The 71,901-nt window shown below is 47.5% G+C and overlaps 3 protein-coding genes across 4 annotated transcripts; all 3 read left to right on the top strand.

Moving 5' to 3' along the window:
• Positions 1–2,180: 2,180 nt before the first annotated feature.
• On the top strand, positions 2,181–8,797 carry LOC144135321 (membrane metallo-endopeptidase-like 1). Its single transcript, XM_077668021.1, has 2 exons — positions 2,181–2,287; positions 5,676–8,797. Exons 1-2 carry the CDS (start codon positions 2,273–2,275, stop codon positions 7,728–7,730), a joined length of 2,070 nt encoding a protein of 689 aa, XP_077524147.1. The 5' UTR covers positions 2,181–2,272; the 3' UTR covers positions 7,731–8,797.
• A 6,852-nt stretch (positions 8,798–15,649) lies between these two features.
• LOC144135322 (protein-cysteine N-palmitoyltransferase HHAT-like) lies at positions 15,650–29,971 on the top strand. 2 transcript variants are annotated; one of them, XM_077668022.1, is made up of 7 exons: positions 15,650–15,847; positions 19,562–19,789; positions 21,332–21,657; positions 22,712–22,747; positions 23,976–24,177; positions 26,711–26,849; positions 29,858–29,971. In XM_077668022.1, exons 1-7 carry the CDS (start codon positions 15,692–15,694, stop codon positions 29,902–29,904), a joined length of 1,134 nt encoding a protein of 377 aa, XP_077524148.1. In that variant the 5' UTR covers positions 15,650–15,691; the 3' UTR covers positions 29,905–29,971. The 2 variants fall into 2 exon arrangements, with proteins under 2 accessions (XP_077524148.1, XP_077524149.1); XM_077668023.1 differs by lacking the exon at positions 22,712–22,747.
• Positions 29,972–48,331: 18,360 nt separating this feature from the next.
• LOC144134372 (uncharacterized) lies at positions 48,332–62,027 on the top strand. The gene is made up of 9 exons (XM_077667296.1): positions 48,332–48,350; positions 48,460–48,765; positions 50,252–50,465; positions 53,114–53,264; positions 54,651–54,772; positions 58,453–58,573; positions 59,517–59,699; positions 60,772–60,888; positions 61,810–62,027. Exons 1-9 carry the CDS (start codon positions 48,332–48,334, stop codon positions 61,957–61,959), a joined length of 1,383 nt encoding a protein of 460 aa, XP_077523422.1. The 3' UTR covers positions 61,960–62,027.
• Positions 62,028–71,901: the final 9,874 nt, after the last annotated feature.

Consider the following 71,901-nt stretch of genomic DNA (forward strand, 5'->3'; position numbering starts at 1 on the left):
GGAATTGAGGATGGTGTCAACTGTAGATGCCATGCATTTAGCTTGTATAGTAATCAATAAGGAGGGTCCAATACATGAACATACCTTCAGGTGTCGCTGACGAAGGGGAGAACCAGGCGCAGTCGAAGAAGCCAGTCAGTGGCCAAGCCCCAGAACCGACGGACGACCGAGGCGGTCTCCAATGTAGACGTTCCGCTTCGTGAACCTCCTACGACGTCCGTCGCGGGCACCGAGGCCAACGCGAAGCGCTCGGAAAACCCTGAGGCAGTCGGTGACAAGACCCAGGGAGAATCCGAGGCTGCAACCAGGGAGCGACCACAAGTGCCAGTGTTTAACGAAGAAGCGCCGCTGAAGGAGGCACTGGCCCAAGGAGCGGCCGCCCAGCCACCGTTGCCGAAGGTAAAGGCGCCCCTTGCTCCTAATTTCTTGACCAGCACCTTTTGGCAGTTTTACAGGTTTAGCTATATGTATAGTAGGAGACAACTTAAAAAAAACACCAGTTGCTAACGTTGGGCCACTGTCTGCGGCATGCTGAATTACTCCGCTAGCCAATCTCACCAATAAATGAAAACGTCGTTTTAATGTTTTACTTCACTGAACGAGCCGGATATCAAGATTATACAGCTTATATATTTTTTTGTTGTGGTCAGTTTCTTGTTTTAGGTAGCAAAAAAAAAAAGGGTTGACTACGGGCTACTTTTTTGTCGTGGCAGAATTCTGTGCGGCGGTCCTGAATCGGGCGGAGGTTCGCTGCAGACTTAAGTTGTATTCCACTATAGAAGATAACACTAAATCTCGTCCTACTCTTCAACCACGTGACAGATCTCGACAAACAGCAGCTGCAGTGCGACATTTGAGCGATAGCACAGCTTCACGTTTGAGCGATGTGCGACAGAAGCGGTCCAACGGGTCTACAACCCCTCTCTCCCACTTATTCTCCATCACAGCACGCAATTCTATCATATTGTTCTGCGACAGAAATCATTATAATATAATTAACGCTCGCGGCTCGTGACAGTGGCAGACGAATCACAAGTGGGTTCTCGATCTAGGCCATGTTGATACTAACGTAGAGCCTGCAAATAAAAACCGATTGTATACTATACAGTGAACCAAACTAACGGGGATACATCCTGAGCTCTGTCCTTTGTCATTTCCTTAATTACTATAATGTGTTTTCAACTATGCCATCGGCCCCATCCTGAATGATCTCGAAGTTATTTTTATATGAGAGGACAATCACACAGCGATTAAAATACATTTTACTTTCATTTCGTGCAACAACATTTAAGTATGAGGCCAGATTTTTGTAGTCAGGCAGGTGATTCCGTGGACCCAGCGCAGTGGTAGCCGAGTGGTTTGAGCATCCGCCTCGCATGCGGGAGGTGCGGGGTTTGATACCAAGTGGCGCCAGGTACCCAACAGTGATACAATGGGTACAAGCCTTCCCCCGATCTGGTGCTCGGCTTTTTTATAGGGTGAAATGCTTTGGGAATGGGTCTCCGACCCCATCTTGTGAAATGAAAAACTACATTGTGACATGGCGTTCTCTGGCCAGAGTTGCCTTTGCGCCATAAAAATTCATCATCATCATCATCGTCCGGAGACCCAATATCGTGTCCCCACTTCATGGCATCGCTTTTGTGAACACACTTCGGAACTGTTGTTAAGTTAATAACCATTCAAGACCAGATTTAACTTTAAAAGACTTAACGTGAACAGCCTTTAACAAACTATGACAAATCTTGGAGGATAGGTCGTTTACGTTCTGTTACCAAGCCTGGACAAAAAAGATAGTGATAGGGTCGATGTAATGCTGGGCTAATGGGGGCATACAGTGTCAAGGCGTTTCTTGTGCACTTGCATTCAAGGCTTTTCTTGTGGACTTGCAAATTTTTTCGGCAAGACTCCCTAGCTCTAGCGACATCCTGCACTTGGTGTCCCGGACCGTGGAGTCTGTGGAACACGTTGCCGTGGTGCAGGCAAAATGAGAATGTAAAGCTTAGCTCGAATACATTTCGATGGTGTGTTGCTGTTTTTCTACGCTTGAGCAGGAACCGTCCATAAGTGCCGAAAATTGCAGGCGGAATTGAATAGGACTGTAGGCTCATTAATTTCCGTTCACTCAGTAATCGGTACTGCACAATTAAGTACTGCTGATACTGGCATGCAGGTCGCTGCCGGCGACGACGACCAGGGCCACAAGTCCGCTGTCTCGCCGCGCACTGCAAGGCGCAAGTCCGCCGCTGCTGCCCTCCATAAACTCGAGGAAATGGCGAGCGGTCTGGTGAGCGCCATTTTAGTTTCCTCGTTTTTCTCGCGGAATAGGTTGCTTACGATGTCATTTGTAGTGTCATGAATGCGGGTAACATTCTTGAATATAAATGAAAATTGGTTTTTGACGAACGAAATGATGCAGTAACTGTCTCGCATATATCGGTGGACACCTGAACCACGCAGTAATGGAAGGGAGGAAAGTATGACTGAAAAAATAAAGGAAGAAAGAGATGCCGCACTGTAGGTCTCCGATTAATAATTTCGACCACCACAGATCTTTAACGTGCACTGACATCGCACAGCACACTGGTGTGCGTTCACCTCCATCGAAACGCGGCCGCCGCGATGGGGTGCGAAACCTGGTAGTCCGGCTGTGTTGACGAGCGCCATAACCACTGAACCAACGCGGCGGGTCTTTCTTTCCTTATAATAATAATAATTGGTTTTGGGGGAATGGCAATAGCGCAGTATCTGTCTGACATATCGTTGGACACCTGAACCGCGCCGTAAGGGAAGGGATAAAGGAGGGAATGAATGAAGAAAGGAAGAGAGAAGAAAGGATGCTGTAGTGGAGGGCTCCGGAATAATTTCGACCACCTGGGGATCTTTAACGTGCACTGACATCGCACAGCACACGGGCGCCTTAGCGTTTTTCCTCCATAAAAACGCAGAGGCCGCGGTCGAGTTCGAACACGGGAACTCCGGATCACTAGCCGAGCGGCCTAACCATTGAGCCACTGCGGCGGGTCTTTCATTTCTTAGAAACCAGCATTCTGCGACGCTTTGTAGATTTTATTCCCCAATCAGAGTTGCTCCCTTTCTCTCATTGACAACGCACAATACGTTGAGCTCTCGGCTACTGTGCAGTTGGTGCCGCTGTGAATACATCATCAGCCTTACTACACCCAGTGCAGGGCAAAGGCCTCTCCCATGTCTCTACAATTAGCCCTGTCCTTTGCCAGCAGCTCCCACCGTATGCGCGCGAAATTCGGAACCTCATCCGCACACCTAACTTTCTGCCGACCCCTGTTACGCTTGCCTTCTCTTAAAACCCACTCCGTTACTCTTCACGACCAGCGGTTGTCTTGCCTTCGCATTGCATGCCCTGCCCAAGCGGTATTCCGAAGTTTACGTCAGCCGCCACGAACGGCACGCACTGGGCTAAAGAGGCATGCATTGTTCTGGCCACGTCCACCTGCAAAGAACGAGGCGTCTTATTCAGGCTCTCAGGCGACGTGCAAAAATCTTCTGGGAGGTGGGATCTCTGCCTGCGCATAGAACATCCTGAGGAGCGTGGGGAGCCCCCATGCATCTACTTCGTCTGGGGTGCCGGGAACGACCTCCTGGCAAATGCCTGAGAACACGCTCTACCCACCGCGGCGGCTCAGTGGTTACGGCGCTCGGGTACTAATCCGGAGAACCCGGGTTCGAACCCGACCGCGGAGGCTGCGTTTTGATGGAGGTGAAACGCAAAGGCACCCGTATGCTATACGATGTCAGTGCACGCTGAAGATCCGCAGGTGGTCTATATTATTCCGCAGCCCTCCACTACTGCACCTCTTTCATGTTTTCTTCTTTCAGTCCCTCCTTCATCTCTTCGCTTACTGCGTGGTTCAGGTGTCGCCGAAATTTTAGGCAGATACTGCTCAATTTCCTTTCCCCAAAACACAATTTCATTCAATCATTCTCGCCTGGCGCCCCTTGTAAGGTGAACGGCCTCCACAAAACTGCTCTGAGATTTTACACAACCGCAAACTGAACTTGAGAAATCGCCAACCTTCTCAACCAGGCTTAAAACAGAATAAGCAGTGCTCTGTCGACAACTAGATATTTCCTCACCACTTTATACTGAGCAAAATGAACCCAACGCACCATGAATTAAACTGCAATCACTTCAAGGCGCTCAAACCCTGCGCCAGAAGGACTTGCGTGTGCGACGGCCCCGATGTACCACCCGCACTACCATCCGAAGAGCATTGGGCGGCCACGGTTATAACTAGCCCAACCCTGAGGCTGAACGCAAGCTAGTGGATAAGGCATGGTGAACAACTGAGTCTCACATCCTCGTGAACCAAGGAAGTCGTCAGCCCAGGGCGAGACTATCGCCTGCTCATTTCGGCAATGATGTTTGCAACTACTAAACCTCGGCTATGCTGTCTCTCTATTTCTCCTTTCACTCCCTCCATACTTGCCTCATGGCGCGTTGAGGTGTCCTCCAAGATGTGGCACAGTTGCTGTTTCCATAGCTAAAACAACTTTAACAGTAGTCTAACCAGTTAATTACCGCGTATGCCGCATTCTTCCCTTTCAGACCCTTTCAAAATTGCTGTGTTGATGCAAATTTTTTGCTGCTTCTAGTATTTGATCTCTTCAGGCTAACATAAAGAATAAGTTTATAATTTCTCGGAAGGCAATTTTAACCTGGTAAAATTATATACTAAAAAAATCTGAGTTTGAAATGTGGTAACGTTTAACCGCATTTCGTGAAACCTACCTCATAGCGAAAAGCTCCTACAGCACTTCTTATATCTCCAAAAGCCAGTGTAAAACTTTAGACGATAGGAAGAGCAGGCGGGGGCTATTCATTCCAAACGTTCCCACCAATAGGAGCAAGTACAGTCATGGTCAAAAACTTTTAGGTCAAAGTCATTTCGCTTTGGCCGCTTAACAGAGTCATTGCGGCACTATTAAACACCGAATGACCCTGAAATGCTAGCAGAAGGTTTCTCCTTGCGGCTGTGAAGCTTCTTGCTTGATTTGTGTTTTGAAGTATCCGCTCCACGGAGAAATATTGGAACGTTCATTTCGCTGCAGCTCAATGCTGTGGCCTTAAGACTCTTGACCAAGACTGTACGTCTGTAAAATGTTTATTAAACGAAACGTTCTGAGCTCGTACGCTAAAACCTTTACATAATTTAGTCGTTGTCATGAAGTGCCCACAGTGCGGAAGTGTGTATGCCGTGCTCATTAATACCACCTAGTTTTGCATTTCTTGAACCTCTACAAGAGACGCGACAACTCGTCGCCAAGCATGGTTTGCCCACCGATGGCGAGGAATTTCGGGCATCAACCAGAGCCGTAGCTAGCGGCATCTGGGAAGATATTGGCAAATATCCTAAGTGGCCTCTATAAATCGGTGTACAGCGTGACTCTACCACCAAAGACGTTGACCACCATGCATCTAACAGGTCCACTATACTTCTGCCTTCATTAACAATCGATTGTCCCAACAGAAGGCCTAGAGCCTCGCTTTCTAAATGAAGAGTTCATCCATTCATTCATTCAATCTGTGAATATATCGGACAGACCCCAACCTGTAATACCGTGCAAACGAGTCGCAAGCGTGTACAGACGTAAATGTTCCGCAAAGAAACGTTTACACTCATTTCTTCTCGCAGGCACCGCAGTCTGCGATCAAAGGACGGGCCTTTACCAAGACCACCATAAGAACCATAATCTCTTGCGCTGGAGCCGCGTGCCTCGCTGTCGTCTGTTTTCTAATCATCCAGGCCGTGGCAAAGCAATTATTTAGCACCCGCAAGTTCTGTGTCACCGAAGACTGCGTTCGACACACGACGCTGCTCACCAAATACCTCGACCCGAATCGCGATCCTTGCGAGAACTTTAGCGCCTACGTCTGTTCCGCATGGTACACTTCATCAGACCACAGCGAGCAGGTCACGTCGGTCTTGGATAGCCTGCGGTTTTCCTGGTACCAACACTTCAGGGACATCCTGCTACAAGGAGCGCTCAAGATTCCTGCCGGGGAAAAACCGCTGGCCATGTACGATATGTGCAGCACTGGCTACAAGTCGGGAGCTTCGCAACGGGCTCCATTTCTTGAGTTCCTCAAGAGCCACAAGCTGACCTGGCCTGAGCCTCCTGCGCAGCTCCACGAGCCGCTTGGCTTAATTATCTACCTCGCTTACAAGTGGCAGTCACCGTCCTGGGTATCAGTCAGAGTCCTGGAGCCTGCACCGTCCGGACAGCAGCGCATACTCGTGAGTCCAGGGTTGTACATGCCAATAGTGCGGAAGCAGCACCAAAACATCAAACTAACTTACGTAAAATACTGGGAGCTGTTTCTCGTTCACCTCTATCCAGACGCCACTACACGGCCGCGCATTAACGTTACGGACGTGGAGAATGTGCGGGACGTGGAGGGAGACATCCTAGAAGCTATTGACTCGGTCATGAGATCGGCAAAAATGCAGCCTGCGCTGTTCCTGTTCAGCGAAATTAGCCATCACGTACCGAGCGCCTCAGCCAGCGTTTGGGTGGACGGTTTTCAGCGCGGACTTTCTCTTGAGCCGAAGCTCACTCCTCAAGACTACCTTGCCGTCAGCGACTTGTCACTCATTATAACTGTCGCCGAGCTTTTGGCAAAGTACAACGTGAGACAGCTGAACATTCATATGATTTGGCTTTTGGTGCAGTATCACTCCCTCTTCGCAGGCTACGAGTTCCTCAAGATCCACTATGGCAGTGAAAGGAAAGCGATGACGTACTTACCAGCCTACTGCGCACACCGTGTAGAAGTTTCGTATAAGGTTCTCGTCGTCGCTCTCGGCTTTCACTCCCTCTTCACCGAGCAGGACAGAAGCACCATCGACATCGGTTTCGATAGTCTTGTCACGGCGGCCGTCAAAAAGATCGACAGTGCCGAGTGGATGGACAAGGAAAGCAAGGTTCGTGTGTCCACAAAGCTTGCCGCGGTGAAGAAGGCGCTTTGGCCGCCGGCAGCTGTCCTGGACAGGGACGAACTTGAGAGGATCTACGCCAACTTCCCGGGAAAGGCAGAGTCATTTTTCGAGTACTGGATCTTGGCGAGCACGGCCGCAGCTAAATATAAGAAGACCCGCGAGTACCTGGAAGCTTTCAGACTGCGATGGAACAACCTGCCAGACTACATCGGCTACAACTACGTCGTAAACAGCGTAGAACTGGCAATAGCCGCCGCCACGCCGCCATCGTATTACAGGAATGGGACAAAAGCTATGCTCTACGGCGGCTTCCTGTTCCTGATGGCGACGCAGCTGGTGCGCGCGATAGACGCCGAAGGTCTGAAGTGGACTTCAAACGGAACTGTGGTCAATTCCATCTTGACGGACTCGACATATGCCAAGTTTCAGGCGAAGGCTAGCTGCAACAACGGCATGGAAAACAGCAGCGTCTTTCCAGAGATACCCGCTCTGGATATAACGTACTCTGCCCTCAAGAACTCGTACCTTCTTGATGAAAGAGAGCCTTTGCCGCTACGCGAAGACCTGCCGGCCGAGAAGGTCTTCTTTATGACGGTGTGCTACTTAACGTGTGCGAACCCCTCTGGCCACTACCCGTTTGCGGCGGACTGCAACAAGTTGGTACAAAATTCGAAATCTTTCGCTCACGTCTTCAATTGCCCCAAGGGATCCAAGATGAATCCGGTTGAGAAATGCTCCTTTTTTACATGATGTGTTCTGCACATTGCCCAGCAAAAAGGATGTGATGCGGTCAGTACACAAAATTACCAATTTTCGTAAATTTTTCTTCATTTCCTATTGTGGTAACGTCTACGAAATGTGTGCTTCTGAACGGAAGGACTTTTTGTTGTAGACAATTTAGCATGAACTTCTGTGAAGAAACATTGGGAACCACTTTAGCATGTCTAGCATTTGGTTTTGAAATGGCGTTCGTAGTTGGAATCGACAGCACAGATAGGGTAGTTGCTATTTCTGCTCTGCAGTTTCACAGTGCTATTTTCAATTGATTAAGCAGTTTTTCGGACGCAAGCTCATAATGCTTACTCCGGGGGCAGACCGAATTGACCCAAGTCTGTTTTATAAGCATCATTTTGATGTCTTAGATTTCATTGCTGGATTCAACGAAGTCCTGAAATAACTGCGTCGTCATGCTCGGCGTTTCTTTCTACTGCGTTTTGAACACGTGTTACGCAAGTGTGCAACGAACATTGTGCCATGAAATGTATCGCTCTTCTATTGGCCGGCTACTTTCACTGGCGCGTTTCAACTTGTTGGAACTAGACGCTAATGCCACGAAGTGCAATGGTCCTCAGTACGAATTTAATTTTTAGCTATCTTTCCACGGGTTATAGAATCGCTCGTTTCTCATTTCGCGTTAACAATACGGTGCAGCTGCAGTGTGACAAATGTTGTTTGCGAATGTGAAGCCAGCGAATGTCTAAAACCGGCGAGTAATTCAATGGCCAAAAGGTTAAACATTGATGTAGATCGTCTATCCCCGTAACGGCACGAGAACTCCGGCTTTGCGTTTTCGAAGAACTAACTGATGCTCTTTCACAATCATATGTTCCGACAGTATGCTATATTACATCTCTGCGCAGTCTCAGTAGTCCAGCTGCTCATATTGAATGTGACCAAGTTAAGGGTTTGGGTTTTAGATTTGTCACTGAAGCAGCTGAAACAGCTAAAGCCTGCATGTGTGTGCCATCTTCGCAGTAAACGATGGATGGCAGCGTGCCGGAGCACCAATCTCCGGAGTGGAATGTTTCTACAGTTTGTCGTGGAATATTTTCTGGCGCGGCTATACAGTTGCATGTTGAACCAAGTAACCGGCACCTTTCTTTGCGCCCTTTGTCATGCAACTTGTGGTGAAAATTACTTTCCCCGTTTTGTTATTCCGTGTGCGGCACTTGTGCGAGTCGGAAGAGATCTCGAGGGGGTGCCAATATCAAACAAACTCTTCACTTCTGACAGCCATGTCTTCAGATAGCAATCAATGTGCCGACAGCTGGATTCCCGTGGTTTTTGAGCTGAGTGAAAGAGAACCGCGTGCTTTATGTAGTTGATGGAAATTTGTTTCCTCGAAGGCAGAGCACTAGCGGCTAATGATCGGCCATCATTGAATGAAAGGCGTGGTAGCTGCCTCATTTCTCAGTGGACACGTGAACCGTGCCGTAAGAAAAGGGATAACGGAGAGAGTGAGAGAATAAAGGAAGAAAGAGGTGACATAGTGGTGGTCTCCGGAATAACATCGGCCACCTGGGGATCTTTAACGTGTACTGACATCGCACAGGACAGGAGCGCCTTTTAACGTTTCGCCTGCACCGGAACGCGGCCGCCGTAATCGGGTTCGGACCCGGGTACTCCGGTTCCGTAGCCGAGCGTCCTAAACACTGAGCCACCGCGGCGAGTCCTCAAAAACCCCTAATTTTCCGTTACGAAGCGTTTATCGGTGCCTCTAATCTAGGAGTCTTGATGTCATATGGATAGCAATAAGAGGGTTTCTCAACAGCTTCCACCCTCACCGTTTTATCACGTACCTAAGTGGCGGTAATATTGTTACGTGGTGGCCAGCCGAAAAAAGAGACGCTATGATCGATGGCAATGAGATGATTTAGTGGCCGGTAACCTAGCGCGAGCGCTCCTGCCCGCGCCACTGCACAGTTCGTCTTCTTCGTCACAATATAGAGAACGTACCTCATCCGTCGTTATGGGCAAGGCTGGTGCTGGTGAACACACTCAAGGTTCGGTTGCATTACACACCAACACCCTTGAAAGCTGAAGAATGGACAGTCGCCGCCGTGGCTCAGGTGGTAGAGGAACGTACGCGAAATTTCGGAGGTCGTGGTATCGGATCGCACTGGCGACATGCGGTTATTTTTTCCGCTCTCGTATCAGTTACCTTAAAGCTATAAAATGGTAGCGGTAATAATTTTTGATTAATAATCACCAGAATTTAAAATAGCATATCTATGCTGCTTGGTATCGTAGAATGTTGGCTTCCGTGATGTATGTGATAACGAGGCCCTCTTTTGCCTTCCCTTGTCGTCTATAGTAAAGCTCACTCAAAGACTGCTAGCTAATTGCTTTTAGCGAAGGAAAGCTAGTCTCTTGATAAAGTTTGCTTTCCTTGCGCCTGCTTCCGCAAGAGAATTGCCGTGTCTGCCGCATCTTACTTTGAAATAGACATAAAGTTATACTGGCACATACGCAACTACGCTCTGTGTTAATTTAGTGCTACCTACGTTTTACACTAAGCAGCTGTTGCTTGGCACACGGTTAGCTAAATTTATCTGCCTAGAAGAACTGGACAGCTTTCAGGAGCGGAGGCTTTGGTTAAACGATTCCTCGCACCCCATCGCAGGTGCGCTTTTATTGTGAGTGGCCGAGCGGCCGTTCGCGCTATAAGAATAAACTCTGCTTTCTTTCTATTTTCGCCAGTTGATTGCTACAGCTGCAGCGTTAAGAGGACCTGAAACGGCCTGTAGAGAGATTACCAAGTACGGGGATGACCCTGTTTCAGAGGAGCTGCCTGGATCATGCCGCTCGGAATGTAGCGAGCAGAGTTATTTGTGAGCAGTAGGCTATTTATTTTCGATACTTGGGCAGGGCCCGCTATTTCTTTATACGTCTTGTCATCCTTTCTTTTTGCCACAAGGAAGCATTCTCCAAAGTTTTCATTCCGGAGATAGCCTGTGTCACAATGAACGGAAATGTCTGCTGCCGATATCTGCGTTTCGTTCACTGGACCACATGGATCGGAATGATTTTCTACGCTTTCTACATCGTCGTGCAGAAGAGAGGTGAACTCTTCCTTATGTGGTGTTTCTTTAAGCAGGGCAGTGTTGAGAGAAGGTCTAACTGGTCGTTAAGAGTTTTGCGTGGAATGTTCAGTGTGTTTTCATTCTGCGATGTAACGTTTCATAAATGCTGACATTGAAAGATGCTGTGTGGGAGTGAGATTTCGCAATATCTTGTTTTGAAGGAGCGCATAACTTGAAGACGGGGCTCACCACCAGCTATGATGTACATAGCCAGGACGCACTGGTCTTTCCACGCCGTAATCCAACAATGTGAGCGTGCGGCTCTTGACCATACCGGCAGCGCTACGCTTTATCGAACTCGTCGTCAGTGTCCTTCATTTTGGAAAGCAGCCGCAAGTTTGGTGACGTCAGCAACAAATTATAAAGTCAATGTGAGGTTGAACAGACATGCTAGTTCTAAGGTGGCGTGCAGTCGTCACAATTTCACCGATGGCAGAAGGTCATCTTTCGAGACAGTGATACATTATCGAAGAGTAATATGCTCATTTGAAAGAGGACATTCTAAACTTTCATTTCTTTATAATAGATTCAGGCAGTTTATCTAAATATTAGATTATTTTGTGCATTATAATGTGTCCGTACTTGGATCAGGGAAGCATTAAAGAAAGCATTTCGGTTTAGTTCACACCATAGGGGCCACTTTTTGATCGTTCAGCTCGTGTTACCTTGTGCACCCCGTAGATCCGCTTTGTACGTGGTACGAGTAGTAGACTGTTCTGAGCTGGTTACTGGATAATGAAGCGGAGCATACGTTTCCTTCCCACGACAGCCGAAATTATATCCGCACTGTTCAAAGAAGCCAGGTGGTTTTGCCATGTGCACAACTGCAGGCAAAGGGTAAGCACATCGAATTCGTATTTCAGCGCTCGTCGCACCGTTATTCACCAACTGCACGAAACTTGCTGCGCACTCTTCTGTGGGATGAGACATGTACACAGTGCTTGGTATCGTTGGCCCAGGCTTCTGAATTTTGGATTCGGTCGTGTCGCATTCTCAATTTAATATAGATATCGTCGCTTTCATTCGCTCATTGTGTGAGAAAAGCATGTTCTTACAACCTTTGTCCGTAAAGTGTCGAGATTGATTTATTTTCTCTAGAAATAATTCGCCAAAATAAATGTTGGTGGGTATGGGTAGCGCCATCTTTTCAGTTTAACCTGAGCTTTATATTTTAATTTTTCTGGCAGCCGCTAGATGGCACTGCACGTAGAAAAATACGTTGTAACCAGTCGTCTGCGCATTCTATCGTCAGTGAATGGGGAGAGATGGACGTCCACCTAGAATAGCGTGTACACATAAAATTCTGTATGAAGCTTGCAAAACAGCCACACACTTATGAGCTCCTTCGTGACGCTTACGGCAAAGAGACCTTATCGCGGGCGCGAGTTTTCGAGTGGCACAAGAGGTTCGATTCATGGAGAACGCCGATGGAAGACGACACAAAGCAGGGGTGCCCTTCAATATCACGGAATGAAAACAACGTGGGCCGGATCAGGGAAATCGTACAGCAAGACCACACCATTACAGTCCGCGTGCTATCTGATGCTCTCGACATCAGTAAGACAAGGTTCCACCAAATTTTGCGTGAGAACTTGGTTAAACGAAAGCTGAATGCCAGACTTGTGCCGCACTCCCTCACACAGGACCAGAAGGACACGCGGGCATCAGTGAACGCTGATTTCCTCTCCGAGGCAGAGAAGGATGCTGCATTCGTCGACAGCATCATTGCTGAAGACGAAACATGGTGTTATCAATACGATCCTAGAACAAAGAGGCGGAGCGCCGCATGGCGGTCCACAAGCCCTCTGGTGTCGAGAAAAGTGCAGCGACAGAAAACCAAACCAAAGACGATTATAGTTTTTTTCGATGCCAGAAATGTCATACACCGCGAGTTTGTCCCACCAGGGCAGACGGTGAATCAGGAGTTTTATATCTGCGTGCTCCAACACATGCGTGATGCACTGCGACGCCGTCGCGCTTACTTATGGGCATCTGGAAAAACGAGCCCTCTCCACGATAACGCAAGGCCGCACACTGCTCTCAGCGTGACAAAATTTCTCGCCAAGCACAGGATTACTGTACTTCCCCATTCGCCATACTCGCCTGACCTCTACCCATCCGATTTTTTTCTGTTTCCTCGCGTGAAGAGAGCCCTAAAAGGTCGCTGGATGGGGAGCGTGGAGGCTATTCAAGACGCCACGACAAGGGAGCTGACAGTCCTGCCAAAAGGAGTGTTTTCCAACTGTTTCCAAAGCCTCAAGAAGCGTTAGAAGCTGTGCATAGACTGCAAGGGAGAATATTTCGAAGAGGTCCTGCACAAATTATCTTAATGTTAAAGGCATTTTTTTTAACGGACTCAGTCTCGGAACTTCACGGACAAAGGTTGTAGGTTGGTGCACTTATAAAGAAAAACAAAACCTTGTAGAAAGCGGGTGAGTGAGGTACCATTTTTTTTAGTTTAATAGGTGTGTTTTGTGAGCTTCAGGACGCCACAAATACTCAAAACGAAGGCTGCTAGCGGCTAAACAGCATTCTCCTAAAACTCTTTTGTGTGAGCATAGGCTCGTCGTGATTCAGGATTTCCTAATTCTCGAAGAATGAAATTTAGCAGTTATCTCTGATTAATAAACATTAAAAAAAGGTTAAAGTCTTCATATTACTCGCAGAAAAACCATCTTTTAAGGTAAGTTTAATGCGTGAAATCTGCTGTCTTCCGTAATAAATGCTCTCACATAATGAACGGATCTTCTTGTTTGGCTGTGAGAAAGTATATTTCCGCTCACAAAATGAACGCTCCTATTTTCTTTTCTTTTCTTGCGCAGTGTGCTGCTTGTAATTGTGAATACTAGCAGCCGCCCTTTTTTTGAACCTAGAAACAACTACACAATAATGCTAAAGTGGCATCTGTAAAATCAAAAGACTAGTATACCTCCCTCTGCACGAGAAACTTCCAGTAAAAATATTCTGCGAGAAATCTGGGAAGTATTAGAAGCCACGCCTGGTCCCAAAGGACTTCTCTTTTCGACCTGCCACATAGATGATAGCAACCTGTGGTTCGGCTTCGCGCTGGATGCTGCTAGTTAAGCTATCTTTCGTACAATTACGGGCCGTTACAAGTGTTACCCTTGCGGGAGAGGGAGTTAAATTTCCTCCCCAAGACGATGAGGTGGTGCTGCAGGAGATTGCCCCATGGAGACGGTGTTTCATCGGCGAAATGAGCCATTAATGGAGGCGAGGGAGACGAAACATTTATTCATTAAAGGTATTGAAATTTAGCTCTTTCTGTCGAGTTCTCAGTTCAGTACCCCATTAGCGGTTGCCGTCTGATGAGTCCTCTGGGCCAGTACCCGTTGCTGGTCCGGGTCTGAGCTGGACAGTTAACTCTCCCACTGTTCTTGTGTCAGGTGTGGAAATGGTATTAGCACTGGGTTAAGTTGGCAGGCCCATACCTTGGGGTGGGATGTGGACTACTCTCCGCAGTTAGGGCAGTGTGGGGCGTATTGCGTGAGGAAATTTGCATGTAGTCGTGTTGGATCAGGGTAGACTTCCTTCTGTAGTTTTTTTTGTACTTTCTTGTACTTTGGTCAGGGATTCATGTCCTGGTGGCTATGTTCTGCGGGTGAGTCTAATTTAGTGCAATGTCACGGAATGTGACCAGTGGAGTGAAACCTCTGCTATTAAGTAAGAATTTGACGAGGGTGTCCTGGTGATGGTTTCCGTGAGATAAACCCATGATGGATGGTTCTGTGGTCAGGTTCGCGTAACAAAGAGAGAACATTCGCACATTTCATGAACAATTCGCAATCACAGCCGAAGAAAATTTCAGACAGTATACACAGTATTGTACAAACCGAGTAAAAAGTTTGCGAAAGCTGCTTGGCTGCTTCTAGAATGTTGCACTGTTGCATGCGACGCGCTTCGGTATTTTTTTGCTGTAATATACCCTCCCCCCAGGCATGTAGCCAGAAATGTTTTCGAGATTAACTCTGCATGCTCATCGAAACACTTCTAAATGTATTGGAAGAGGGGTTGAGCTTGAACTCGGGTAGGAAGGAGGAAAAACTCTGGCCCCTCTGTCCCCCCCCCCCTCCTTGGACACCTACCTGCTTCCACCTGATTCTTACATGGTTTGGAATCAGCAAAAAGTAGTGATCCTGATGAGGCTGAATCCGGTACTCCTGAACGTTATTGTTAAAGAAAACCCTTGTGAAGCGTACACACCAATAGGGCAGGGAAAGGGAAAGCCTCAGGGTGCTTGATAACAGTTTGGAGTATTCGTCTGGCCAAGATGAATACAAGTGCTCGTGTCGAAGCGTTGTCAAGCGCCCCGAGGCTTTCACCTCGTTTGTTCACCTTTTGTGTTTGAAGAAACCATCTACCTGCCCTCTCTTTACAGTGGTCTCCTAGTAAGAATGTGATAGCTAGGACACTTGCCATCCTGTTTTTCAGATCAGCCCTTATTACTCTTCGACAAACTCTCTACGACAGTTTTTCAGCATTGACTACGAAACTCCTGCGTTTTATGAGTCGATATTGCAAGCCCCTGTGTTCAAGACAACTTGTGCATATGCTAATGAAAGCAACTGATTACTTTCAGGATTACGGCGACCCCGAATGGGAAGCCATTGTGAGTCTCGTCTGGGCCATGAGGTTCTGGCTGCTGGCGCACGCCGCCCTTGCACAGCTGATAGCAGCCCTTGCGTCACAGGTAGGAAGCCCTGCGTCCCGCTTTTCGCTCAAGACTCGCTTTCCGTTCCATGCTTCCTCGTTGTTCTTACTGCTTTTGTTGGTGTTTCCACGCAGTTACTGCAGCCGTTTTATGTTTTCTACTCGCTTCTCTTTGCGACGATGTGCTTCCCGAGGGATGTCTGGGTCAAAGGGATCATCATGCTGGCAGCGTCTTCCCTCGCCGTGTCGCTACGGCGCAGGTCAGTGGTCTACGCTGTTGGGTTCGCGCTTGTGGCCGATGCGACCATAGATATACCGCTCAAGCCCCGCTTATCGGTGAGTACGTACGCGACCATCAGCTTCGTTTTCTTTGTTGTTGTGTTATACTGCTACTGTTTAGATCCTGTATTCTTCCTTAAGGACAGCCTTTATCAAACATATTGGGGACACGTCTCTTTGCTTTACGGCAACCCTTACCTGAACCCTAAACAAAAGCGTGAAGAAAATGAAGAAGATGGCTTCCCTAACTGCGTGGATATTTAAAGCTTCAGCGTTGCCATAAGCTCTCCACTCCACGGCTGAAAAAGAAAACATCTTTTCAGCAAGGGTGTACTATCGGGGACAAAAGTGGTATACCCCCCGCAGCGGGAGCCGGAGCAACGGAAAACTGCATTGTAACGCCATCTACAGGAGGCATCTGGGATCGAGACAGCCAATGGGGGCACTTTGTTTTCTGCGGGCATGTCGCTTGACTCGTTTCGACGTTTCGTGCTTTAGATGGCGTTACGATGCAGTTTTCCGCTGCTCCGGCTCCCGCTGCGTGGAGTATACCACTTTTGTCCCCGATAGTACATTTGCTTTTGTCGCTGGCAGCCAGAAGCAAATGTACACCCTTGCCGATCCTGGGTGCCGCCTGATGGCGCGTTCACACTTGGACATTCGGCGGCGAGAGCGAGCGGAATCTGCTGCCGCGGAAGAGATTCCGCCGAAATACCCAGCGGAAAGGCCGATTGGTCCAGGACCGAATTCTGCCGCCGGAAAAAAATCCGATCTAGTCAGCCAATAGAAAGGCGAGTGCCCGCGGTGAAAAACCTGGCGGCGCCCTTCGATGCAAGACGCCTCGCTTCGGACTGAATTCGTCGCTGTTACTGCCTTTTTCAGCACGTTCACTGGCCATAAAAGAGCCAGCGGTCTTTCGCTTTGTCTCATCTCGCCCATAAGAAGACGTTCGAGTGATAAATTTACTTTATTTTTTTATTTCGGGTGACGATTCTTCCCCTTTTAGGCTTAAGAGGTGCGTCGGTTTGTTGACAACAATGGTTCCGCTCCTAACCACCATATGGCGCCACTAGGTGTTTAAAAATTGAGAATGTTAAAAATGGCGTAACGTCTGACAAATAGCTGCATTTAGCGTACGCAAGCGTGCATATGGTTTTGGTATGCAGACAGCATCGATTAACCTCTTGCCACATCTGTGTACGCCGTGGGCAGACACACAGACGATCAGTGGCGACGCGGTGGCTGGGAAGTGTGAACGAGACAAGGGAGCATTTCGGCGGCCGCGGATTCCGCTCGCTCTTGCCGCCGAATGTGTAAGTGTGAACGCGCCATAAAGCAGGCGTGTTATCCCCACAGTGCGCAAGTAAAGTTACTGATGATAATGATGCTTTTGTCGCCAGCTCCGATAAATAATTTATGCATTTTGGCACTGTCGGTTTCCTGAACATGGGAGAACCGGCGCAGTGCAGACGCGCACAACATTCTTAAGGACACACCTGTGGCGTCGTTTTTCCATGACAAATGCGTAGAGAAACAACCTAGGTAGCAGAGCGCCACCTAGGCCACATGATTCTGTGATGTAATCATTATCTGCCCTTAGTGGTAGTTGTCAGTTAATGTGGGAAGTGACTTTGAAATTGGTTTTCAAATGTTGGCTGTACAGTAGGAATAAAAGCTATGGCTATAAAATTTGCAAGGAATCTTAAAGATAGACGCGGCTTGCGTTGGAGTTTAAAATTAGATAAAAATTTTATTGAATGTTTTTGTTTTATTGTTCCGTACTAATGTACCTTTTTCTTTAAATGTGCTATGTGCAGGGTGATGAAGTTTTGTACGAGAGCAATATGTAAAGCTTTGCATAGCTGGTATCCTAAATTATGCACTTTAAACAAAAATTAGATTTATTATATTTTATTATTTGTCGGGAAAATAAAATTGCCAGTCATGAGTGTTTTAGTGATAAAAACACAATTACACTTAGAATATTGATTGTGATTAAAGTTATATATATATATATATATATATATATATATATATATATATATATATATATATATATATATATATATATATATATATATATATATATATATGTCGCATTTATTAACATCTGAGAAAATTTTTGTTTAGTTACTCCCACTGGTTCCAGAGAAAAAGGTTCATGAACTTCTAAAAATGCTGTGCTGCGAAAAGTGCGAAAATCGGCACCTGTCCACTAAAAGCGACAACGAAAGAGAATAAAAAACATTTCTGAAGTCGCTAATAGCCAAATATTATACATTTTGTGAAAGCTAATAACATGCTGCATCCCAATGTTGCCAAACTTAAAAATGGAAAACAAATTGAGGTGAGGAATGTAAAATAATTCTTCTAAAGACTAGAACCTTATTGGTGGAACCTGAGGATGAAAAAGTATTAAAATGCATCTCAAGATTCGCGATTTTTCTGAAAGCTAAAGAAAGGCTCTGCCAGCATGGTGCGCAATGCAAACATTTAATTTTGACGAAACAAATTTTATTCCCGCCTTTAAAAAATAATTAGTCGCAAGGTGTTTCTCTGGAAGAGCAAACTGGATTTCCCAAGCCCCAGCGGTGGTAGCGCCTGCCATCGCAGGGCAATGGCGCATCCCCTAACCGCCCCACCGCTGCGCCAGGAGAGGTACAAGCACTCCCAGGGATTTGTGAATTGGAAGTCGAGAATAAACAATTCCACGTGTATTGGCATTAACTCATTAAAGCTATCGTACCACACCTTTAATTCGGAGTCTAAGCGTCCAGTCCAGTTTTTCTAATTTTTTCTCGCTGAATTTTAGAATGAACGTTCCTGCGGGCGAGTTGGTTCTTTTTCAAGGTATGTTAGAGACTGCGCAAAAGGACAAAGACAATATATTTAAAGCATAATATATTTTTGCCCTTGGCCTTTTAGCAACAGCAAAAGTTCTTGCACTAACAAGGCAATTTTAGCTTTAATAATAATAATAGCGTGAGAATCATAACTTTATTCTATGATGAGCTTTTCTGGCTTATAAAAGTTCCGCCCAGCCGAAAGAAACAGCAGAAAATTTTCTTTCGTAAAAACAAATTTTTTTGTAATATTTCCCGGCCATGAACTTGCAGTAACAACTAAATGTTTTGCAGTTACGACATAATCTCAGTAGTATTGTGATATGCCTTGTCGTAAGGACAAAGCTGCAGCAAAATACAGTTGAACATTGTTATAACGAAGTTAGAGGGGCCCGGCGATTACTTCGTCATAGCGGTAGCTTCGCAATAGACTTTGTTTACCGAACTTCCAAGAATGTCATTCCTTTGTTATACCCATTATTTTGTTATAAACCGTTTGGATACAACGTTATGACGATATAACCGCTTGGTTATAACGGTAGTTTCGACTGTACTAGACAATACACTACAGTACTAGAGCACATTATTGCAATAGTTCCGAGACATCTGTTGTTAAAACCTAAAGACATCCATTTTGTCTTATTTTGGGCACGATTCTGGCGTTTTTTTTTTTTCTAACGGGCGTTTTCCGTGAAAGCATCTTTGTCATCAGAACGTGATGATGTGCCAATTCAGGCCAACTTCACTCTGGCCACACCGCCTATCTAAGAAAATTTGTTGGGCTAGGTTTAACCCAGCCGACGGAGACTTATCTTACAGGAAGCTAACTGCGAGAGGCCTTTGCCCTGAAGTGTACGTCTCCGGGATAAAGATGATGCTTGGTCCTAACTCTGCGTAACGTCCCTGTCTGTACAACCCTTGCACGCAGTCCTTTCCGACCGTGATTGGCAGCACGTGGTCTCACGAGGCGTCCGTGTACTTCGTCGGCTGGCACGTCCTCCGCTGCGTGAGTGTGACAGCGGACATCCTTGATGGTTCGCCACGTGGCCAGCCGCGAGGAGTCTTCCACACGTGCCTGCGCGCCCTCGCCTACCTGCTCTACTTTCCAGGACTCATAATTGGCCCTGTGACCAACTACGACGACTTCATGAAGGAGGTAGGTACTGCTGCTAACCAACTACTTCGAGTAGTCTGATGATGCGAATTCTGCTGTTAGCGCGATTGCAGCCCCTTCAACTCTAAGTAATACCACTTGTACAACTACTCAATACTGTCACTGCTTAGTACTCTTACTCTGCTACTAGACCGTTACAATCATTAGCGCTCGCTGTCTGCTACAGCTTCTGCGGCTGACGCCCTACTACTTGCAAGACTGATTCTAATAATACTAATGATAGCAACGTCCGTATTAACCGTTTTACGTGAATTTTTCTAGTGTCATTTCTCTTGTGTTCTCAGCGTTTAGCCTTATGAGACGGTTTTTTTCTATCTCATTGATATGTTCCCTGTGCCATTTTTAGCACTTCATTTTGGTCTATCGTTCACTGCAGCTCACACCCTGACTGTAACGCCCGTAGGTCCTGACGGCAACGTAACAAAAAAAAAATCCTATAACATCGGCAGGATCGTTGTGCTGTGTACACAACAAATGTGGTTGGAGTCTGGCTCACGTCATACGTAACTGCAAACGAACAAGAGTGGTTCTTGGAGTGTCATTTATCTCTTTTTTAGTACTTTCTGTTAGAGCTGCTGCATCAGTGACTTATTTACATTTTCTTTCTTCCTGTGATTGTCTCCATTTTTGTTCCCGCAATGGTATCGTAGAACCCTTTGAATTTATCTCCTTCCTCCGCGTTGAAGATGTGAGCCCACTCTTTACCCTGCAGAGTGTGCCAGTTCTCGTCATGCCCGTGACCTTATGCGGCACGTTCCTGGGCACAGTACCCATTCTCCGACGTAAATGTCGCTTATGGCTCAATCTCTCCTGGGTATCATTCTTATTGCGCAACCGGCAAACCCGAGGCGTTCCGGTTTCTACATACTACAGTGCAAGAGGAAATCCTCCTTTACAGCCATGGTTATAAAACCAAGGCGAAGGAAGAACTGAATGTACAAGCACTCCTGAAGCGAATGTTTCTGGGCTTGACACGCGGAAACATCTAGAGGGGGGACCACACAGCTGAAACATCGGTCAGCCACCTCACGTAGACAACAGATGCATACAATGTGGCTGGGTCACATGTCTAACATTCTTGGAGACAATTTTTGAGTATTGGAAAATTGGATGGTACTCTTATGAAAATATTGAAGGTAATATTTCATTGTAAAGCTGTGTAGCGAAGTTTTTCCATTAAATTGTTTCCATCGCTAGAATCGAGCAGTTAGGAGTGCCATAACAATCCAATAAGGTACGCTTTGACGATAGCAAAATCGTTAATAGCAAAATATGCAAGCCTGCCGAAGGGAGATCTGCGTATATACTGATTGCTACAGTTGAATCTTACAATATATAAAAAATTACGTTCATAAACTGTTTCCCGTTGAAAAATGCTTTTGTCCAGAACTGTTTGGGTAGCGCTGCAGGTGCTGGATGCGCTCGCGGGTGTCGCAGCGCGAAATGTGGAACCACGTGCTCAGCTGTTCCCGCTATGTGTGGCCCTGCCTGTATACACTCCACTTAACTGCCCCAAAAATGCAGCCTCATCGTCCTTCTGCTTGGAACCACAAGCGTCTCCTGGAGTTGCTGGTGAGGGGCTGCCGCTTGGTCGCGCGGTTCTTCATCATGGAGGCATTTCTGCGGTGGGCGTACGTACGCAGCGCCCTCCTGGCGCCCCGCTGGTACCTGGCGCAGTCCGGCTGGACGCTGGCAGGCCTCGTGTGGCTGACCTCGCTGCAGTTTTACCTCAAGTACAACTTCGCCTACGGCCTGTCTTCGCTGTTCTTCTGGATGGACGGCGTCTACGAGAGGCACGACCTGAGGCCCCTCTGCACGATGCGCATCCACACAGCGAGCAACACGTGGAGGTTGGTCGAAAACTTTTTAATGCGAAAGCATTACAAGGCTGTGTCCCGTGTTTCGTGTTCCGCAAAACTTGTCCGCACGGTTACGCTGTTCTGTGAAGATAAATGTGCAAAAGTCTGATTGTGTTTAGAAAGGGTGGAAGGGGAAATAGGCGAAAGACGAGTGAATTTTCGCACCAAAAGGAACCAAAATGATTTCGAACTGAAATATGAGAAATGGTAAGGCCAATAAGCAACTCTGCAACATGAGACCAATTTGGAAATTATGGCGGTCCACTGCGAACCACTGATGCGGTCGGGCTGGACAAGGTCAGAACGGCTGACCTCTTATAAATATTTTTTGCCTATGCGGTACGGGGCCAGCCATCTATCCAACTTTTTCGTGCTTGTGCCGAGTCGACTCACGGTTCTGGCTGCCAAACCTTTCTTTCTTGTAGTGATGAACCTTCATCCGCCATGTCAGTAACGAGTGCATGGTGATTTCCAAATTCAAGCATTTTAGTGTTGTTATTTATACCGCTATGTGTCCTTCAATGTTTTTCGAGGCAACTATCCCTAGATATATTCCCTAATACAGATTGTGAATTGGGCTGAAATCTAACTTTTTCACGGAGTCCAAGGAAATTGCCAGCGGTAGCACATTCCTTGAGAGGCAACAATGCTCATCTGCACGTTTACCGAGTCATCACCGACATCATTCCAAGGTCACTGCTTTCAAAGGTCACTGCTTGTGCAAAGTCTCCAAGTGAATGAGCGCATAGTCTGGACCAAGTATAAATTAAAGTTCTAGGTCATTGTAGCTCTGAAAAAAAAACTGATCGCTGCCGTGCAAAGCAAAAGCTGTTTTATAATTAGAGAGTAATTACTGATCAACATCCACATCGGCCCGGTCATATGGCGACCCTGTGTAGCCGTTATAGTAGCCACTTGGTTGGACACTTGTGGATGTACTCAGTAATCACTCCACAACTGAAACCTACTCCACCTAAGGAGGTTCTCATAAAAAAATGGACTTTTTAAAATGCTTGAAGCTTTTGTTTTCTTTTCATTCTTGCAGATATTTTGACAAAGGACTCTACAAATGGATAGTTAAGTAAGCACTCTTATTTTTATTACCAGGACGTTCAGAATGAAAATCGCACCACAGCGTCAGCTTAGTTTCGGTCGCATCAGCTTTTAAGCTTCTAGTTCTAGCAGTACAAATTCAGTTTCCTTTAATCATTGAGCTTCTGAAAGAGTATACGTTTGCATTTTTATCCATCAGCCCCCGTCAGCAAAATTCATTAAATTCCACAACGCAAAATAAAACCGTGGAAACTGTATATTGCCTACAAAAGATATTTTTCCAAACTTCATTCATCGCGGACACTTCAGGCACAGTGCTTAAAACAGTCACTTCTGGAGTCACTGCCGAACTAAACAGGTGGGCAGGTGAAGTGCTTAACATGCGTCATTAAGAGTAGTATAATGCAAGATATTCTTGTTGATAGTCCGGTTGACATTCAAACACAGGCAGACATTAAAATAATTTCTTTTCACAGAAAGAAAATTGATAGAGGCGCACTGGTTCTAATGCGATATTCAGCCCGAGGATCTTCCTAGACATCTCAATTTGAAAACTAAACATTTTGACAGATTTGCCTGTCTGGTTGGGTTTGAAGAATTATAATACACTGCACATCTCCAACCAAAATTTTGGTTGGAGATGTGCAGTGTATTATAAATAAAACATCTCGATTTACCCGAATAAGATGGCCGACCTTGTACTTCGAGCTACAGTAACTGAGGGATAATGATGTAGTGGTAATGGTGACGCGCATAAGAGGCGCCAGACTGCATAGCCTTGTCTTACACTGTCATCTAGCTCGCTTCAGGCGCGCGGTCACTGAACTTCATAACCTTTTTAGGGACAGTTTGGGTCGCTCTTAGATCGCTGCCGCATGGTTGCGAAGGAAAAGGTGGCAGTGGACTATATCTGCACTCAGTTCAATCAATAAATCATCCAGATGTTAATGCATGTTCACGAGACAGTGAGGGGCGGACTTTGTTGTGTCGTGAAGGGCATGTACTGTACATACGCCTGTGGAAGAGACCATTAAGAGCGGTTTACATGCCCGGGTGTTTTCGCCTCGCGTCCAGGTTGTTCGCCTGCCGATCTATGCCGAAATGTTCACATTCCAGTATCATGGGCAGGTTTCGGATATCGCTATACAATACAAAACGCCGCATTTCTACTAGGGGTGTAAGGCACTCAAGGGCACAAAAAGTTAGTGTCTATTTGCAGAGCTGTTGTTGATTTAACTTCACGTCGGCCTGCGCAGGTACCTCTACAAACCAGTGGTCGGCGGTCATTGGACACCGTGGCGTCGATTTTTGGGCACCAGCGCAACTTTCTCGTTCGTGCTCCTCTGGCACTCACTGCAGCCCCACATGGTGGTGTGGACTCTCACCAATTATTTCCTCGTAATGGCGGAAATGGAGTGCGTCACGTTAATAGACTCGGCACCCGTTCGTTCCTGGCGGGTATGTGGCTTGCACCTTTCAGAATTCTTCCCGACTACTCCCGGTACAGGTGTATCGCTTTATCAAACTGTCTTTGCTGCAATGCTGATCTCGCTTTCTTCCCTTTCCTTCTTTCTTCATTTCTTCTTTCCTTCTTTCTTTTTCCTTCTTCCTTTCTTTCTTTTTTCCTCCTTTCTTTCCTTCTTTCTTTCCTTCTTTATTTCTTACTTTCTTTCTTTCCTTTTTGTTCCCGTTCTCGCGTGTAGGGTAACAAACTACGTGTCACCTACTTAACCTCCCTGCCTTTCTGTTCTTCTATCTCTTTTTCTAAAAGATAACTTGTCATCAGGCCGTCGCACAGCTGCCTGCTTAGAGCTTGAGTGACTAATACTAGCGAGCAATCTGGATTGTCTGTCAACTGGAGTCAGTAATATTCCATCTCATGCATCACAAAATGGCAGGAAGTAATTCTATTTATTTATTGATTTTTATGACCCAGAGAAACACTTGACACTAAGGCGCACCGCACTGTAGGGTTCTGATTTAATTTTGTACAAATTCATGGGTGTTTAAGCCGGTCACGAAACTCGAAACTAGACGCTTTTGCATTTCACTCCAGTTGCCACTCTGGCACCGTAGGAGAGGGAGAGCAAACAACGATGTGCTCAGCAGCCTACAGGCGTAGCCGCTCAATGGCTACGGCTAGTAGATATCCATTTCCTAACATATGGTCATATTTACCAATTAGTGATTATCATTTTATTCTTTTCAACGTATAAAGGACGACTTTCCGCTGAAAAAAAAAAGGCCAAAGCAGCAGCGCCTATGGTTACTGACGCAAACAGAGCGTTGTCTTAAAAAAGCCAGCATTAAAACATTAACATTTCTCTTTCATTTAGGTCTTACAGTAATAATGCTTGGTAAGTTGAGCATTTAGGCGAAAAACCGTTTTTGTTGGCAATTTGCCCCGCCTTGAGCGTTAGAGGCAGACGGGCACTGCGGAGCAAGAAAGCAACTAAATTGGTTGCAATTCCGAGAGGCCACAAGGTCGTCCAAAGCCATCTGTTGGGGAATCTGTGTACGGACTCGGTCAAAAGTCTTTAGGCCAGAGGATAGCCGGTGACCTACAGCGCCCCTTAAGCTCCAAGAGGGGTGAGGGAATAGTCTTCCTTCTTCCATGGAAACTCGAAACCTACGGTGTGCCGTAACTATTTAACTACACTGTTCATAAGCAAACTCTATGACCCGATTACTTTTGACTAAGACTGAACGAGGGCTGTTCATTGGGATTTCACTTCTGCGCAGGAGGTTTTTCCATTATGTGATAGAATTTCAAGGTGCCACTTTGAAACGAACGTTCGAAATGTCATTTTTTGTAGAAGTACATGACTTCATGATGTAGTCACCCTCAAAATACAATCCTCTTTCGCCACCAGCACGCTAGTCTTTACATGCCTTCGATGAATAGCGGGGGTGGCTGTTGGTAAAAGCAACGAGCCACTCCATTGGTGACAAGTTCCTCGTAGTCAAAATGTTTACTCAAGCAGTGTTCCTTTATCACGAAAAACAGCCGTAGAGAACGATAGGGCGAGGTTCAAGCTGCAAGGCCGGTGAGGCATAGCGGCAGCTTCGATTATTTCTCGCGGACAAATTTTGCAGTCTAGTGCAATTCTATCACAACTGGTGCAGAATAATATTTAGAAAAGTGATGTCCCCAGAGAAAAACAATATTCCGTGCTCTTATTTGAATGGAAGAAATTTTTAATTTTGTCCATTTTTACAAATAGCGTCAAGACCAAAAAGAAAGACTGCATTAAATACCTTTCGTACTGGGCATCACTCCTTGGATATCGTAATGATGGCAGTATCAAGCTTTCCAAATAATAGTATTGACATCAAGTATAAACATGTATGACTGCGTTTACGTGCTTTCTTAGTCCGCATTTCCAGTTTGGTTCCACCTGAGGCTTGATTCCCGTGGCAGATTTACATGTTACCGCAGCCTTTTCCGGCTCAGTAGATGTAACTGAGTTTTCCGGCTGCTGGTAGCATTAAGGCACTTCTGCCAAAAAGGCATTTAAAGCCTCTGAAAGCAGTAAATTTAATAACGATTCCTGATAGGCAGGCGCTGGTGTGACATTATGGGCTTTCACGATAGTGTTACGTAGAGCTGTCTCCGGTAACTGTAAGAGAGAGTGAGAGAGAGAGGAGTGGATGAGAGTACATGACGAGAAATTGGATTTTCATAAAAATGATTTTTCCACGAAATTGTTGCAGTCGTTGCAGCAATAAAATAATAGGATGAACTTTATGAGGAGCTTACAACCTAATATGCGCCTCATGTGGGTGCCTCCAAAATTACAGTGAACTTATTTAAGTTCCTAAAAGCCGCGTCCTTTTAAAGGGTTCCTCGCCGAAGGATGTTTGTTGACTGCCAATGTTCTCATTGGTACAAAGACACTTTCGGTGTCAAGAATCATTTCCAGGTGAACTAGGCTGTTTCCTTACGCTTTTGATCGGCAATTGTCAGATATTTATTGTTCTCAACTCACAGGCCCAGTACAGTTCGCCAGTCGCTGAGCGGGTCCTCAAGGGGGTCTTCTGTGCATTCAGTTTGATTGGAACGTTTGGCAGCTGCTTCTTCTTTTTGACTGACTATGAGATCGCAGGCGGCACACTTGAAAACCTCTTGGGTGAGTACGAATTACCACCCCGGACGACTAATTCTTGTCATAGGTTACGCACGGTTTCTACAAAGAGAATAGCGTGTATATAAAAAAGTTAAGGTGGGCATTTAAGGTCCTTACGTGCTTCGCATGCGAAATCATACTTTGACTTAAAGACTTTTACACAAAATTCCATAACCATAAAGTCCTTTGATCTAAAGACATTTCACCTTAAGGCCTTTACCGCAAAGGCCTTTACTATAAGGGCCTTTGACCAAAAGGTCTTTAGGAGGGCATTTTCATTGAATTCCTTTACCGCAAAGGCCTTTACTATAAGGGCCTTTGACCTAAAGGTCTTTAGTAGGAGGGCATTTGCACTGAAGGCCTTCCCCCTAAAGGCCTTTACCATAATCAGGTATTTGCACTAAAGGCCTTCGACAAAGATCTTTACGCTGAAGTCCTTTATCTGAAGGCCTTCACCCTAAAGGTTGTTCACCTGAAAGCCTTTATTATAAAGGCATTCAACCTAAAGCCCTTTATCATGGCCACTCCAATTAAAGACTCCAACCATAGCCGGCATAACCAAAGCCTCGTTTATTTCTCGCCACTCCCCGCATCACTAGACTAATTTCAGAGGCTTTACCTCCACACCGGCATTTTCAAAATTAGGAGGCCAATAGTTCTCGCGCTAAAAAACGCAGGTATAGTAGTGGTACGCTTTAACTACCCTACTGCAAAGAATGCTTGCATGCTGCACCATGTGTTGCCAAGCACAGACAAGGAGCGCTGTGCAGGCATAAAGCCGCAGTAGGATGCCGTATATTGGAACAAGAATATGCTGTTCTACTTCGTCCCCTGCTTCTTCCTCTACTTCAGCTCCTTATTCCAAGCTCCACATGGACAAGTACGATAGGCTATTCTTCTAGAGTGGTCATCAGCGCCTTTAGGCGCTGTGTCCGAATTTTCGTGGACACTGAAATCTCCTTATAAAAGGCGTAATGCCCACTATAAAGGATGAGAAGGAACGGGGAAACGGTGGTGCCAAGCTATCGTTACCTTTTGTCCAGCCTCTTGGTAAATCTACTCCTGTATAGCAAGATGGCGTATGGCAAGACGAACAGAGGTATATTTCATGTGCGTAAGGCAATTCCACAAAGAGATAACATTCTTATATGGTCTCTGCGTGGCAGATTTACGGTTCAAAAAGCTTATTTTTCCCCCAAACAGTCACTCCATGAAAACACAGCACTTTCTTTTACCGTCTATCCTCTTTGTGTGTTTTTTTTTTCTTGAGTAGAGTGCCCCTCTAGCAGCTGATAGCCGCAACTACAGATTTCCCAAGCGGAAAAGGGATGCGAGGCGGCATGACCTGTATTACCACGTTACCATGACAAATGTCAGCACAATGGCCGTGTGGTTTACCGGAAATAGGAGCAGCACTGGCTTAGTCTGGCCAGAGCAAGCGTGCGTGTCTGCACGCGGTCTGTGGACAGGACTGTCACGCAGTGTGCACTATAATCCCTGAAACAGAGGCGCTCGATAATCAGACCACGTGTTCTTGCTTGAGACCGGTGCGCGTAGGAAGCGCGCGCCCCTCTGAGTGGGCTTAGGAGATGTTACGACTGCACCTGATTATTAGATGTTTTTAGCATACCGGAGACGTAATAGCGGAGACGTATACCGGTTTACCGGACCCCTCCTGCGCACGCTCAGTAGCTCCGGCTGGCCCCACCCATGTCACCAAGCGTGGGCAGCAGTCTTACTGTAAAGCGGCATACGGCTCCGCTAATACTTCCCCGGTATTCTAAAAACGTCCTTGCTAATACGTCTCCGGCATGCTAAAAACGTCCATTAGCCGTTTAATAGACGTTTACTAGGCGTTTTTAGCATACCACAGACGTACTAGCAGAGACGTATACCGGTTTACCGGACCCCTCCTGAGCACGCGCAGTGGCTACACCTGACCCAAACAGTGCCAGTGCGCATTCGCAGGGGGCGTCCGGTAAACTGGTATACGTCTCCGGTAGTACGTCTCCGGTATGTTAAAAACGTCTATGCTAATACGTCTCCGGCATGTTGAAACGTCCATTAGACGTTTAATAGACGTCTACAGGACGTTTTTACGTACCGGAGACGTACTACCGGACCTCTCCTGCGCACGCGCAGTGGCTCCACTTGACCCAAACAGTGCCAGTGCGCATTCGCAGAAAAAATTTTTAGCATGCCGTTTTAGCATGTCGGAGACGTATTAGCATAGACGTTTTTAGCATAGCGGAGACGTATTAGTGGAGCCGTATGCCGGTTTACCGTAAGACTGCTGCGCACGCTTAGTGACATGCGTGGGGCCAGCCGGGGCCACTGTGCGTGCGTAGGGGCGGTCAAATAAACTGGTATACGTCTCCGGAAGTACCTCCCTGATATGCTAAAGACTTCTAACTATACGTTACGCTGTTTGGCGCACACCGAAAAAGAAAACTAGCTGTACGGTTACCACTGTGTAACGCGAGTTTCGGTGACTGCTGTCTGCGGTACCGAATATAATACTATGTATTCTGTATTATCTGCCACTCTTGACGTCACTGTTCATACCGTTCAGCGTGACTGCGCGCACCAGCTTTTCTCTCCTTCATTCTCCCTTTCCTCCTCGCGCTCCTGCCTGTTACGCCAACACCGCATACCCGGAAAGCCTGCCTAGCTGTCGGTGTATCATAGCGCATCTTCCACACTCCGATTCGGCTTTGCCGGCTTGCACTTGTGTGTAGCTGGCGCCGTTGGGCTACAACTCTACTGCCAGTACTGAGTGACTACATCGCGCTCTGCCATTCAGCGTCTATTTGTTAAAAAGAGCAATGAGTGTTTACCATGCCTCTTGTTGATGAATAAGTCCATGTCTTATTCACTACGTTTTTGAAGCTGTTTCGAAACCTTTGCCGGTTCGTAGGTTAAACCACTGAGCAGGGTGAAACGCCAGAGCGAACACGTCGAAGCTCGACGAAGCAAAGCGTATTTAAGTTCCGCCATTTTCTTTCTCGCAGACGTGCGGAGTCGACAATCCTCTCGAGCTAACGCAAGTGTCTTCTAACGCCAACCTCGGACGCCATGGGCCCGGTTTGAACTTCCTTTGGGACACGAAGAAAACTATGCTGGAGAAGGCAAGGAGAATTCGCATCATGTGCCGTTGTGTTGCCGCTTTTACTGCTCGAACCCTTTCAAGCCAATGGCATCGACCGATCCTCATTAATCTGCTAACGGCAAACTGCAGGGAGCGGTGTGACAATGCAGTGAAAGGATTCCCACTGACCATGGAAGTAATGGACTATCCCCATTCACCGGCCACCCCCTGCATTGTCGCGCTAGCAGGCTCATGATAAACTTGCAGGCTCATGATAAACTTGGCCAACGCCGTTGGCTCTGGAGGGGAGGGGGTCATTTGAAGGGGAAAAGCAGCTTTGTCCTTGAGTTGTATCCGACTATAGCAGTGTAAAATGATTCTTTTTAAACGTTTCTGACAGCAATGAGCCGTACGTATGGAATTATGGTAAATAGAGGAGGGGTGGGTTAGGTCTTTTAGTCTCTTGTCCAAATTTGAAAAGCAGTTGAGATTTGTATTGTTGAGAACATCTCCCGCTCATGCCCAAATGGCCTTTGCATCACCGTTCGGCCAGCGCAGGGTTCCCATCTGCAGAAACATGCGAAACTCAGGCGCAATTTGAAGGTGACCTGTTCAGGCTTAACCTTATCGGATTAAACTGATCAAACGCTGTTTATTTTTTGCAAGATGGCTTAACGAAATACATGAACTTGGCTAATTACCGGCTGTATTTAGAGGCAGGCGAACTGTGTGACGGAACTCGCTTATACATCTTCTTTTACTTCAAAAACGCCGCGAATGCAGGTGAACTACGTGAAGGGAATCGCTCGAAGCCGCTTCGCGTGGCTGTACCTGGACGTGCACCTCGCCGACTAAGTGACGCGATACGCTGCCGTCGACGGTCCTTCTGTCTGCTAACACACCCAGGAGGACACGCCAGCTGGAGATTCGGCGAAGCGCGTTGCGCGACACTTTAGTCGAGCGGGGGCAATAAATGGCGCGTGTTCGCCAACAGCGAAGCCCCATTTATACATCTATAGCTAGTGCTGTGCTTGCCACTCCAATAGTGTCTTTATATGAAGTATCATCATCATCATCAGCCTGACAGCACCCACTGCAGGGCAAAGGCCTCTCCCGTGTCTCTCCAATTAACCACGCCCTTTGCCACTGCGCCCACCGTATTCTCGCAGACTTCTTAATCTCATCCGCCCCCTGCTGCACTTCCCTTCTCTTGGAATCCACTCCGTTAACCTAAAGGACCAGCGGTCATCTTGCCTTCGCATTACATGCCCTGCATGAGCCCATTTCTTCCACTTGATTTCGACTAGGATGTCATTAATCCGCGTTTGTTCACTCACCCACTCTGCCTGCTTCCGGTCTTCTAACGTTACGCCCATCATTTTTCTTTCCATGGCTCGCTGCATTGTCCTTAACTCAGCTGAAACCTTTTCGTTTATTTTTTTTTGAACAGCACAAGATGCCTAATTAGTAGCGCCGCTTTCATATCGGGGCGGTGATAATTGTAATGTCTATCAATTCCTGACGCGTTAACATCAGTTGAATTCTACTGCGCCCATTCTAATCGGCTGTAAATTGTCTCCAGCTTTTGAAAGCTAGTGACATGCACGGTGACGTACGCTGTCGTCCATCTTGGCTCAGCTCGAGACGCCTGTCAATAAGCAAGCATGCGGTGCTTAACAAAGCAGAGGTCGCATCCGTATATTGTATTTCCCTACTCCTTACATGTTCTGCGCACTCTCCACTTTTTTCGTGTGGGTTCGGACCAATTCCCCCTTTTCCTATCCATGCTTCTTTTATTTTTACTTATATATATATATATATATATATATATATATATATATATATATATATATATATATATATATATATATATATATATATATATATATATATATATATATATATATGCTTCTGTCTACTTATTTCTGTACACACTATCCGTTTATCGCTCATCTCTTCTGTGTCCAACCCCTATAAAAGTGGAAACAGCAGCGAAGTCAAATCGCTCCTCAAAACAATTAGCGGTGGTTTAGCTCTGGTTAAACCTGTAGTGACGCGATAGCTGCAGCTCGCCGAGTGGAACTTGGTCACATGACGAGCCACGTGACGAACCACGTGATCAGCCACGGCGACGCGCCGCCGGCAGCTGCTCCGCACCACGTTACCAACCACGTGACAGCGTGCTGGCGCAGCCACAGGGTTTGGCGCCGCCACGCTGAAGGCTCGAAATGCTACCGTAATGCACCTATCGCTACAAAAGATAGGTCCGTCGAGAGAAACGTCGAGTCAAATGTTTCCTTTAACGAAACGTATGCTTTGCAATAAATATTTTTTAATCAGTCAAACACGTCGTATATATATCTCGGTGGACACCCGAACATCGCCGTAAGCGAAGGTATAAAGGATGGACTGAGAAGAAAGGAAGAGGTGCCTCAGTGGAGGGCCCCGGTTTAATTTCGACCACCTGAGGATCTCTAACGTGCACTGTCATCGCACAGTACACAGGCGCTTTAGAGTTTCACCTCCATCGAAAACGAGAGGGAGTTCGTCACTTGTGACGTCACAGAGACAGAGACAGCAGGGTCATCTGGCAACAACGAGGGGAGAACCATTCAGCGTTTCTAGATGCCCATGCTGTCTTGGTCCCTGTGACGTCACAAGGCGCAAAAGTGTTCCAGCCAATAAGCTTGGCACGCTGTACATATCTCCTCTGTTTTGCCTCCTCGCACTATTTCGAGTTACGCCGACAACGACGACGTCGCGCAACCAGGATGCGTGGCCTCAACAGCTCTCGCTGTAAAATCATGCGGCTCTTTGACGTAAACGCCGAGACAAGCGTACCAGACTAGCGCTCCGCTGCACCGTCAACTTTTACGTAGTTATTCCGCAGCTTCTGCAATCATGCAGCATTTAAATGGCCACGTTTATCAGCAATGCAAATGGTATTTTTTCTCCCGATACCTGTAGCTCGACTCGACAGAAATTCACCGTTTCCCTCATTGAAAGCAACGTGGAATCAATGCTGAGAAGTTTCGGGTGGCACCGTAAATTCGTCTCGGTGTACCGGAGTACTGCGCTTTGGCCGAAAACCGCCCTAACACATGTCCAATAGTTTGGACGGGGACTTTTTTTTAATGCATAGTGCCCCTATTTACTAAACGTGAATTATAGAACACCCGACTGGGACGCTGTAAGTGTAATCTGCATTAACACCCACGACCATGCATCTAATACCATCAGTATAATTGCACCGAGGACCTTTGCCCTCTTTGCTTGTTAATTCTTCAAACGTGCCGACACGCGGCTTTGTCGCTTTGTGAAGCAAGACGCGACGAGATTTGTCTAGATTGATCGCATCCAGGCGGAGCCTATCCTAGGTTGTTCCAGACTATTGTAGCAGCTTTGCACGCCGTATCTCGAAATTTCGCTATCAGCTTTAAATGGAACCCGGCCGAGAGCGGCGGGCATTCTGTTCGACGACCGCCGAGCACGCTGTGTGCTACGCCGCCGGCGAGTTCTTTTTGGGCGCAAGTCAGCCTGATAAAAAGATTCGTTTTGAAGCCATTTTCGCTGTCTTCCTGCACACCGGACTGCCGTCGCCACTACGTTACAATCGGTTCGATAAGAAAAAAATTGATATTTATTGAAAGGTCTGGTTTTTATGAACAAATTTTAATATTACATTCACGTTCATGCATTATAAATTTCTAGCCTATGCTTTTCTCCTCCTGTGTATAAATTTGCAACTCAGTTTTAGATCAGTTCAGTGGTCCAGCACTGGAGCCATTACGGGGAAGTTCAGAAGTGAAGAAAGCTGAAGTGTGTCGCGTGCAGGCATCTCGTCGCGAGCGCTCAAGTCGGCTGTGCTTTGCCTACTGCTGACGACCCTTCGCCTGGAAATCCGAGTCAAGCTGCGTCTATCCCTACAGCGGGCCTGCGGACTGCTTGAGTTCTGGGAAGAGCGCCGCAGCGCACTCGACGTCAGGTGAGGACTAACCAGCTATACGAAAGTCGCCATCATCGTGGGCGTCACCGCTGGTCACCGTAAACCACAGGCAAGGGATTCGTTCACACTCGATGCGGGATAGTGTATGAAAGTTCGTCCGCCACAGCAAGTGTACTGCTTCATGGATGGTAGTTATAGACCGCGTTGTCCCGGTATCTGCTGTGTTGGGGGAAGTCCACCGCGGGGAAGTCACGTCACGTCACTTGACGTGACATCACAGGCGTCATCTGTGCCTAGCTCCTACAGTGTACGCGGAAAGTGGCTGGCGATAAGCGGATTAGCAAACACCCAGGATTTCCCAGCGGTTTCTTGATTCAAAGACGGCGGCCGCTATGATGTCGGTTTCTGCTTTTGCGGGAAACGCACCCATACTCGCGGCAGGTGGTTGTTTCTACAATGCTTTTGTAGATGGCGCACCAAGTCTCAATGCGACATGTGCTGTTTTCTAGTAGCTGCCACAGATGGCGCTGTGATCTCAGGGGGGTAGCAGACCCCACTAAATCACGAAAGGTGATGAGTAAGTGCGAACGCTCTTAAAAGGCACAAGTACAGGAAATAGTTACTTATTGGGTGGGGCTATAGAAGCTTCTCGATTGACGCTACATCGAAATAGCCGGAGATAAAGAGCATGGCGGAGTAGAAGGCACTTACATTGTCATGTCGATTATTGAAATGTGATAACCTATTTTACCTAAGCTACGGCTAGAAAGCGTTGGCGTATACCACTGGCCATTATAGCAATGAAGTGGACGATGCCAAGCAACTGTCATGTTACTCGTTGCGATATTTCAAACAGCTGTGGAGATAATTCAGAGACCAAAGGCGACCAGTAAAAAATGCAGCCCAGCAGATTTATCCCCGTATATATTTTTACGGCCGTTATTACATGTTAGTCGCTCTAGCGTCAGCACACTCAGTAATTCCTCAGCCGCAACGAAATCGCGAACACGCTATAAATCGCACCGCTTTCCTCCATTGCGGAAATGTGTTGGCTTCCTTTCCAGCGAACCACATCTGTCTCACTCATTTCTCTTTCCTTCAAGGCATGAGCGAGTACACGTCAGGATTTGAGAGTTCCGCCGTCGAGAGCCCGTCCAGTAAGTTCCTTGGGGACACTGCAGTTGGTTTACGTGAACATTGCTCACCGTATATACAAGTCTAACCTCGTTATAACGAAGCGGTTTATAACGAAATAATGGATATAACGAAGGAATGACGATTCCCCTTGGAAGCTCAGCCAACACTGGCTATGACGAAGCTACGGTTATAACGATGTAATTGGCTGGCCTCGTCAACTTCGTTATAACGAAGTTTACCTGCATATAGTAATCGTTGCCCCTCCTATTAGTATTATGTCCGTTTATAAGACGTATAACAGTGCTCGTAGAAGTGTACGCCTAAAATTGTTTGCAGGCGTGAATTGTAATGTCTTGAAATATATCGTTATAGATGCATCGAGCTGGAATTTTAGGCGGTGAAGGTGCTAAATCCAAAACACGCGAAACTTGTCATGCTTCAGTGTGAGACAAATGTGATCAAAATGTGACGCTCTGTTGGTCGCTGATAAGCGATTGGCCCTAGATTTCTCGAGACGACGGTTGTACGCGTATACCGCATCCAACACACCTGCAGTGACCGTGACTATTGATGCGACAGCACACAAAGGTGCAGATATACTTTGGCGAGTGGTGATCGGATCTGGCGGTGTAGCGTGTAAAAGTAGTGCTTTTTAGCCATACTTGTCGCTACGGTGCTGACAGGCACTAATTAAACCCCGGTGATCTCCTCAAAGAACATGTACCGTAGAGGAAGTTTTCAGTGTTTTAAAACGCACCCTATTTGGTAGCTACTTCATTTGTTAGTTTGTTGACTAGAGTTCTTTGAGATCCGCCCTTGTTAGCGTCGTGCAAATTGTAGCGTGTTTACGTTTTTGTTTCAGCTTAGCGATATAGAGGCTAAAGGAATGCTGCATTATAGCAGGATATATGTCAAGAAAAACGGCTTTTCGTTGTCAAGGAACGCTCTTCCAGCCAATGGCGTCGGCCGGTCCTCGTGAATCTGAACGTGACAATGCAGGGAACGTCGCGACAAAGCATCGAGGCTACTATTCCCGACAATGCAGGGAGGAGACAATCCCCTTTCATCTGCCACTCCCTGCATTGTAACACTAGTAGGTTCATGAGAGTCCGCCCACAGCATAGGCTGGTAGGGGGTCCTTCTACGGGGAAAATACGCTTTTTGCTTTACTTGTATTCGACTATAACACTATATTACGAGTACTCCACTATTTAAAGCAATGAATAATTATATGGAGTACCTGAGTGTTGCTAAAAGAAAATGAGTGCAACGTTTTGAGGACACACGGTCCTGTGTGTTTGCTCGTCGGTACGAGTCAGCCGTGTACATATGTGAATAGTGCTTATTACAACGAAAAATTTGAGTCTAACGTGACCTGGACAGCTCAGGCAGATGGTTTGAAAAAGCAGTGAAAGGTCAACTAAGACGCTCATAACTTTCCTTATTTCAGTACTGGAGTCACAGGGTAAGTATCTGGCCACGTTTTCTCTTAAACCCAGAGCATTCTGGTGTTTCCGGACTTAGTTCGGAGATGTAGAGCAGAACTATGCCGCGGAGAAGACTGGCAACTTAAAAACACGCTATCGCACTTAAAATCAACCTTTATTGTAAAATTTACCCGGAAAAAGAGTTGAAATCGATGTACGCTACAGAGAAGCTGATTAGCAAAGATCGCTATAATGCTGATGGCGGGGGACGGGGATGACGCCATGCAGGTTGCATGGGGTTATGGAAAGTACGAATGGTTAATCTTTAGTACACCGTGCTACTGTTACCGCTGCCGCGGTGGCACGGTGGTTATGGCGCGCGGCAGCTGAGCCGAAAGACGTGGGTTCGATCCTGGCCGCTGTGGTCGAATTTTGATGGAGGCGGAATTCTAGAGCTCCGTGTGCTGTGCGACGTCAGTACACGTTGGAAGAACCACAGGTGATCGAAATTTCCGGAACCCTTCACTACGGGCGTCCCTCTTAGCCTGAGTCGCTTTGGGACGTTAAACTCCCACCAAACCCGAACCTATCATTTTACATTAAGATGTCATTCATGCAATACCCTCTTCTATGACGTTGCGAAAAATTTGAGAATTCAGTTTCCTTTGTTCGTGAATATGAGGCAACCAGTTACGAATGCGTTAGAATTACAACTGCCATCTTCACGAAGTCTGTCCGTCTAGTGTTGTGTGACGCAGCTGAGTGTAATTTGGAGAGAAGGCACGGCGGCCAATCAGAGAAGTAGAGAGGGTGGAGATGAAAGATGGAGAGGGATTTTTTTTTTGAAGAAAGCAAATGACGCAGTAACTGTGTCAGATGTCTCGGCGGACGCCCGAACAGCGCCGTAAGGGAAGGGATAAAGGAGAGAGTTAAGGAAAGAGGCGCCGTAGTGGACGGCGCCAGAATAATTCCGACCACCTGGGGATCTTTAACGTGCACTGGCATCGCAAAGCACATGGGCGCATTTTGCGTTTCGAGCTGTGGCCCGAAAGACGCGGGTTCGATCCCGGCCGCGGCAGTCGAATTTCGATGTAGGTGAAATTCTATTGGCCCGTGTGCTGTGCGATGTCAGTGCACGTTAAAGAACCCCAGGTGGTCGAAATTTCCGGAGCCTTTCACTACGACGTCTCTCATAGCCTGAGTCGCTTTGGGACGTTAAACCCACATAAACCATAAACCATTTTGCGTCTCGCCTCCATCGAAAGCGCTGTCAGTGTCAGAGCTCACTGGGGAAGTCTGGAGTGGTGGTGGTTAAGAGAGAGGAGATGGGAGCGCGCAAACAATTGGAGAGAGCGGGGAAATAAAGAGGAGGATATTGACCTCCACGGCCAGGTTCGTGGGCCCAACAAAGGATGTGTCGCGTGGAGAACATGCACAAATGACGTGCCACATGCTAACGCATACTTTTCCGCATGACTCGCATTGATCGTCTGTGAATTTCTTTTCTTTAACCACAGCTCTACAAGCGTAAGTACAGCGCAGAACGTCGCCACATTATTTTTAAACGGTAGCTTCGGGCCTATAGTGTCGACTCACAAAACCCAAACGTGTACGCGGATATTAGCTGAGTGCGCGACGCAGGCTTAGACCCTTTTACTTTAGAGCGTAGCTCTTAGGTTTCCGTTCCTGGCTTCCGTGTCTGGGGCCCGTTTCACATGCTGCGAATTTTGCCGCACCGACACAGCGAATTCGGTGCCGCCGCTGACGCCGGAATGCGATTGCCACTCAGTCCTTTCACATGCAACGCACAACCTGCGAATTCGTTCGGTTGTGACAACAGGGTTGCTACATGTCTGCTTATCCAACCTGTGAATAAATGCTGCAGTAATGTAACATGGAGTTCGTTTATGTTGTTGTAGTCATGCGCACATTTAGATACATGGTAACATTTCGTATGTTTTTATGAAAGTAAACAGTTCCGAATTATTCAAAAAGTACACGATGGTCAAAGCCAAGCCTGGCCAAAGCTGGCCAAAGCCAAGCCTGACAGAGAGCCAAGCAGTGGATGCGAACACACCGACGCTGCGATTGAATTCCAACCGGACGGAAATCGTTCGCAAGCCGTCTGCGGTAAAAGCGGCGGCCCTCTCCAGGCGCAGACCGAATTCGCAGTGCCGGACGGTGAAATTCGCAGCATGTGAAACGAGCATGAGTCGTCGGCATCTGCGCAATCAATGTCCAAGTAGCGCAGTGAAACTCCACCAGTGACGATATGCTAAACCTTTCTTTTTTCCTGCCTGACTCAGCTTCCTTGTTTCCTCCTCCCTTCCGAAAATGAAAAGTTGCAGGCCCTATAATCATCTCAAGCCTACCTTTCTGCTTCTTTTCGTGAATAATCCTCTCCCGGCTGTTTTGCCTCCTTTAAAAGTCTGACATACGATCCGCCTTTCGCACACGGATGCTTTGCGATGCGCGCCTCCTTTCCACCGGCTCTGCTGGTTGAAAACCGTTGAATACAAACAGCCAGCTTCTATACTGCACATGCTCAGTCCTTGTTAGCAACAGGAGCAGCCGACAGATGGCGGCAGCTGTCAAGCACACGCCACATCGTGGAAACAGATCGCACCTGCGTCTCCCACGCGCGTTTGTTTTAAACCATAGCAGATAATTTTTATCCTCTACCCAGAGGGCGCCACATCTTGTTTCCGTTCACGGTGCAAGAATACTGAGGTGTTGACACTGCACCCGCTGGAGCGTCCCGATTATGTTCGATTATTTGGACGGCAGTTCTTTTGCTCCGACGGTTCCTCCACTTCAGACACCTATGCTCAGACCAGAGGCGTGCCACAAGGGTCTGTACTTTCGCCACTTATATTCAATTTGTGTATGTGCGACATTCCAGTTCACCCTGGAGTTACAGTATATGTTTATGCAGACGACATAGCCTTCTTTGCTTCTGCTGCAGACATTCATGCCCTATATCGCTCTCTCCAGGATTACCTCAATGCTCTTGAGGTTTGGCTTGATACATTAAATTTGGTATTAAATGTGCACAAAAGCAGCGTACTACTTTTAAAACCAACATACCTCTGTATATATCACTACGCTATCGCTCGGACATCATACCTCAGGTTGACTCGTTGAGGTATCTAGGCGTCATTTATGACGCCACTTTGGATTGGCGGTCCCACATCAAACCTAACGTGGAGAGAGGAGAGCGTGTACTAGGTAGGCTACTACGCATAAGTAATAGGAAATTTGGTATGCGCCGGGATACGCTTGTACTTCTCTACAAAGCCTATGTCAGACCCATTTTGGAATTCGGCTGCATAGTTTTTTCTGGCTCCCCTAAATACAAACTTCATCCGTTGCTGCTGCTAGAAAGGCGCGCACTGCGCCTCTGCCTAGGTCTCCCTCAATCAGTTTCTACCGCAGTTCTGTACTTGGAGGCTCCTATTCCCGGCCTCAACTCCCGTTTTCACCTTTTAACTGTCGGGACTTTTTTGCGGGAATTTGAGTCTCCTCCTGGTGTGGCTACTCCTATTTTCGTCTCTCACCCTGCCCTTTTTCTCACTCCTCATTGGCCAAGGTTCCGCCTACCTCAGGTTGTGTTCACTCAGAATCTGTTATCCAATATTGGTGTGGATCTCAAGTTTGTATGCTGAGTTGGTTGGGCAGCGTCCCCTGTGGATATTGCGTTTGATTATATTTTCCCACCTAATGCGAAACGTCTGCCTGCAAGGATATTAACTGGAATCCTCTTGGATTATCTTGCCCAGTACCCGCAACATACTGTAATTGCTACAGATGCGTCTGGGATCGAAAGGAAGGCAGGGGTTGGTATTTTCTCAGAGTCTCTCTCGTGGAGCTTTTCGGTCAGAGTCCCTGATTACAAAACCATATTTCTAGCAGAGTTTATGGCTCTGGGGCTAGCCACTTTGGCAGTTCCCACAACTGTTTCTCGGGTGATATTCCTCTCACATTGTCTCTCTGTTTTGCTGGCAGTGGAGTCCGCTCGAGACGCTTTTTTGAGACGCTCACTAAACTTTTTTCTTCCTGGATTGGTGAAAGAGGTGCGCTTCGTTTGAATACCAGGCCACAGCAGGTATTTTAAAAAATGAAGCAACAGACTTGTTGGCGAAAGCAGCTCTAAATGCACCAGTTGTCAGTAGCGTCCCTAATCTTGTTTTCTTTGTAATGACTCGATATCAGCGTTTTCAGTTTATATCTGCCGCATGCAACGATCCCTTACTCTCTACTGTCGACTACCAACATCTCATGTACCCATGGAAGACTAGTGCATGTAAAACCCGACAGTGTGAGGTAACGATGACACTCATGCGGTGCAGGATTCCCCGTTTAAATCTGTATTTATGTAGATGCGGGTTCAGTCCCACAAACCTCTGTGCGGCTTGTGGCGAAGTAGAGACATTGGAGCATTTCTGACTCTCTTGCCGGAGGTTTGCACATCAGAGGAGAACACATCTAGAAATTCTCATTAGAAAATTGGGTCTCACCTTGTCGGTTCCTCTCCTCTCTTTCGGCGCGAGCGCCAGGGGTTTTGCACTGCATAAAGTTTATGAATACCTCCACAATTATATAACAGCTACCGACAGATTCCTTTGCTAAATGTTTCCAAAAAGTTTCCGCATTCTAAACAGCGTTTGGGTATTTTCATATATTTCATTATTTAATTCTCAAATATTCTCTACCCGATATTTTGTTTCTTCTTTTTCTTTTAAATTGCTGTCAAATTTCACCCAAGGTTCAATCTTTAGCTTGACTCCAGTTTTTCCTATTTTACGGGGATCCCCACTGAACCCTGTTCAATCCCCCTTCGTGGGTATGTGCCATGTGACTAAGGCAACAACAACAACAACATGTTCGGCCGCGGGGGAGCGCGCCTTGCAGTTCGGCTGCAAGCCGACAGATGGCGCCGATGTCAGCGGGCCCAGTTGAGTGGTTGTGGCGCCTTGAGATTCCGCTGGTCAAGCTCGATTTTCGCTTTGGTGGCGTGAATTGAATTCAAAACGCAAAAGAAATTCGTTGCTTGAAATTAAAATCAGTTGTGTGGCAGTCTTAAAATTTTGTTTGCATGAAATTATCTTGTGCGAAGAAGTTAATGCTATGGACTCGGTCGAGCAGCACTCGAAGCTCATTCACGTTTCGCTTCCTCGCTCAATTCATGTCTCATTCGATCTAGTCATATATCTAAGCATAATAATTATAAGTGGGGTCCTCGTGCCCTTTTCCGCTCAAAAGGCAGAAAATTATTGCACCGGAAAGTTTTTGCTTCACGCTTATAGTTGCTTCTTCACTCTATGGGAAGACCGTTCAAACATTGTTTCGTTGAGTGTGCGAATTTTCAAGATGCAGAGCACTAGCATAGCACGGCTATTTACGACTCAAGTTTTAGGTAAAAACTTTCGCACGCCGGAAATGTATCAGACGGGATAAAAGGGCGCGTCGGATCATGGACCATAACTCAACACGAAATGCTGAGAAAACGGCATTTTTATTCCGATGCAAATTATCATAGAACGGGCATAATTTTCAATAAGCTCCCTTCCATTGGAGACTAAATGGCGATGCGGAGTATTTGTTGAAGCACCATCATGTGCCATACATAGCATCAGAGTGGCAGAGTCGAGTCAAGATGCTGCAGTCGCTTAACCGCTGGCTCCAAGGCTGTTTCCAGATCTGCAGGCATCACAGCAGGTAAGGAAGCTTGGAGAGGCTGCATCGCACCGTTGTTTTCGACTTTCGGCCGACGTAGTTTGGATGCTTGCGCAGAAGGTTTCCTCTTCCGGGGTCGTTTTCAATGTCTCTCTGGCCGCGTGAGATACTTGGGACAGTTCGGAAATAATGTAGGAACTGCATCTCTTGAAAGCACGGGCCTGTTTTCCGTGTAAAGTAGCACTCTTCCATCGAGCTCCGCGTAATACGCCCGGGATATCGCGTCCTCTGCAAAATACTTGGCGCAGACATGGTCAGTGGGCATTGACGCCCGATCTGCCCTAGGAATCGCACGGTGCCACTTCTCCAAACGAACATTGTCGGGCGGAGCTTTGAATAATGGCACACGGTCCTCACATGTCCGGTAGCCCGAATTGCAGTTCGGCACGAAGCACTTTCTTCCCATTGCGCAGCACTCAGCACAGTACTCACCTGCTGTGGGCTACCCTGCCGACGATAGCTAAACACAAGGTCTTGGTGCAAATTAAAAGAACTTATTAAAAACAGCACAGCAGCGCAGCCGCACACTCCGAAATGAGCCAAAAACACGTGCGCAGTGCCGCGCCACGCCGGACCGAGTCACCCATCGTGGGCCCGCCTTTCGCAGCGCCCTCTAAGTTAGCGACCGGTTTCCGTGGCAACCGTTCTTCCTCCCAACACCTCAGTATGTTATTCTTACAGCAGGTTTCCATTGCAGCGGCGGCGCAAGCGGCAGCGACATCACGGGGCTGGTCGTCTGCTTGCTCTGCCTCGGTGTTGCCGGAGTGGTCGCCGTCTTAGCGATCGGCGCCATCCAAAGTGAGCACTCGAAGCGCTCATTAATGCGAAAACATTACTTGGCCGTGTCGGCGAGGTCGTTCTGCAAAGTGTGTCGGCAGCCGTTGCGTCGTTCTCAGAGCAGTTAGGATCAAACGAATAACTGTAATCGATAGAGGAGGATGTAAGGGTGATGTGCGACACAACTTGGTGACGATGGGATGATTAGTTAATTAATTAGTCGAAGTTATTTATTAATCGAAAGCCGTCGAAATAGCGTGGACGTCGATATAGTGAGTGGACGGGAAAACAACCGTCGATGGCAAAATAGTGGGAAAATAGAGAAGTGGAAATAAAGTTTGAAATGGATTGAAATGTGTTTGATGAGTGATAATTAATCGAACAAATTGTTTGATTGACCTAAAGTAATTAATTAGAAGCAAAAGTCATTGGATGTCCGAATAGGCTGGACAGGGTATTTTTTTAGTTTTTTTTAATTGGTTTTGGGGGAAATGAAATGGCGCAGTATCTGTCGCATATATCGTTGGACACCTGAACCACGCCGTAAGGGAAGGAATAAAGGAGGGAGTGAAAGAAGGAAGGAAGAGAGAGGTGCCGTAGTGGAGCGCTCCGGAATAATTTCGACCACCTGGGGATCTTTAACGTGCACTGACATCGCACAGCACACGGGTGCCTTAGCGTTTTGCCTCCATAAAAGCGCAGCCGCCGCGGTCGGGTTGGAACCAACCCGGGAAATCCGGATCAGTAGCCGAGCGCCTAACCACTGAGCCACCTCGGCGGGTCGGACGAGGTATAGTAGGTTGACGGGGAAGCAGGAATGGGCGCCAAGTTTGAAAAACCAAAATTTGTGATTCATCTGAAAGGGGATTTAATTACAGTAACTGTGCGAACCTTCTTCTGAAATCCTCTTCAGAGGAAAAAGAGGAGCAAAGAGAGCCGATGAGTTATCCTCAAAACGCGTGGTTTCGCATTCCTGCGCGTAAGCAGACTTAAGTGCCCTCAAAATTTTTGCGCGCGTGGCTTCAAAGATGTGCGTCCTGTTCAGTACCTGCATTGGAACTGGTTAAGCGAGTAGACAATTTGGACAAATTCAATTTCGCCTATACCTATACAGTACCGCGTTTTGATGGCAAAGAAGCCACTTTCATTCAGTTCAGTTTAATTCATTATTTACCAGAGTACTGGACGGTCTCCAGGGCTAAAAGTTACACCCAGCAACTTGACTGGGCACTGGGGCCGTTTACAAGGCAGCAGCAGACATTAGTTGCAGAGTAGAGTAACAAAATAATTACGACACTATCTAGAAAAAATACAAACAGAGACCTGCTAGAAGATTTATCGTGTCAAAAACACTTCTCATTTCGCAATTCTAAAAAGTGTATTCGTAACTGTTTTGGCGATTTAAAGGCTACCTGTTAGAGTTTATTTATTTAGTTTCGTAAGTTTTAATGATTGCAATTTGTAGTGACTGCGAAAGTTTGGGACGAACCAGGCCTCGGAAACTCGGGTTAAAGAAGAAGGAGCTTTACGTTACAGCAACGCCATGGAAAGAAATTTTGACTGTCATGCTGAGAAAAATGGAGAACATGCAACAAGCGAGATTCAAAAAGAAGCTTAGTAAGGTAACTACGTAGAAAAGACCAAAAAATAAAATTCAGGTAGCGCAGTCACTGGTCGTTTTCACGAGTGCGATGACGTCAGCAGTTTTTGAGGGTGCGGGATTTCAGAATTTTCGTATAAGGAATCGAATATCCTACTATTGATTCTCCGAACGAATCAAATGGTGCACGTTCAGAATTATTTCAAATAAATCGTATACGCTCTCTAGTTCTCTAGCAGTTTTAGTATAAATGGCTTTCGAATAATTAGTTTAATAACTGAACAGCTTTAATAAGACCTCCTTAATTAAATAAACTCCACTCCGACACCTCATATCACGCTGCCGCGATCGGTCTGCGCAATATGGGACGCGGTCCAACTCTATGGCGGCATTCACAAAGCTCATACATGGCCTCCAAGACTGGGCGACGCAGCACCTTGATGCATGATCTCGGAGGCCGTGGCTCATACCTAGCTCTCGTCCGTCACATTCACTGGGATTAGAGATGCAAAATTTCCACAAATTTTTGAACGCCGAATAAAAATACAGGGGAAAAAATTTTCCCTTAAATATTTGAGGCATTGTAAAAAAAATGCACGGAACAAGAAAATCCGAGCGGTTTATTGCCAGGTACGGTTGGAATTTTAGAACGAAATTCAATATTCCATGGCGCTTTGGCGTCCAAAAGAACGCTGTCCGCTGGCGTGCCAATTTTTTACTGCAAACTGCACAGCAGTCAACGCGTGGAGTATTCCATAGTTTCCCTTTAAACACAGATGGGCAGAGGCGAGGTGATTGCGTTGGCAGCGCCATCTCACGGCCAGCAATTTCATCGTTTCTCTCTACTGCTATAGTGTTCCCCGACAACGTCCAAAATCCTTGAAGTGCAGATCAGATCATGCGCTGGATATGCGAACAGTGCAAAAACATTAATGCGAGGAAACACTTGAATATCAATGTGGCAGGAAACGATATCGCCGAAGTGGATAGCTTCAAGATCTTTGGCCTCACCTTCCATAAAGATGGGGGAGGTCAGACTGCCCTCAAGGCCATTCGGGCAAGTAAACAAGTACTAGGTCTGATCAGAAGAGTAGCTAATAAATATAGGGGATGAAAGAGCGAGATATATGCCGAATAGTGCAAGGCTTCATGATCAGCCGCATTGCATACTATCTACCCTACTCTGACCTCAAGGCAAGAGACTTAGGATCTGTTAATACTATTCGAACGGTCTATAAAGCAGTTGTAGGGCTTCCCAGATACACCAAAACTGAAAAGCTACTCGAACTAGGCATATACAACACACTGGAAGAGCTGATAAAGGCGCATTAGGAAGCACATTTATTAAGGCTCTCAGCCTCCGTTGCAAGCCGTATGGTACTTTACTATATGGTATAGAGACACTAGCTGCAGGGAGATGATGCCGATCGCAACCACACAGCACATCAAAATCCTACCACTCCCCAAAGCATGGCAGTGGAAAGGCATGCAGCTAGGAGAGCGAACCGTGCTCAAAGAATCGAAGGCCAATACAGTAGCGACCCAGCAGCAGTCTATGTCGACGCGGCCATAGCAAAGGAAGACAAATAATAATAAGGGAAGAGACAGTCACTTAAAGGGGCTCTGAAACACCTTCCTAGGAAAGCGCATCAACTCGCTTAATCACTGCAGTGTGTTGTCATGATAACCTGAGCCAAATAATACACTTCTACACGAAGCAGAGGACCCGCAATCACGCACGAAAGTTGACGAGCCCTTGCCGGCGACATTTTCATGCTCGCACCCTCCTCCGTTTCTCGCATCTACGTATACATGTTGAGAGGTGGCTACTGGTTAGACTCTCAGGACGTCAGGCAGCTACCAAGGCCGAGGCCAATTAGCCGCGTAGCTCCGGCGGGCCAGGAAGCTCTCCCCTGGAGGTGGAGCCGGCGAAAGAGCGCCGGCCCTTCAGCGTGCAAAATGTGACGAGAGGAGAGGGAAAAGCGCGAAGACGCTGAAATTCAAATTTTGACTGCAGATAACTCAGCTTCTATAAAGCGCATTGGAAAATTTCTTGTTGGGTAGTATTCGTGAAGAGGAGTATTTTAAGGTCCCAGCCATACTGCAACTTTATTAGAGCCCCTTTCAGAGCCCCTTTAAGCAACGGAGGCCGAACAAGTAGCCATTGCCTTCGCTCTCAGAGACGACAGCGTAGGCGCAATAATTAGCAACTCTAAGATTGCGATCCAAAAATAGCAACAAAGGCCTGATTTGCTCTGCAGCCGCAGGACTAATCCAGTTAAGAGTAAGCCGCATAGAAATTATTTGGGTCCCTGCACACGAGGGAAATGCGGGAAACGAGAAGGCGAACCGATATGCCCGAGCTCTAGCAAACCGGAAGCAATCGGGGGTGTGTCTCGGAGTCCGACATCAACGAAACTTTCAATTACTGGGAAATGACCAATCAACTTCGTGAGTCGCGGAAACTACCGTGCACCTCACCCGGACATTACTAGACAGCAAGCCAGAAACCTATACGTAGAGCCCAAACTGTGACGGTCACGACCCCCATTCTTCTGTCTAAAATCACCGAACAACCCATCGATCCCAACTGCTTACATTGCGGTAGCACAGCAACAGATGAACACATCCTATGGGACTGTAAGGAAAATCCACCCCCAAAAGACCTTCTACCGGCTCCCTCCCGAGAGGCCTGGCTTAGGCCTCTGAGGGAGCCGGACAAGAAGACGCAAGCAAAGCTTGCAGACTGGGTGGGCAAGGTCGCCATCCGCTAGGGGGCCATTAATCCCACCCCGTTGATCTTATATATCAATAGAGTTTCTACCATCCAATGCTATTGTTAGTTTCGTAGCGCTGGTTACGCTTGACTTTCGCACCATGCTAGTCGATCCTCAGATGAACATGACGGATTTATTAAAGCAATGCAGTACAGTAGAATACAATCTTTATTGTGCGTAAAGGGAAACAAAATACATGCGTTGATGAGTTATATAATGCGAAAGCATTAGATGACTCATCAACGGATCCGGCCGGAAGGTGGCGACATTTCGAAACTGCCGATGGGTCGAAATGGTGGGACGTCATGAAAGGCAGGAAAACACAAAATATCAGCCAGTACTAGTACTAGAATTTTAATAGAATTTAAATAGATTTGAAGTATAATTTGAATGGAATTTCAATACTTTCGCATTACTGGCACGTTAAGTGCCCCCGGTAATTTTTCTAGAAAAAAAACTTGCCATGGCAGGAAGACGTTCACAAAGTATTGCAGCGATAAATTTAATACGTTTCGTCCTTGTCGTTTGAAATTCGCAGTAGCGCCAGAAGTGTGCTCACCCAGAAAAAAATGCAGAAGTGCTGAAGTATGATAATTATAAAACAGGCTCATTTTTGCATGCATAGCCAGCAAGCAATTTTGAATGATTTCAAGAGTGCATTCGTCGTTGTCTGTTTACATATGAGTGAAAGCTTCTTGACTATTTAGCTTTTTTCGCCTGAACAGTAATAAGCTCTACATTCAGAAATATTTTGAAATATTCTTGCCTGTATAACCTCACCGAGTTGTTTACGGCTGACCGTTGAAATATGCGCGATATATGCGCAATATTTGTGAATATTCCCGAATTACTTTCTTGTGCTGTCTGCTTGTTCTTGCCTCTTTAACCCGAATTCATTTAGCTCCAGCCAAATCTCAATGTCCACGACATGAAGACTACTGAAAGTTTATTCGAATTATGCGTAGTTCGATTAAACGAAACCTTGGTAATAGAGCTTATGTTGACTGAACCAAAGCGTGAGTTCGAGTTAACCGGAAGTTCGAATTAAGCGAGTTCGGATGAACGAGCTTCAAACGCATCGTCTCTGTTGTCGCCCTGAGTTGTGTCGCCTGGCCCTGCCCGCAGTGAAAGAGCTCGACGAAGACGCACCTGTCGCCTCCGATGGCGGTGGTGGCGGTGGAGGTGGTGGTGGAGGTGGCGGAGGAGGAGGTTCAGGACCAGTGGAGGTTGTGGTCGTGCGCCGAGACCAAACGACCAGACAGGGGCCGGGACCGTTTGAAACGCGTGCACCAGTTGGGCCACCAGGTGGGCCACCAGTTGGGCCACCAGCCGGACCACCAGCCGGACCACCAGCCGGACCACCAGCCGGACCCCCAGCGCCGCCGCCGGCGGTGACGACAACCGGCACCGGGACAACGGTGACTGCACCACGTAAGGGGCTCCTCTGCCACAGGATAAAGTAGATTTTACGCAACACGCGGCCTTTTGTAACAGTACTTAAGGGGTAATTATTAATCCTGCACCCCACCCCCGACCACCTTGTCTGGTGCATGACTTATTCTTTGACCCTACTGTGAGCAGGCCACACGTTAGCCAAGGCGCTATTTGGCCAAGCAGTTTTTTTTTTTGCCTTTAAAAATGAATATCGTTCATCAGTAATTGCATAAATAGGAAAGTAACTTCAGATATCTGGCCTAAAGTAGCTCCTACTGATAGAACAATGAATCCAGGGAAAGTTCGTAACAGAGTTTACAGTAAACAGCTGAGGGACGGGCATTCTCCGTCGGAAGCGGCGTCAGTGATGGCATCGGCAAAGTACGCGAGAACAAAGGAAGCATGGTTGACCTGCCGCCTACCACAGTAGTGCCCAGGCAGCTTTGAGTCACACTGGTTAGGTGGGCTGTGGTGAAGGGAGCGCTTTTTGACATTATCAACAGCGAAACTCCCCACATCATACGCGTATCAAAATCTGGCGCTATGATCAGGCCAAAATTCGTATGTCAGGCGACTGTCACGCCACCTGGCGCTTATATACGAACTACTCGGCGCTGCTTACTATAACAAAAGTTACGCGCTGGTTGCCCAGTTCACAGGGGGCGCCGCCGTGTGTTAGCAGTAACGTGAGGATATGGGGATAAGTCAGGTCTCGGAGCGGAGTTTCGCGTCTGGTACGAAATAGGTACTCTAATGAAAGTGTCGTCTGTGGTCATGTGATACGGTTATCACGCCAGAGAGCGCGCTTGTCGGTGTCAGGACGGTGCGACGCAGGTACTGTTGCCAGTTCGATGTTGAACAGAATTACGTGGTACATGCATGTATATTCAGCACAGATTTACATCTGAACATTCACGCGCAGAAAGGTGGGAGATGTCGAACAGGTCCGTACTTGTCAAGCCTTTCTATGTCGTCGCCTGCAAAGCTCCCAGCTACTCAGCACTCCGTTGTGAACGAGGGTTAATGTCTGGTAGCATTTTTTTTTACAGCGCCTGCTTTTTATAGCAACTCCTTGCCATCGTTCGCCTGAACTGACGTCATCGAAAAGCAATCTGACATGACCCTCACATGACCGGTCACTTGTATGATTCGTTCAAATTTGTCAATTCACCAATGTGCACCATCGGTCACATTAATGGGAGAGGTGACGTATTAACTGTGTTTGTTACAGTTGGTTAAACTATTGACTGACCCTTCGAAAAAGCCTTATCGCATTGTTTCTTCCACACACCCCTTAGACACTCTGGTGACACTTAGACGGAGGACGTAAACCTACCTTAAACTTTTCCTTTTCCATTCTTCCTTTTTAACTGATAGTTTGAAAAACTAAACAATTTCCCTCGCTTTCATGAGCGCTTTTCTCTTTCTCTCTCGTCCGTGACTTCAGCGCCACGTCACGGTGCCGCATCTGCTTTCGTTACAGCCCGCAAGGAGCTGGTGTGCTCGGTGAACCGCGCAGCCACCGCACCTTTGCTTTACCCACCCGAAGGACTGTGCCACTACCTGTACTACGCCGACCTGTTCGTCCACAAGGAAGAGATTGTGGCCGCCGAGATCGAGGAGAGCTTCGAGGCCTTCAAGACCCAGTTTAGGACGAAGTACAGAAGAACCGAAGGGGGCCTCGCATTCGACATTAGGTGAGCGGCGGTCGGCCAGCGCCACTTGCGCGGGTGCAACACACACACACACACACACACACACACACACACACACACACACACACACACACACACACACACACACACACACACACACACACACACACACACACACACACACACACACACACACACACACACACACACACACACACACACACACACACACACACACACACACACACACACACACACACACACACACACACACACACACACACACACACACACACACACACACACACACACACACACACACACACACACACACACACACACACACACACACACACACACACACACACACACACACACACACACACACACACACACACACACACACACACACACACACACACACACACACACACACACACACACACACACACACACACACACACACACACACACACACACACACACACACACACACACACACACACACACACACACACACACACACACACACACACACACACACACACACACACACACACACACACACACACACACACACACACACACACACACACACACACACACACACACACACACACACACACACACACACACACACACACACACACACACACACACACACACACACACACACACACACACACACACACACACACACACACACACACACACACACACACACACACACACACACACACACACACACACACACACACACACACACACACACACACACACACACACACACACACACACACACACACACACACACACACACACACACACACACACACACACACACACACACACACACACACACACACACACACACACACACACACACACACACACACACACACACACACACACACACACACACACACACACACACACACACACACACACACACACACACACACACACACACACACACCACACACACCACACACACCACACACACCACACACACCACACACACCACACACACCACACACACCACACACACACACACACACACACACAGACAGAGGTTTGTATTCTGGCCACTTCGATGGAAGCGAAATGCAAAAAAATGGCAGTGGTTCAACTGTTCTAAACCTAGTTAGAGAGAGCGGAAGCTCGCTTATGCTTGGCTACGCTAGGTTCGATGCTTGAAACGCCTCGCAGGCGTTTCAGGCACGTTGTCAGCTGCGTTCTCATCCATGGCGAAACTGCATGCGAGAAGGGACGTCGCCCCCTTAAGCGAGCGCCGAGTCACGTGCACCATGACATAACCACATGTGGCAAAGCGGCGGTCGGAGCAGCGGCGAGTCACGTGGTCTGACGTCACAGCTGCACCGGCGCTCCACTTGTTGAAGGTCAAGGTGCAACTTTCGATGACCTTGGCGAAACATGCCGTAGTGGAGCTCTCGCTCCAAAAGCCCCGGTGCCATGCCATGTAACGGCAATATTGAGAACCCCGCGAGGGGTGGATTAAATCGGAGCTTTCCACTACGGCGTCTCTCACAGCCAGGTGCCAGTATCGGATGTTGAGACCTACGTACCATACCGGAGCTTTCTTTCTTTTTTTTTACTTGTTGATATTCCCGTCTTACAGTTTATTGCTCTGGTGTGCGAATATCACGGCGAGCTTTTCTCGGGCGTCCGAGGCTGTGCGCGAGAAGGAAAAATTACAAATAATTTAGTTTCTCTGAGAAACTAGGTTCTTATTCACCATTACTATTCTTACGCCGCGAACGTAAACTCACCACGTCTTACTGTCTCGCCTTAGCTACCTCCGATTCATTTTTATGTACAAATTGGTTTATGCAAGCAGCAGAACTCCATGATCGCGATCCTGATTTGTTCTTACGCCCTAAACACAAGTTTCTCAATAAGGGAGTAAAAGGGGAGTAAGCGGTCCTCTAGCCCACTACCTAATAGGGATAGGGTTTGATTTGCAAGAGAGTAAATTTGCACCTTTAGAAATACGAATACCTGCAGTTGCGATCGGAAACAGATTCCGCCATTGTTAAGAACATTCAGGAGAGCGTTCCTCATAGCATAGCTAGACCCATAGCTCCATTGTTACGAGCGGAGCCTGGCCGGACGTGAATTATGGGAGTTTAACGTCCCAAAGCGATCCAGGCTATGAGGGACGCCGTAGTGAAGGGCTCCGGGAATCTCGACCACCTGGGGTTCTTTAACGTGCACTGACATCGCACAGTACGCGGGCCTCTAGCATTTCGCCTGCATCGAAATTCGACCGCCGCAGCCGGGATCGAACCCGCGTCTTTCGGGTCAGCAGCCGAGCGCTATAATCACTGAGCCACCGCGGCGGCTAGGCAAGTTTATAGGATTCCTATATTAATTAACTTTGCGTGTGCTATCAATTTGTATCATGCTCAAGCATTCCCATCAGATCGAACCATCGGTCATCAAGTTTTTTTTTTTACTTCACCTGCACTGAAATGCAGGCGGGTTCAGGTACTAAATAGCAGGAACCACAGAAACTATAGGCGACCAGGACGGCACACTTCCTGTTGCTATCACCACCATGTTGCCTGTCTATCTTTTGATAAACTCACTTGACAAGTCTGTTGAGGCATAAGGTCTTTGAAGTCTCAAAAACCATCGTTTTGATTTTTCTCCGTCGCTTTTATTTTCAGATACACGTCTGAAAACGATTTGAATTCTAAAGTTGAACAACAACTTGGTGAGCTGGCCAAGATAAACATCAAGCACTATGGCATATTGAACGTCTTGGCTCGTGTGGACAAGATGCAAGCCCTCATGGACAAGTCCAGGGGCCTGCTCAGCGTAAGCAGCACAAGTGTTGGCTTCTTGGGCGCAACTTTTATTGCGAAAGCATTAGGCGGCTCATCGACACTAAATCCCGGCGTCGCCCGAAAAGTGGCGCGTTACAAAACTAGCGATTGGTTCCTCAGATATTTCTGCACTGCTTTGACTATACTTTTCGAGCAGTTATTTAAAATGATTGAAAAGGTAGTTCGGGATGGTGTTTCTCTAAGTGCAGCGAGCGTTTCATTCACTGGCTAAATTAGCAGAGAAAGTCCGCACGAACACAGTACTGTGGAGGCTTGCTGCGAAGTTGGGCGCCACCATCCGTAAGCATGGCGCACGCCGAGTCGGCCGAGCCTCCTGTGCGCAGCGCTGAACACTGGTGTTGTTTCCTTCTCAGGGATGGAGCCACCAGTGGCAGTGGTGAGGGGGCACCGAGAAACAAATTTCGGAGCGCACGCCCTTCTGATCGGCTCAGATAGCCGTAGCCTTCACTGTGCCGCAATGAACTTGCGAGATGAATTACCGACTTAATTTCAGTTGTTGCTCTACGTTTAAGTTCAATAAGTATATTAAGGACTACCGATCCGTCCCAAACTTTAGCATTTAACTTTCGCTAAAGTGAGAACTGACTCAGGTTGCTGCCGCTACTTGCTATGCGGCGGTAACATGCCTCTCCTGTCGGCTATGTCTACCGCTGGAATTTCCGCATTTTTTCTTTTCACATTATTCGGCATATAATCGTATACTGGCATTGAGGAGTGAAAACAATGCTTCAGTTTTCTCAAGAATGTAACGACGACAGTCAGGGCTACCTTCAATGTGACCAGTCCCAAAGGGCCACTTTCCTTATATATATATATATATATATATATATATATATATATATATATATATATATATATATATATATATATATATATATATATATATATATATATATATATATATATGTGTGTGTGTGTGTGTGTGTGTGTGTGTGTGTGTGTGTGTGTGTGTGTGTGTGTGTGTGTGTGTGTGTGTGTGTGTGTGTGTGTGAGGAGGGGGGAGATATGTACGTTGAAGCAACCAACTCGCCCTTCTCAGATCCTAAATCAGTCCCGTATACACCTTGCGTTGTAATATATGGGCTTCAGTGGGAGCCCACCTCACCAATACAGCTCAGCTCGATAATAGAGTACCTGTGTACGTACTACAAGCGTTGATTGCCTCGAAGGATGTATGTAGTATCTCCATGAGACCTAAGTTAAGTGAAGCAACAAAATGTTAAGTGAAGTCAAGTGAGGGCATAGGCTACACCTAATATATAAATGGATATCTTACTCCATTCATTACAGTAGTGTAATGCAAGCTGAATACAGGATTAGCCTGACAGCATTTTTACCTTTTTCATTTTCTCTGCAGGCTTTCAAGAGAATTCAAGGCGCCGACAAAAATAGGAAGACGATCATAGCCATCGGCTTGATCGACTATAACGAAACCAACGCATGGGACCGGTACAAGAACTGGATAAAGATGGCTGTTGAGTGAGTTCGACTGTTTTTTCTCTCGTTAGCGTCAAGATTTGTTCAAGTAATAGCGTCACGGCAAGAAAGCAGAAATCATGCGAGAAACAATTGTCTGCCAACGAGCGCAGCTTTTGTAGACCACACGCACTGTCCTAGGAATTCTCGCCAAGCGCAACTTCCAACGGCACGTTGTTTATGAACGCAATTTTTCGCATATCGTGAGACTGCACCATAACGATCAATGCATCCGCAGATCACCCTCGGTACGATTGTAGCTTTCGGCTATTTACAGCAAAAAATGCGACCAATTCAAAAATGCACCTCATTGATCGCGTTTGGCAGTCTTAATTACTCAATGCAAGCACAGGGCAAACTTTAAATGCAATATTTTTAGACCATTCCGAAAGATATATTCATAGCAGTATCTTGCAGTATTCCACAGTTGCCTCATAATTAAAACTTATGTCCAAAAATCAGGACGTGGTCATATATGTCACCCCCTATTCTCTCTTCCTGTCCCCTCACCTCTTTATTTCATTTCTCCATTCTGCCTGCTATCCTATATTTCCGCCGCCCCAGCTCAGGTGCTTCAGTATCGATGGCAGATGCCGGGACTAGCAAAAATCGTTTCCTTCTTTTTATTATCATTTTAATCAACCGTTCACTTACTAAAAAATTTAATATAGCTATGGGTTGGATTTTTCGGTTTGAACGTAAAAGCGCGGATAAAACCATTTTATTCGATGCGATTTCAATTGCATGCATATCACAACTAGCTGGCTGTTGAGCACCAGTTACAGTAGGCCACCGGAGAAAATTGAGAAAGTGCTCAGGATAAGTACCGCTGTGAGGCAGCGGTATTTTTGGAACTTAGCAGTACCTAGGTTATAAGTTTTGAGGCATTGGTCCGCGAACTCGTCCTGCCGTTGGAAGTCGGGAGGCTCCATGTCCTACCCTTACAAAAATGGTCTATAGAGAGTCTATAGAATTCTTATAGACTCTATTGCCTTCGTATAGATATTTCATTTTATCTATTCATAGTCCATAGCATTTCTATAGACAAAAGCCTAATAGAAGTGTATGGCCATAAATCCATAGGTTGTCTATAGACTGTCTACAGAATTTTTATTGCCTATACACTGTTCTAGGCTTTGTTTATAGAGTGTCTATAGACTTTATAGACAGAAGTCTATGAACAGTCAATAGACTCTCTAAAGAAGTTTTTGTAAGGGTAGCCAAGCGCTGTCGGCTACAGTAGCGCCGCCGGCTCAGATTTATCGTTGGCTTAGGGTCTTCGCGCGGTTAAGTAGGTTTTCCATCCACATATAAGAACATTTAGCATACTGCGCAGCCTACCGCTAGCCGCCACTGTGCACGCCCATGCATTCTATAGCACGCTGTTGACGGGAACGTGGCGCCATCTAGCGCCTTCAGGGCGATCTGCGCGTGCGCAGTGTCGGCTCGCGGTACGTTGTAAGCGGTACAGCGGAAGGAGTCTCTCTCATGTGAACCAGCCTTTATTCACATAGAGACGACTGAGAAAACTGAGCGACGGAGCGGCTTATCGCGACGGAAAATTTCCAACTTTCTGGAAAGCTGGTTCACATATAAGCCTGGACTCCATGTACGCGAAAACTCACGCGAACGCGAAGGCGACGGCGGCGGCGACGGCTGGCGTTCGCTCCGTCGCTTGTGGGCAACCTCCAGGCAAGCGAATGCGGCAGGCGACGCGAACCCGCGACGTGCGCAGCGGACTCCGTGCTTTGCGCACTCAAGCTTAGAAACACGCCCGTAACCTGTACTCTCTCTTAAAACTTTGTGAGTGTGCCTCATAGCCAGGGCCAAAGGAATACTTCCTCTACGGCAGCGGTGTAGCGACAGTGGAGATAGCCAACGGCGTGCTTGCGGAGACGAAGTCACATCACGGGAGAGGAGTGCTTTCGTTCGGTGCCTGTGCACTCCGGCTTAGTAAAAACACTCCCATAAACTGTCACCGCAATCTGATTGTAAGTGAGCAAACTATAATTTACCAGTGAGAATGCGCGCCGCGAGTGTTTCTGCACTGTTGGAGCGCAGCGGCACGGTGGATCGAGCGCCGGTACCCGCGTTTCGACACGCATCTCTCCCTGCAGTACGCCCGCTCGCGTGGCCCGCTCCAAATGCTGTTAGCCCTCCGCACCCGACAAGTAGATCGTTTTAATTATTTAAATCATGCGGGTCTGCCTCTCAGCTACAAAACCAAATATTTTATCGACGGTGGCGATGACCAAGACGACGGGCGGGTTTCGTGAGATGTACCCGTGAGAAACCGTGAACAAACCGGAAACTGCTTTGGGGGGGCTCTGATTGGCCAGTCGCGTGGGGGACTTCTGGGCGACGAGCGAAATTTTCTGTGGGCGCAGATCCGAGCGACACGGCAAGCAACACATGCATTTTGCTTCGCGCGACGGCGTCGCTCGTCGCTTGCCGCCGTCGCCTTCGCGTTCGCGTGACTTTTCGCGTACATGGAGTCTAGGCTATAAGCGACTGAGCGATGGAGCGACGCGTCGCGGCGAAGAATTTCCAATTTGTTCGAACCTCGTCACTCTGGTCGCTCGCGCGGCCACGACGGCTCGGAACAGGTTTTTGCGCCGCGGCGGCAGGAACCGAGTGTTTTTTCGGTCGCATGTGTGACAGTCTTTATATTCTGCTCAGCTGAGTAACTCATGAAACAATCCGGTCAATAACTGCACGCAGCAGAAAATCTGCTTTCCAAGCAACTGCATGGCGTGTGGTGTGTTGAAGAGTGCCAGTTAGTGAGTAGCGATGACTGGCCTGCTGTTACTTGATTCATTGTAATTAAAAGCCAATTAAGCTTTACTAACGTCCCATTTTGGAGCTTTGGCTCTGGTCAGATCGCCAGGACGACCAGCGGGCCCTCGCCCGCCGGTTTGGAAATATTCTGGGCGTTTAATTGGCTACCTGAAAAAACTGGACGAGGCTTAACCAACCCTTCACACGTCAGACATGTCGTTTCCATTTGTTCAATGTCGATAGGCTATGTTTAATTGGTGACGCTAATTGGCGACTTCAATTAACTGTTTGTTGCCCACGAGGTGGCCACGCAAGGTCTCTAAACTGTATACCGCACGGAAAGTAGGCTCCTAATTGCTGTAGAGCTAGCGCACCACCCTTACAAAAATGGTCCATAGCCAGTCTATAGATTTCTTGTAGACTCTATTGCCTTCCTATAGATATTTATTTTTGTCTATTCATAGTCTATAGACTGCTTATGGAGAGAAGTCTACTAAAAGTGTATGGCCATAGGTCTATCGATTGTCTATAGACTCTCTCGGATTTGTATAGCCTATAGACTGTTCTCTAGCATTTGTCCATAAAGAGTCTAGAGACTTTACATACAGAAGTCTATGGGCAGTCTATAGACTGTATAAAGAAATTTTTATAAGGGCGGGCTCGTGATCCAATGCGCGACGGTTCGATACCCGCTGGACCGCTTTTTTGTTATTCCCGGCGAATGTGCGTACTTCTACTACTCCACGACCCCCTTCGTCAATGAGGATTTCCTGACAGCGCCGGCTTTTTTATTTAGAACGGTAACTCTAATACTATCACATTAATAAAGCAAGCACATATTGGGAATTTCGCAAAATACCAGAGAGCTCTGCTGCGACTCACGGCCATCTCTATTTTGGTTGCAGCGAGTACGAAGCGGACACCGTCATCGTCATAAGCTCGTACCTGGGCACAGACGACTTGACGAGGTGCAGGATCTTCCCTGCCGACTCGCTCAACATAGATGACGAATCGGCGCCGTCCATTGTAATAACCGCTTGTTTATTTGTTCCCTTGTTCTATTGTTTGTTTTTGTTTTCTGCTCGCTGTTCTCGTGCAGGCGCAAGAGCCAATTGCGTGAGGAGTGGGTTAAGCATATTGGCCGGGGGATACCGTAGGGCATTTTCGCTGCTTTAACGGGAAGGTACACGCGCGGTGGAAAAGAAGCGCATGGTGACAGACAGACGGTCGAAGTCTGCACAGACGGACAGTCTGGACTGACAGACTGACGGACAAACAGAGGGACGGACGGATGTATAGGCTTTCATTCAGACAACGTCTCGGGTATATGGGCAAAAGGCAGATGTGCTGTGCCTGACGGGGACCCACGCACCCGATACACTCCTAGCATGCTGGAAAGGAAACAAGAACATCGTTCATATCGTCACGTGCAGAACAGGAATAAGGCTTTTCCGCTTATTTACAGTTATTTATGAGTATATATTATTGCAAGTACCTGCGGCGCCCGAGGGGCATTATTGCAAGGAGATCCATTCAGTACGGCATTCAGAGCAGTATAGCGGACAGGAAATGGCGCACTATCTGTCTCGTATATCGGCGGACACCTTAACCGCGCCGTAAGGGAAGGGATGAAGGAGGGAGTGAAAGAAGAAAGGAAGAATGAGATGTAGTGGAGGGCTCCGGAATAATTTCGACCACTTGGGGATCTTTAACGTGCACTGACATCGCCCTGCACATGGCCGCATTAGCGTTTTTCCTCCATAAGAACGCAGCCGCCGCGGTCGGGTTCGAACCTGGGTACTCCGGATGAGTTGTCGAGCGCCCTAACCGCTGAGCCACCGCGGCGGGTTTTGGTGGTACCCCCGAAACCTGATTATATTGACCCATATATGGCCACAGTCGGTCGCCTGCTTTCACTGTGTCCATCCCGTGCAGAGAGAGAGCGAACGGGTCGCACTTGATCTCGCAGATGAAGCACGCGGAGCTGGTGACGTCATCGTTCCAGTATCAAAAGGTGGACGCTGTGGTCGGCCTCACGCTTTACATGGGAGCGCGGGAGTACACGACTACCCTGCCGGACGATCAAAAGAACAAAACCATGCTCCTCCTGTACGCCGGCTGCTCTGCAGAGTCGACCACGAATATTGACGCCGTAAGCACCTCGACTCTCTCAATTCTAAAACGAATCTTCCTAAGTCCGCTACCGTGAACAGCTCCGCAGGGCGCCACTGCGCGTGAGCAGAACGCCACGAGGGTGCCAGATGGCGCCCCGTTCCCGCCAGCTGTAGGGTGCCTCGATGCGCGCCCCCCTACGGAACGGCGGAAATAGGCGCGCACATCGAGGCACCCTATGTAGCTGCGTGCGTGCCTGTCGCGTCTGGACCAATCAGCGCGTAGGTAGTGGTGCCCCGCGGAAGCGGATTACGGTAATGGAACGCGCTATGATATAACTATGTTTTGATTTCTATGCGCTTCCCGAGGTACACGATGATGATGATGTTATGTTGATTTTAAGAGCGTTAGCTCTTACTCACTAAGTTTGGTTAGAGATTTAGTGCGGTCTGCTACCACCCTGAGATCACAGCCCATCTGTGGCAGCAACTACTCATCACGTTTAGAGATTCTGTGGGGTCTGCTACCGCCCTGAGATCACAGCGCCATCTGTGACAGCAACTGGAAAACAGCACATCTCGCGTTGAGACCTTTAGCGCCATTGACAATAGCATTGTCGAAACCACCTGCCGCGTGCCAATGATGACGTCACGGTCGAAAATGATGGATAGAGGTGGAACTATGCCGGTATGACGTCAGGGGACGAAATGGCACCATTTGCACTGTACGCACTTGCACTGTAAACAGGGCTTTTATAAGCAAGCGCAGCAGACGACGTCGCTGAACCCAACGTTACCATTGGCTGCGGCGTCGGCCAAGACTCCCAGTGGTCATTGCGAAAGCACGTGACTTCCGGCACACTTTTTGGCGTGCAGCTCGAATCACCGTTTATGAAGCTTTTGTCTCGAATGGCGAGGGCCTCTCCTGAGCTTTCCTTCCTCCATGCCCGTTATGCATACCCCATTATAGAGCGATGGGCGGCGAAAGGAAGGTGGCGGAAGTACGTCATCGTGGGCGTCCGTCCCCGCGCACTCCGCCTGCGATGCTCAGCTCTCTTTCGCACTCTCGATTCGCACTAGGCGTCCCGTAACCAGGGATTTTCTCTCTCCCAGACCTGCGAAGGGCACAGATTCAATCAGATCCGGGGCGTGGAAACGAACGTCAACATCGGGTTCCACGGGTTCGGGCTGTCCTTCTTCTGGGACACGAAGAGGACGCTACTGCGAAAGGTAAGGACAACAGAGCTCCCTCACAACATCTTAAGCGCTGCCCGCCAGAGAGAGATTTTTCGGTATACACGGTGTTCCATTTTACTCAGATTTAAAAATTATTTCTGTTTTAACGTGATAATACTGTTCCACAATATGCAGGTTTTAATTCAAAGCCGATTTGTTTTTTGAATACGCTATAATTGCTGCAGAACACCGTTTTAGAGGTTGGGCTGTGTGGCCTTGTGAAAATCTTGTTCAGACGTATTTGTAAGTTATAAAATGTAGTAATAAGTATAGAAGTGTCCTACTTAATTGTTCACTTTTATAGAACGTTATGAACCGCTGCGCATATAACGAAGTGACGTACGGCACCAGCTCTGCTACTCCCTGCTTAACATGTAGTCAGATACAACTCAAGAATGCAGCGGCTTTTCCCCGTCAAAGGACCCTCTTCCAGCCATTGGCGTCGGCTGATTCTCATGAGACTGCTAGCGTGGCAAAGCAGGGGGTGGCAGGTGAAAACGGATAATCCTCTGCTTCCATGTTGGGGAGCAGTCTCCTCCCTGCATTGTCACACCAGCAGGTTCGTGGGAATCGGCCGACGCCATTGGCTGGAAGAGGGTCCTTTGTCGGGAAAAAGCCGCTTCGTTCTTGAGTTGTATCCGACTGTAGAACCAACTACTCCGAACTGAAGTTCTGCCTCAACCGCTCTAAATTGATTCCGTCTGAAGGGATATCGATGCGGCTTGAAGAAGAAGAGGCGTGTCCGAACCAAAATTTCATCCCATATATAGGATGAAACTTTGGTGTCAATAGACACCAGGCAGTCAGGCCGTCAGAGTGTCATAGACATCCTTTTACGTTCAGCATGGTAAACCAACTCGCCCAAACTCGGCCTTTATTCGATTATCGATTCACTTCCTTGCGTGGCGAACACAGGTGAACTACGTCAAAGGAATTGCCCGTCATCGGTTCGCTTGGCTCTACGTGGACGTAAACCTTGCCGACCCCGACGGCGCCTGCGGTAATCCACAGTGGCAGAACGTTCTGGAACTGAAAACGGTGTTCAAAATCGGCAACACGCCTTGACAACAACGCCCGCGGTTGCCAAGCTGATACCCAGAACGGAGTCCCTGGATGAAAATAAATGGCGTACGTTTGCCCACAAGCGACCGGGTAGCGTATCTCTAAGCCATAACCTGTGCAGAAGGAACGAGACGAAGACGCGGGTTCGATCCCGGCCGCGGCGGTCGAATTTCGATGGAGGCGAAATTCTAGAGGCCCGTGTACTGTGCGATGTCAGCGCACGTTGAAGAGCCCCAGGTAGTCCAAATTTCCGGAGCCCTTCACTACGGCATCCCTCAAAGTCTGAGTCGCTTTGGGACGTTAAACCCCTGTAAACCAAATCAAATCGAAGCAGACGACACCCATAGAATTGCGATCTCGTGACATGATTCTGGCTGAAAACCGTCGAAGAAAGCAAACTAAGAGGTAACGCACTCCCGAGGGAAATGCAAAGTTATTTGCATGCCTGTAATTGCTGCGTTAAAGAAAAAGTAAAAATTCATTCCGAGCGTGACGTTTAAGCTGCGATTTTTAATCTAGGCCATTTCAGAATACAACCTAAAAGGTGACACATCGCAAGAGCAAATGATGGATGAATAAAACGTACACTCGCCAAAAACGGGTTTTAAAATATGACGTTTCGGGACCACTACGGGCCACTCGCCGACCTCCATGCGACGCCATTCGTATCCAAGCTGTGTCACGCCCTTTGTCGTACAGCGTTACTGGTGGTGTTACACAGCGTTCCACAGCGTTCCACAAACTTGCTACGATTTCTCGTTGCATGCATGTGCTAGTCAAGTTGGAGGCTAGCTTGCTACAGGGATTGCAACCGACCACATATGCACCTTCAAGTGTATGCCTGCAGGCTACCTCTTTCCTTAAGGCGCGGTTGACGTGTCCTCCGAGATGTGAGACCGTTACTGCGCAATTTTGTTTCCTCAAAAACCAATTTTCTAATCAAAATTAAGGGCGCCTCGCTAAAACACCAGGGTTCGATTTTGAGCATCGGCCTGTTTGTCTTCAACGTTTTTAGTTCAAGGCTGAAGACCGGCTTCTCCTACAGGAGTGGAACCTACCCTGAAATTCCTGTAAAAGTCCTGTCGTCGTTTGAAGTGCATGTCGCTAAGCCCTACAACTGTAAAAGTCTCTCAAATGAAGTTATTGAAGGTATCCACTGTGAATTATATATCTCAATGGTGAAATTTAAAGCCACTTCTTATCGCCTATCCCATAGGAGGTAAGGAGTTGAAGAAAACGCACCCGATCCGTGGAACGTAATGTAAGAATAAATCGTAGTACGTCACCCAGTTACAACTTACGAATAGCAGCACATTGGTCGCTATCCACTTCACTGCTATCCTCAGCTGTTCCTCGGCGGTGGGTGTAATTGGCTAGCGGACGTCCTTTTTGATGCATAAAGATGTAGGCTGTACTGCACCCGCATGTTTTAAATGCAGCTTTTTAAATGTTTTAGATGGCCAAGTGAATTGAGAAATGCAGAAACGCCATTTCTGTTAACGAGAATACTTTTATTTATCTTCACTGACTTGTTATTATCGGCCACTGGCTTAGCCAAAAGTACACTGTCACTCAAGCCAAACTGGTTTAACCAGAGCTAAACCACCGCCAATTTTTTGCAGGCCTCTTGCATCTCTGGCAGCTTATAATTTGGCTTTGCTTTCATAGATATGTTGGGGAAGAGCGTTATACTAGAGTTATGCTAGCAGTCCAAATAGTTATATGCCGGCAGAAACAAATTACGCAAATTTTTGCGCTCTGTATCTTACATGCAACATCGGGCGCTAATGAGTATATGAAAAAAGGAGATAGTGGGTGTGAGTGTTGGCGCGACCCCAGCGCCATCATACGACCGATGTTAAAGGCATGGAATATGGTATGGGGTTATGGTGAGGCTGCGATGTTAGAGATAAAAGCAACAGATGGTTTCGCCGCTCGCGCCTGCTCGCGCACCAGCTGTACAGTCGTGCCTCGTTAATGTGGACACTTTGGTCCCCGAGAAAAAGTGTTTATAAACGAGTCGTCCGTAATAACGAATCATGAATAAAAACAAAAAAATATATATTTGAAGAATCGTTTTATGATTACAGTCTCTTTCCAAGCACAGTGGCGGACAGTGAAGTGGAAACTGGGCAATCTTAGCAGCTCAGGTGCATTATTCTGGTCGCCATTATTTTGAAAATCAAACGGGCTAGGTTGAAGCACGTTTGAAGCGCCTAGTGGTCTATGAGACGGGTGACAGTGCCTGTTGAAGTGACGAAGTATCTCCTACTGCGACTGTTCACATCCTAAAAACTCTGTACTCACTCGGCTGACAACGGCTGAATGTGGTTTTCAACGGAGCATGCAGATAATTCTTTTTCGCAAGCAGTCATCCAACGTGGCAAACGGTAAGGCGCGTCGACCTGGCACCTTACCATTGTAAACACAAATACACCTATGTGGGAGTAAAAAGGGAGTAAACTGTCCTCTAGCGCACTCCCTTTTATAAAAGGGAGTGCGCTAGAGGACAGTTTTACACCCTTTTTACTCCTTTTGTTTAGAGTGTACAATTGTAAAGCTGCACACACAGAAAGGCAACTCTTAAGGCATTTGCGCGTTCGCCTGCCTTTCGCTTGTGTTCTGCACTCAAATTATAAGGTGTGGAACATCTGCTAGAGGCACTCGGGATTTTGTTCTCGTCACTATCCATATTAACGGGACAAAAATACACGGGTCCCAATGGGTCTCCGTGCATTTGCACCCCGTCCGTACTAAAGAGGTGTAAATGCAGTGAAAAAGTTTGGTCGCCAGAAAAACTGACCATAATTAGAGTCACCCATATTAATTGGGGTCGTATTAACGGGGCGCGACTGTATCTCTTAGTGCTACGGCCGACCAAGAAGCTCTCGACCGCCACCACGCACAGCAGCGTTGAAGTCGCCGCAGACGAGACCCTGTCGTGCGCGCTGCCGAGCAGTAAGCCAATCAGCGCAGGTACTCAGCTGATCACCAGCATCAGATGAGCGGTGTTCGTGACCGCAAATTTCACAGGCAACAGCGAGAGGAGCTAGGAGCGATGTCTGCGCTTTCGACGGCCTCTGACGACGGTCTGCCCTCAGCCGAGCGTCCTGTAGCCGTACGCGAACGACCCGCTAGTGCTCGCTAGTGACTTCAGCATTGAAGCGACGCATGAGCGCTTCGTAGAGGGTGTGCACAGCTTTGGTCCGCAGCTAATCTCACAGGCAGCTAAAGCGAGCGACAAACAGAAAGACGTGTATTCACGCAGTCTTTCACACTCGCGGCGTTGTGCGAGACATGGAACTGGTGGGCATGCACTTTAGCGACCACAAGGCTGTGTTTGTTCGCTCTGAAATGCAATAAAAGCAACAAAAAATTGCAGAATATATCGCCTGTCTTTTTGTACGTTTATTTACCACAGCATAGCACGTCTGTTTCGAAGCGAAATCTTCACTATACGCTAGGCAAAACCGATTTCGCCGTGCGTTGCCGGTTGACCTTCAAGTGAGCCAGAGGTCAGGTGTGGCTGTAGGCCTTACCATGTGTGGTCCACCATGGTGTCGCGCCACTTGACCTTTGAGCTTTCGATTCACCGGTAGAGGGTGGTGGAATAGGCCGAAGCGTTCATTGGATGACCAACCTCTCGCGATTAACAATTAATTTGTCACCTGCAAGAGTGACAGGGTGGGCGCGCTGACTATCCAGTATGCGGAACGCACTCAGTGTTACAGACGACAAGCCTCGTCTACTTGCCCGATACGCCACAGCTTTCGCTCTCTAACCAGGTTCAGCAGTAGTTAAACCACAGCTAATTTTTGAAGCGAAAAGCATCACTGCGCTAGTCAACACCGCGCGTCGCGCGAGCCGGCGTATGTCGGAGCACGAGTGACGTCACGCACGGCGCAAGTGGCCCCCGTCGCCTGACCTTTCGCTGCTGCCACGCGCTATGCGCCATCGTTTGACGTTCGCCGCAAGCGCGTGTTTATCGCGGAGGCCGACTATATAACCACTTGCCAGAGAATAGGCGTGTGCAATCAACATTGAAGGAGGAGAGAGTGATACTACCCCGAACAAGGAGAAAACGTCTCGCTAAACGACGCAGCAAAGCATAACCATAAGCTAAACCATAAGCGACACCGAACTTTTTCGCTTCGATATATCCAGGCTTAACCTTAGCTAAGACCCAGCCAATTTTATTTTTACGGTCGCCATTCTGCCCTGTGCTCTCAAAAAACCAAAGCAGCCTCCAGTAAATGGGCCCTCGCAGGAAATTTATGCGCTAAGCAACGAAGTTGAGCACTGCTTATTTTTTTTTTTGCCGCAATAGTGAGCGTCAGGAGCGCGTGCGACATTCGTTAAGGGTCCTTTTGTTTGGCAGCACCGAATGGCACGCGCGGCACAGAGGGCTGCATTCGGCGCATTTTTATGTGGCGCCTGTTCCCTTCGAGCGCCGTAACGTCGCGTTGTACGCCTTTAGCCGACGGCGTTAAGCGCTATCGAAGAGAACGCCTTGAGAGACTTAGCTGTAGCTCGCAACATGTCAACGTGACTTACCAGCGCTAATATTCTCAGTCGCGTTAATTTGCGGCATTAAGATGCGCTTACCTGCGACCATGGTGTCGAACCGCAATTTTTTCGGGCTCGGTTCGGGTTCGGGTTGAGTTCAGTTTCGGGTTCTACTGCGACATTTCGTTCCGGATAAAACCATTTCGGGACCAAGAAGAATTTTTTGAATGCAAATGGATTTTCTAATCAGCCCTGCTGATTTTTTATTTCATTTCTTTTGTGTGAGTCGGTACGCCAAATTAAAAAGACAGAACTTGTTTCGTGCGAGATGCTTCCAGTTGACAGACGAATTTACTGTACGTGAGAGAATTAAACGCAAACGTAATGGCTTCCTTGCCCTCTGAGCGTATGTAAAAATCGATCAGCATCATGTTTCTTTATTTCTCAGTGTGTTTGCCTCCTACCTTCATTTAAAGAAAGCTTTCAAAAACACCTCGGTCAGGATTAATGTGTGAAACATGCTGATAAAGCCCGCGAAATCGTTTCTGCTCTAGCATTTGAAATGGCGGCGCAATCGCCGAATAAAGCGGCGTCGGCGTTGAGGCTTCTCTGCAGTGCAGAGCGACGGGCAGAGGCCCCGATAATGGCGTCACATACCACGGTGCTACGTTTCCAGGGAACAAACAGTTGTTTCATGAAAGAAAACAAACGCCATTGAAGTGAAGCTCACGAAGCATTGTTTGGCGGCATCGAACGACGCATAGCAGCATTCAGGCGAAGGCAGAGGACATCTGAAGCAGCGGTGGGCATCTGACCTCGAAAATCTGGACCTCACCACAACCTCAAAAAGAATTTGCCGACCTCTCTCAACCTCGTCTCCTTAGACGCCCTCATCTCACTTTTCCTGAGGCCACTGCTGACCTCACTCAACCTAAAATTGTGAGCTTGAGGTCGGCTGCTCGACCTCAGAAATCAAACGAAAAAACAAAAACAAAAAGCGATTAAGAGGTGTTTCAGTTAAAAACAATTTTGAGAATCCTGTGAGACAGGAAAGCCAGAATGATGGTATTATTTAATAAGGTGTGTGCAGACACTATTGATGTGCATGCAATAGGAGAAGCTTATAATCTGGGGTGAAACCTCAGAGAATATATGGCCTGCGGGTAGGGGTGTCCAATGCGCGGTTACCAGCAGTACGTCGGTGAGTACTTTATATGTGTCAATACTTGGCAACCTGCTTCGTGTATACTTGTTCGTATTGGAAGCCTCTGGCTCATTCACGCACGAACCGGCAATTGACAAACACAGCCCTTCTACACCATCTACCAGAAATTGGGCGGAGGGGGGAGGCATTCAGGCTCGTCGGTGTAGTTTGCAATGCGACAGTTATGCAGACGCTTATCAGTATAATTCGATTTTCTAGATCCATCCGGCAATGCGAGAATGCTCTTTTCTGTCCTCTGTATGTTGCAAAACACTTAACAAAAACACTTAACAAGCTGAGGTTGTAGTACACCAACAGAGGCATGTTGTATTTATGTCTGTGTAGAAGTGAGCGGCTTTTTTTAATAATGCAAAAGCATGATGGCTGACGTTCAAGGCCATATCGGCAAGAAACGGCGCCATGCGACGTCACGAGCCGACGAGTAACGCGACGAAGATGATGACGTCAAATAAATAATTAATGTTAAGTTATAAACCTAGGCAACGCTAAAACTAAAAAGTTTTATGAGTGATGACATCATGTGAGTGTGACGTCATACCAGGTCACGTGACAGCGATGTAATGTGCCATCAAACTTAGTCACGTGACGGCGCTGTAATATGACATCATACCTACTCACGTGACCACCATGTAATTTCTCGTCATACGAGGCCCCCATCCACCCCCTTCCACCCCATTTCAAGATCCATATGGATCCCACATTATTACACATGCGCGCATGACGCATTACAAAGAGTGCCCACAACCCGGCCCACATTACGAACATTCGTCGTGTGGGTGGATGCCGCATGCACAGGCGAGGACGCGGTTGTAGCCATCACGAACCCCTCTCTACAACCGATTGCTACCCTTCACATATCCCCCACTGCCACTTCGGAGGAGGCTGAAGAGGCCGCTATTGCCCTAGCCATCACGCGCACGCAGGCGCGGTATATACTATCGGACTCTAAAACTGCCATACTAAATTTTGCCCGCGGGAGAGTTCACGTCCCTGCATCTCGCATATTGAACTCCCTCGCCGCACACCCGCCCTGCCACATGGAGCTCATATGGGTGCCTGCCCACTCTGGGAATCCCGGAAACGAGGCTGCCAACGCTTTAGCCCGAGGTTCTCTCAACCGGGCACCTGCGGTCTCCGATCTGGTGTTCTCACGGGACCGCATGCATTCATTCAGTGAACTGACGCAGGCCAGCAAAGCCGAGCTCTGCTGTACCCCCCACCCCATCCCTCCTTCGACAATTATCATCAGGCACATTGGAGGCGGCTCCAGACACGCACCTTACCCTCCCCTTATATACGCTCGCGCTATCACCAAGTCCACACAAACCCCTCCTGTACCCTCTGCCACCACCCCAAAGCCACTCTCGATCGTATCCTTTTCCTCTGCCCGGCGGATCCTCCCTCGCGGGGCCTGGAGCACCTTACCACTTGGGAGTCTTGAGAGACCCCACTGCGCTCCGAGGACCCGGCCAAGCAAGCCATCGCCAAAGGCCGGGCTGCCAGCGTCATGAGCCTCCGGGACATGCATGTTTGAGTGCAGTGGGGCCATGCGGCGGTCCAAGGAGCTGCGCGTCTTAAACTCCCCTGTGTGCAAAAATGTTACCACCACCACCGCCGGATTGTCCCGCAGGTAAACGTGCCAGTTCTCATGTATATCATACTGCAAATATCATGCAACGACACATGCCTTTGACTCAGGAAGTGATGACGATGATGATGATGCTAACAGTGTATCCTTATGAGGCCGGGGAAGTCTGATATGCTGCTACCTAATTAAAAGTTGCGAGAAAATTGATTAAATATTGTACATTGCCCAGCAACCGGAGAAAATTATTGTGCGGGAAAATAGGAATACCTGCCGCTAATAATTAAGGATGATGATGTTCTTGGGAGGTCAAGACCCTCCCCCGTTTGCACCACTTCCCTCCAGGTGGAGGTGGTAACGGTTTCAAAATAGCTTCACCTCAGCAAAGAGAGTGGGAAAGGGCAGATATGAAGGTTCCTAGTGGCGCATCAACAGGACCAGATGGTATTCCGATTATGTTGTTGATAAAGAAGCTAGGACCAAAATCCAAGGAAACATTAATACAGGTAGTGGATAAGATGATAGTGGATGGGAAAGCCCCCGATGAATGGCGATTAAAGGGAAGCTGAAGCACTTTTCGAAAAAATTGAGTTCCATGCGGCATTTTATAGTTTTTAGTCCGCTGAAAAAGAATGTCGCATTCGGAAAGAGCGGAAATAAACGCAAAACGCTGTTTTTTTTTTTGGAACAAAACAGGCACCAGCGTCTCAGGGCGCCGAGCGAACGCCGCGAACTCCGCGAACGCCCGAGATTGGCCGGGATCGTCGTGACGTCATCTACGGGGTTCTCCGGCCAGCACCGACTGTGTTGCTGCGTAGCGCGTTGCTTCGGCTGGCTTGAGAACTGCGTTTTGCATATTATGGATCCGTCGTTCTCCAAAGCGCGGGCCGAAAAGCCGAAAGCAAAGCAGGACGGCCGGCGGGCTACCCGTGAATGGCGCCTCTTCCGCCAGTTCCCCCTTTCTGCCGTCCCCCCTTTCGACGCTTCCGGAAGCGAGGAGGGCGTGTCGGCGGCGGGTTTTTAACAAGCGATTGCGGCTCATTTTGCGAACAGAATCGAGAAAAAATTTACACACATGATTTTCAAGGTCCCCTCTTCCCAACCACAGCGTTTCATGCGATTTGAAAACCATTTCAGCGTCCCTTTAAGTAGAATGAACATAATATATACGGGAAAGGGGGACAAAGCTGAAGTAAGTAACTATCGCCCCATAACAGTGACATCTGTGGTTTACAGGGTGGTGATGCAGATTATAAAGGACAGATTGCAAACTTGGGTGGAGAACGAGGGGGTGTTAGGGGAACTACAAAATGGGTTCCGGAAACAAAGGAGGTTGGAGGACAATCTATTCTCATTGACGCAGTGTATAGAGATTGCTGAAAAGAAAAACAGGCACCTATGGCTAGCATTTCTGGATATTAAGGGATATTATATATATATATATATATTATATATATATATATATATATATATATATATATATATATATATAAAGGTAACAGAGGGCTTATAAAATGAGAGGAAAATGTATCAGAGCCTGTAGAGATACAGCTGGGGCTTAGGCAAGTAGGTCCTCTATCCCCTTTGTTGTTCATGTTGTACCTGCAAGGGTTGGAGACCAAGCTAGAGGGGAGCGGACTAGGCTTCAACCTATCTTTTTTCAAGCAAGGGGAATTGATTAAACAGACATTACCGGGACTAATATACGCGGACGATATAGTGATAATGGCTGACAACAAGGAAGACTTGCAGAAGTTGATAGACATATGCGGTACAGAGGGAGATAGATTAGGTTTCAAGTTTAGTAAGGAAAAATCTGCAGCCATGATATTTGATGATGAGGGCGGCGAGCATAAAATACAGGAGTTCACGCTAGTAGTACTGGATCAGTACAGGTATCTTGGGGTGTGGATAAATAACGGTGCTGAGTATCTGACAGAACATGAAAAATATGTAATGAATAAAGCTAGTAGGAATGCAGCTGTCATGAAAAATAGGGCACTGTGGAATCGCAATAGGAATATAGTGGTAAGAGGGATCTGGAAAGGGGTGATGGTTCCTAGCCTGACTTTCGGTAATGCGATCCTGTGCGTGAGACCAGAGGTTAAAGCAAGGTTAGAAATTAAACTTGGCGTAGGGAGGCTAGCGTTGGGAGCACATGGCCATACACCAAATCAGGGGGTACAGGGTGATATGGAATGGGCGTCTTTAGAGAGCAGCGATGCTAGCAGTAAGATAGCATTTGAGGAGCGATTGAGAAAAATCGGAGAAATCAATGGCTAGGAAAGTTTTCAGATACCTGTATATAAAATGCTGACACAAAATGGAGAAAGCGAAATAAAAAAACTTGACAAGCAGATATCTGGACAGCAGTAGGGGGGCAAATCAGCAATTGTCAGTTAAGGAAAAGATTAAATAAACTGAGACAGCTCTGTGGAAAACAGGGATGCTGACGAAATCGGCACTGGGAACATACATGATATTTAAGCAGGAAATTGCCAAAGAAAATATCTTTGATAATGGTAGAGGAAGCTGTATGTTGTTTGAGGCCAGGACTGGAGTTTTGTGGACTAAGACATATTGTAACGTGCTTCCACAGAACCTCGACGGAAGAAGCAGAAGATGAAGG

This window comes from Amblyomma americanum, chromosome 5 (genome assembly GCF_052857255.1).
Source record: "Amblyomma americanum isolate KBUSLIRL-KWMA chromosome 5, ASM5285725v1, whole genome shotgun sequence".
NCBI lineage: Eukaryota > Metazoa > Arthropoda > Arachnida > Ixodida > Ixodidae > Amblyomma > Amblyomma americanum.

What these genes read in the sequence shown, in the direction of transcription:
- LOC144135322 (XM_077668022.1), top strand. Translation starts at nt 15,692, where the DNA reads ATGTGCTTCCCGAGGGATGTCTGGGTCAAAGGGATCATCATGCTGGCA. An exon ending in CGCTCAAGCCCCGCTTATCG is followed by an intron (nt 15,848 to 19,561) that starts GTGAGTACGTAC and finishes CCTTGCACGCAG; the next exon opens with TCCTTTCCGACCGTGATTGG. An exon ending in CACCCGTTCGTTCCTGGCGG is followed by an intron (nt 24,178 to 26,710) that starts GTATGTGGCTTG and finishes CTCAACTCACAG; the next exon opens with GCCCAGTACAGTTCGCCAGT.
- LOC144134372 (XM_077667296.1), top strand. An exon ending in TGGATAAAGATGGCTGTTGA is followed by an intron (nt 54,773 to 58,452) that starts GTGAGTTCGACT and finishes TTTTGGTTGCAG; the next exon opens with CGAGTACGAAGCGGACACCG. An exon ending in AGAGGACGCTACTGCGAAAG is followed by an intron (nt 60,889 to 61,809) that starts GTAAGGACAACA and finishes TGGCGAACACAG; the next exon opens with GTGAACTACGTCAAAGGAAT.